Source organism: Thrips palmi, unplaced genomic scaffold (genome assembly GCF_012932325.1).
Source record: "Thrips palmi isolate BJ-2018 unplaced genomic scaffold, TpBJ-2018v1 HiC_scaffold_18, whole genome shotgun sequence".
In the NCBI taxonomy this organism is placed as follows: domain Eukaryota; kingdom Metazoa; phylum Arthropoda; class Insecta; order Thysanoptera; family Thripidae; genus Thrips; species Thrips palmi.
Window position 1 is genome coordinate 4,716,388 of NW_023144627.1, and position 71,425 is coordinate 4,787,812.

The 71,425-nt window shown below is 48.4% G+C and overlaps 2 protein-coding genes across 2 annotated transcripts; one reads left to right on the top strand and one right to left on the bottom strand.

The window, feature by feature from the left end:
• Positions 1–38,829: 38,829 nt before the first annotated feature.
• On the bottom strand, positions 38,830–41,261 carry LOC117644883 (protein snwA-like). Its single transcript, XM_034384553.1, has 8 exons — positions 41,039–41,261; positions 40,527–40,753; positions 40,275–40,451; positions 40,018–40,192; positions 39,687–39,866; positions 39,445–39,596; positions 39,131–39,365; positions 38,830–39,040 (listed from the first exon to the last, which is right to left on the bottom strand). Exons 1-8 carry the CDS (start codon positions 41,187–41,189, stop codon positions 38,913–38,915), a joined length of 1,425 nt encoding a protein of 474 aa, XP_034240444.1. The 5' UTR covers positions 41,190–41,261; the 3' UTR covers positions 38,830–38,912.
• Positions 41,262–41,416: 155 nt separating this feature from the next.
• On the top strand, positions 41,417–44,994 carry LOC117644563. The gene is made up of 8 exons (XM_034384121.1): positions 41,417–41,638; positions 41,731–41,891; positions 42,121–42,363; positions 42,445–42,555; positions 42,631–42,774; positions 42,851–42,895; positions 43,521–43,599; positions 43,682–44,994. The coding sequence occupies exons 2-8, from the start codon at positions 41,832–41,834 to the stop codon at positions 44,992–44,994; spliced, it is 1,995 nt and encodes a 664-aa protein (XP_034240012.1). The 5' UTR covers positions 41,417–41,638; positions 41,731–41,831.
• The last annotated feature ends 26,431 nt before the right edge of the window (positions 44,995–71,425 follow it).

The following is a 71,425-nucleotide window of genomic DNA, read 5'->3' on the forward strand; positions in this document are numbered from 1 at the left end:
CATATAGTCACGCCCATGCAATAAGTGCAGGAGCTTTGACGAAAATGGCATCACGTTTGTGACGAGATTGTCATCACTTGAAAGTGCGATGAAAGTGTCATCCACGATTTTGTCATAAAGTGACAACAAATTTTCACAGTGCACTCGCTGAAAACCTGTTCTCTTGGTACGTTTTTGGCCCGTCCCGTTTATTTTTTGAAAAAAAAATGACGGAGGGACGGGCAAATAGTATGATGCATGCTGTGCGTCCGTTCGTTCGTCCGTTCGTTCGTCCGAGGACTTCCCGTGGTCCGATCTTGACCAAATTTGGTATGCAGCCTCCTTGGGTGACCCTAAGAACCGCCCGGTGGCAGCAAATCCGATCCGAGCCCCGGGGGCGCTGCTGCAGGTGCATCATGGTCTACATGGGGTCGAGGAGGATCTCGGCAACGGATCTAGCAGGGCATGTAGGGGTATTTTTGAATCGGTGCGACGAGAAAAAAACCAATGGTGCCACTTTCGAACGAATCGGAGAAGTTCGGACCCGGGTTCAAATCCGAGGGGTGAATCACTAGTGTACTCATGTGTACACATTCGTCCGTACTCAGTGTACTCACAAATTTTAAAACAGCGAAAATAACCTGATTTGTCCAGGAATCGGTATTGATTTTTGTTTAAAACGCCAAAAAGGCGTAAAAACGTTAACAATGTGCCCAATTTGTGAGTATAAGCAGGTGTACTCACCTGTACTCACGTACTCATGTGTACACCTAAACGCTGAGTGATTCACCCCTCGTTCAAATCCCAGTGGGGTATATTTTAAACTTTCTTTTCATTCGAGTTTCTGCATTGTTCCTTATGTTTTTGAGGGCGCTGATGACGAAAATAACATCTATTTTGAACCTAGACTCTGGTTTAAAGTCGTCAGGGTTAAACAAAGGCGAAATTCACACATTTGTTAATGTACGGGACGGGCCAAAGTTGCCGATGTATATCGCTACTTTTCCTGTTATTTAAGGTGCAAAGAAAACAACTCTTGGATGTTCCTGTTGAGTTTAAAAAACATCAACTTCATGGCTATAGAAACTTAAAACAATTTTGATTCAGTCCAAGATAAATAATTCAAAAGTATTTCTATTAATCTCTTTTTAAATCGTCGACAAAAACAGTTTAAAATGTCAAATTTCCTAAGTTTTGAAAAAAGAATGGCTGTCTGCGCATCCGCTGTACCCGTCTCGAGAGCGCAAGGGAAGCAGAGAGGCTGTGGCGGCGTCTTCGACGCGCACGTCATGATTGGCGATAGCAGTGCTCCAACTAAGTTGCAGTAGATGGGAGGGAAGCGCTTTGACGTCGTCGAACGTCACGAGGACGGAGACGCGGCTGGCCGGGGTTCAATCCCAGCCCGGAGCAGACTTTTTTTTTTTTCGGGGCCTGGCCTCGTGGCAAAGTTACTACGCGGATTTGAGGGTGGCCGAGCTGAGCGAAAAGCACGACAAGCGCAGAGGTTGGCTAATCTGCGAATGACGAGTCGGGCGGAGGACTGGCAAGACTGATTCCGAGACTCGTTTTCGTCGCTCTGTCTCTCTCGCCGTCATAGGGTGTCCCGTGTGGGTGCGAGAGAGACAGAGCGACGAAAACGAGTCTCGGAATCAGTCTGCAGGGAATGCGAGGGCTGACCCGGGATTGGATTATCCGTCATCCGACTCGACGCGCTTGCGGCGGGACGGGGACCAAGAAGAAGAAGAAGAAGAAGAAGAAGAAGAAGAAGAAGAAGAAAAGAAGAAGAAGAGCAGTGGGACGACCGTTGTGGCCGCACAACGCTGCCGTGCCGGCCGCCGGCCGCCGGTCGGGTCCGAGTGGTTGGGTGCACAACAGTATGGCTTCAATTCCAAAAATGCTAACTTACGTATCCGTACCGGGTTGTCCACCGTACCGGTTTCCATCCCGGATCTCCTGTAGCGTTCCTTCCTCTACGTCCACATAATGCGGGTGGACTCACGGCGCTGAGCAGACGACAAATCCCGTGTCTTACCTGTGAACAAAAATGAATAAATAAATAAATAAATAAATAAATAAATAAATAAATAAATAAATAAATAAATAAATAAATAAATAAATAAATAAATAATTGAAAAGCTCTCAACACATTGAATGTGTCAGGCAGGCCAAACGGCATTTGGAGTGGATCAAGGACCACAAAAAAGAAGGGTGGGAGTGTTAGAGCACGTGCGTGGCTGACGCCATGGTCGGTACAATGCAAGAGTGGCAAGCCACTGTGTCGGCGAAAACATATGACGGATCCCCGTTTGCCAATTTGGACACTGCGCGGCCCAACCCCAGCAATCAGTCCACTCACACAGACGAACACCAAAAGGGTCAAAATTGAATTAAAGACTCTGCGTCAGAAGGCACAAGGCAGTTGACTGATTCCGAGAGTCGTTTTTGTCGCTGTGTCTCTCTCGGACATATGGGGGTTGCCCATGAGTGCGAGAGACAGAGCGACGAAAAGGACCCTCGGAATCAGTCCGCTGGCTGGGCTCGCTATGGCTGCAGAGCCATGCAAATGGGCGCCCGATATTCCCGGGCTACACTGTCGCGGGCTTTGTCGGGGGCTTTCCACGGAAAGGAAAAGAACATACATAAATAAAAAAAAACGGGTCCACCCAAAACGGGAACATAATTCAATACTGCCATCTGTCAGCCGGGAGGCAATAACGGCAATAAAAATAAAGTGACTGCGATGACATGCGAAGCGGGGAGCCCTGACGTAAATCGCGCAAGGAGGGAGAAACAGTGGAAAAAGAAATCACGCAATCATTAAAAGTTGGGGCGCTGTTTGGGCGAAGACCAGGTGAAAGTTGCCGTGTGGTTTGCGAGCCTGGCAAGGCTGGTGAGGCCGGAAAGGCTTCAAGGGTGAAGACCGCCGCGCTGCCTTGAGCGCCGCTGAGCTCCCTGCCATTGTTCCCCCTTAATTCCACACCCACCTACGCCCCCTGGCCCTTACAGGCCTTGGGCCTCGGCGTCGCCTAGGATGACAGAATCCTCGGATTCTTCCGTGGTTGCGGGCAACAAAGGGCAACAGATCCAACACAGAGTAAAAACTCTACGAAGAATCGTTTCGTAATACGAAGAAAATGAAGGCTATGTAAATTCTACGAGGAAATACTTGGAACTATGAAGCAAAATCCTTCGTAATAGGAAGCATTTCTTCGCAATACGAAGCAATTCTACAGTGCCTTCATTTTCTTCGTAGAGGCTTTTGAGAGTCCAGGAAGGGGACGACCACGAGGACGATGCTGTGATAGTTGGAATCAGCAGGAAATGATTATTGTGATTAAGATGGTGATGAAGGTAACAGTAACTTTAAAATTTTCTTGTCACTTTATGACCAAATAGTGGGTGACATTTTTAATCACTTTCCAGTGATGACAGTATCTGTGGAAATTGAAATTGACTCACAGCTTGATGACATTTTCATCACAGCTTCTACACTTGTTGCATGGCTGTGACAACAATGTCATCAATTGATTTGATGACATTTTGGTAACAACCATCAGCCTTGAAATTAACATTGAGTGACAATCAAGACGTAGAAAAGAAACAAGAAAGTGAAGACGGAGATAACGCGAAAGAGACCGAAGAAGACCAGGAGAGAAAGGCGTATCTGGCGGAGTCTTCGGAAGGCACGGCCCGCACGGCCACAGGTGGCAGCCAACACACAGCCCCGGGGTGCGTCTGGAGGATCCCCTCTCCCTCCCCTCCCTCCCCCCACCTCCCCCGGCCCGCTCTTTCGAGACCGCAACCTCGAACCGCCTGCAAATCGCGTAGCAGAGCGTGGCAGAGCGCACATGGCTAAACGCCCGGCGGAAGCTGATACCACGGGGACTGAGATCGAAGGCCTCCTCGATGGAACAGCCAACAATACTGCGGCATGCGCATTTCTAGAAGTTCTAAGGTCCTCTTTTGAATGTGTGCCTGGCCAAGTTTGCATTTGTAAGTGTGTGCTCACTGGTACATTAAAGGCAGTAAACCTCCTTCCACGCCCTCGAAGGCCGTAATACGGTAGGCCTTTCGGAATGGCATTAAAAGTTTTCCTAGCAGTCCTACACAAATTAAAGCTCTTTTCTACACGGAGAGCAAATCATTTACGCCCTAAAAGGACATTATTCACTGTAAAAATATTTCCTATTTTTCTTCGGAATTTCCATGTTTTCTCTATAAGCCAACGTGGAAAAGACACAGCAGCCGACTTTGCCGAGCTTTCAAGCTTTTGCTTCACCAGTGCTGGCAGGTGTGCATTTGGAAGTGTCTGACAGTCATGTTTGTAGTGTACGAGTGCTTGCTCGGCAGCCTTTCCCATCAGGAACTCGCTTCCGAAACACACGTTCCCCGGTGGGGCCCGCCTCTAGGCCCGCCTCGCTGCGGTCCCCGGCCTCGCGAACGCGCCTGCTCCCCTAAGGACGCACAGTGGGCCAGAAGACCGGTGGAGGCGGACAAAACTCTACACGCGATGTGAGCTCCAGAGTCGCTAAGCGGGACTGGAACCGAACGTGTGACCCCATCAATGGATTCCTCGTTCAGAGAGCAATCCATTGGTGGTGTCACGCGTTTGGTTCGAGTCCAATTTAGCGACTCTGGAGCTAAAAACGCGTCGGGAGTGTTGTCCGCCTCCACCGGTCTTCTGGCCCACTGTGGGACGCCCGGAAGGCCGCCACGCCACATCACGGCAGGCGTGATTTCATCCTTTCAAAATCGCGTCCCCGGTGCCCGACGCGGCGTGCCTCTCTGGCCCACTCCTTCCCTGATGTTGGCGCAGTCCAATGGCCAAACCACAATCCCGGTCCCGGCGGGCCGAGTCCAAACGGTGGTTTTGTCGCTCTGTCGCTCTGGCGGGGAGTCCCGCAGGGGTGCGAGCGAGACAGGGCGTCTGCGCGAAATCGCTCAGCAGCCGCAGGCCCGCTCAGGCGGCACAGCACCACAATGAGCAAGCGGAGAGACTTGAGGGTGACAAGGAGACAGTTCCAAAGGGCTCAGGTGAAAGGGCGGAGTGAAGGGCGGCGCCAAAGCCCGGAAAGGCGCCGGCGCCGCACAGTGGGCCAGAAGACCGGTACACACTAAATTCTTGTGGACTTTTTAAATGCATAAGGACGCATTTTTTATGCATAGTTATGCATGCGCAGAAACGTCCATAAGGTATGTATAAAATTATGCATCACTGTGTACATTTTATGCATCTTCCTGCATAAAATGTACACAGTGATGCATAATATTATACATTACATATGGACGTTTCTGCGCATGCATAACTATGCATAAAAAAGTCCACAATAATTTAGTGTGTAGAGGTGGCCAAAACTCTAGACGCATTTTGAGCTCCAGAGTCGCTAAATGGGACTCGAACCGAACGTGTGACCCCACCAATGGATTCCTCGTTCGGAGAGCAATCCATTGGTGGGGTCACCCGTTTGGTTCAAGTCCCATTAAAGACTATAGAGCTCAATACGCGTCTAGAGTTTTGGCCGCCTACACCGGTCTTCTGGCCCACTGTGCGCCGAGCCAAGGGCTGCTGGAACAGCTGGGAAAGCGGAATGTGTCACAAGAACGTCAGTTTTAGCCACAGAGCAAAAGCTGACAAAAAACTGGGTCTTTTGTCATTCCTCGTCAGATTGGCGTTGTTTTGACAGCCATCGGGGAGAATGGAAACAGCTGAGCGACTAGGCCTTACAAATGGCTGGAAGAGAACAGACGAAAATACGACATCCCCGAGTTCTGGCCGCATGTGAGTACTTAAGGTAAAGTAGCTCTGCCAGCCGTGCAGACGTGCGGAGGAACTCAGAGCTTCTCTGTAAATAGTAAGTGGGTGCAGCCCGCAACTTAGATGCAATCCCTTCTCTTGTGTACTATGTGAAACGTCTACAAACAATTGTATTTGCATCAAGAAAATCTAGGTTTTGTAAAATTGTTATCCCTGCATTGCAAACGTTTCCGTACTAAGTTTCTCATGATTTACAAACTTTCTCGCAGACAGGTTAATGTAGCCGCTATCTTTTAAAATTTTAAGTACACGTGCACTATTTGCATGAGTTTTGTGGCAGAGTGTGGCCTCGAGGACATAGGATCCGAATTGGAAATTCTTATCATGCAAATACTGATATACAGAGGCCGCTTGGACTAGCGGCACGACTTGTATGTCTTCCGGGAAGAGGGTCGCGCGGGCACGCTCGTGCTCGCCTCGTGGTGAGGCGCTTGGGCGCGCTTGGGGACGGAAGGGGAAGGGGGTCGCAGATCTCCGCGGGCAGGTACGGGCAGCCGGACAACGGCTCCCAGAGGAGTGCTTGGGCACAAATGCCATGCGGAGGGTCGCAAAGGCATCTCTCTGCGAATATTCACAAATAACATTGGAAGGGACCGGTGGGGTGGCTTGGGGTGGGGGTACTCTTTCATTGGGCCGGGCCTGGCAGGGCCGGGCCGGGCCAGCCCCAGGGCTGCCATCCGTCCAGTTCTCCATTTCCCTCGCCCCATCGCCACGCCGCCACGCCACCGTACATTGAGTCGAGGCCAGGGAGACACAAAAGAGCGCCAGCAGCCCGAGGCGAGGGTAATCGCGAAATTCGCAGTGGAAAATAACCCCCGAAAAAAGAAGACAGAAGTGGGACTTGACCTTGGGCGCCTCGAGCACGTCCAGCATGAAGCCATTCTCATCTCGCGCCGTAAGACCACGTTTCTTAGGGGCCGGTGAATGGCCTGCGTCAGTCACTTCGGTTTCTTCTCCCGTTTCGCCACTCGAAAGAACGCAGCAACGCGGCCAAGACTTCCCGTTTGTCTTTCCCACGAAAACACTTGACCGTTGAAACAGCGGCTCTTGAGGCAGAGTTGTGGACAACGCTGCAAAGGGTCATCCACATTTCACGTAACGCCGCACTTCTCTGTCGCACTCATTGACAGTCCTGGTGGTATGAAGCGTCACGCATGATAGCAAAGACATAATTGCAAAAACACACTGGTGGAACTAAAGCGTACTCTTTCGCCTTTGTTCAGGCGTAGTAGTTGCTAACGCTCGGCTTCAAGTGTAGTTTTCCGTTTCGCATTTCTCCCGCCATCTAAATGCATAGGAGAATTTCATCACTACGCTTGACTTCAAGCGTTAAGTCTTCAAGCGTATTTGTATGCTTCAATGCAGCTCGTAACTACATCCACAAAAATGACTTCTCGGATTAAAAAACAACCTCTTCTTTTTTTTTCGAGAACTCTTTTTACTATTCAAACTTGTTTTCTTGTATATGGAAAATTATTCCTTTGACAAGATAGGGTTTCTTACAAAAACCAAGAAAAACAAAAATCAAGAAACCGTGTACGCTTCAGTTTTACCAGTGCAGGATTGATGGCGGAATCAGGTCATTGACGTAGCGTGTTTAATTTCAATCCAGAAATTAGAAAAGGTTCACTTTCGGCATTTGAAATTTCCCGCACAAGGTCGGTTCCTGGCACTGGGTCCAGTGCCTGTTCTTTTCGGCTCTCCAACAGTTCTCTATTGATCATAAAATGCAGGCGAGGCACTCGACTCATCGGGTGTAACGCGGAATGGAATGAAGGAACGACGGAAAGGCACGCTTCCGGGAACGCCACCCGTCGCACAGTGGGCCAGAAGACCGGTGGAGGCGAACAACACTCTCGACGCATTTTGAGCTCCTGAGTCGCGAAATTGGACTCAAACCAAACGTGTGGCACCACCAATGGATTGCTCTCCCGACGAGGAATCCATTGGTGGGGTCACAGGTTCCGTCCCAGTACCGCTTAGCGACTCTGGAGCTCAAAACGCGTCTAGAGTTTTGTCCGCCTCCACCGGTCTTCTGGCCCACTGTGCGTCGTCGTCCGTGTTCGGGACCGTGTCGCGAACCCATTCCAGCCCATTTGGCGCTCGGGTTGGGATTGGGTAGAATGGCGGGTCCGAAATACGACCAATTCGACGGACTGGGTTAAGGCGGCAGCAGCGCGTGGGCGCCAAGGTGTCCAGACTGGCAAAGGAGACGAGGTTAGTGCGGGCGGGTGGGGGGCGGGCGGGCGGCGGGAAGGTGCGGGCGGGAACGGGTGAGGGGGGCAGAGGGCGGCGGGCCGAGCGGCAGACTCTTCCCCCACCACCGTCGCCGCCGCGCCCGACGCGCCAAGCGGCCGACCGAATGTAGGCAAACCAATAACCACAAGTCATTGCGCGGCGGCTAGGGGCAGGCCAGGGCCAGGCGTGGGTCGCCTCCAAGGTCCGCCTTGGGCGGACCTCTCGACGCCTCCGCGGCCCCGCCGCCCCACGCCTTCCGTATTTCACAGGGATTCTCATTGAATTACCTCGCTGGCCCTGCGCCACAACACACGCGTTGCGAGCCTTTTTGGCCGTTCCGGCGCGGGCTTCGACGGCGGTGAACGGTCCAGATATATGTGAGTCATATCTTCAGCCCGTCTCGGCTAGTCGCCCTCGCTCTCCATCACGGAGGCCCCAGGAGGCCGGGAGCGCTGCATGAGACACCGACTCGCGACTCTCGTGACACGGACCAAAACTGGATGGGACACAAATTTTCAGCAGCGCAGGGGCGGAGTCAGACAAGCTCGCAATACACGAGCTTGCATGCTCCTCGTGGAAGACAGCTTAGTTTTTTTTCAGCGCTGCGGGGGCTGAATCCAATGCAGCTTGTCTCTCGACGTGACAGCCGGGCGCGAAAATCACATGGACCTGAAAACAGGATAAAATGCTCAACGCCCTGGGAAGTGGTGTAGAGGAGTTGCTTGCACAACGTTGAGGTGAATCGAGGACAAGCCAAGCCTTTCCTGGCTCCTGGTCTAAAAACGGGGAAAACGATAAGTGGGTTGCGCCTCTCTGAAGAGGAGATCTTGCACACGCCTCTCTAAAGAGGAGATCTTGCACAATCCTCCAATATCCGTCACAGAAGTCATTTGAGACCTTCAGAGATCTCATTCGCGCCAAGACGCGAAACCTGCTGCTAGGCCTCTACCCAGGATTCCAGACGTAGGCCGTGCCTTTCTTCCTCAGACGCCTGGCGGCGGAGCTAATATTTAAACGAGGGAGACAGACAGGCAACTAATGGGTACAGTTATATTGATGCGGGAACAACGGCGTGGCTGTGGCGGTCCCGCGGACGGAATCTCCAGGAAGGGGGAAGGGTTTGTAATCCCCTCCAGCGAGGTGAGAGCGAACATTAGTCATGTGTCGTTGATCCGGGCCTGCTGCCGGCACTGCGGGGCACTGCGTGCCGACGGTACCCTCAGCCCTGCTTCTTGACTCGGAGGCAATCTTCTCCGCAGGCGATTTCCCCCACAAACGACCCCCTAAAACCGCCCGCAGCACGTAAAGGCAGCAAGGGCACCCCGGCGATAATCTGACCAGCGCAGAGATAGTGCATGTCTCGGGGAGATCACAGTGAGAGAGCCGCGAGGCCTAGCGAGGACGTCCTTGGATTTTTGCTCCGAATGATTTTGTGACGAGGGTTTCCCGAATGTCAGATCTTTTTGGATTGTTCGAAGCCCTGAAGAACAGGTCGACAGACACTGATAGCTAAAGCTTCGCTTTCGCAGTTCCCACCAGTTATAGCAAGACCTCCTGGAGCGGCCTCCCAACTACTGAGATTGGATTTCCCGGATCGGCTAAATGTGGCTGTCGACTGCTGCAGGCACAAGCTGCCCGCAGGGCGAAACTCCGCCGCGACGGACCACAGTGGGCCAGATAACCAACGGTGACGGACAAAATCCCGGACGCGTTTTGAGCTCCAGCGTCGCAAAATGGGACTCTAACCAAACGTGTGACCCCACCAATGGACTGCTCTCCAAACGAGGGATTTATTGGTGAGGTCACCCGCCACACGCTCGATCGCGTTAAACCCGTCTTGAGTTTTGGTCATCGACGCCGGTTCTCTGACCCAATGCGCAGCTCCTGACCCTCCTCGGCAATCAGCGACGATCCTAGCCGCGGTCCAGAGGCAACCGCCTGAGATAAAACACAGAATAGCGGTCGCAATCTGCCGGCACTACCCGTTCTGGATAAGTAGCACCCCTCCCCCTCCCCCTTTCCCAATCCTCTGCCATCGCCGCCGTCCTTCGCCTCACTTTGCAACACAAAATTCAAGATGAAACGCCTTTGGGTCCTCCCTCGGCCCGCCTACCCGCGGCTCCCGCTTCCAAGCCGAGTCTGGTGATTAAGGGCTTTGATCGGTCACATTTCTAAGCGCGGGTTCAAGGGTTCGAGCCACGTCGGTGCGGCTTTTCTGGCGCGGCTTTGTTTGACAACTCGACGGTTTACAGTCACGAGCACTGTTAAGAAAAATTTGTCGTAAATTTCTTAATAATAACAGCAATGGAAGTCGTCCAGGAACGTTGGCGACTTAAAAATCATGTCCATGTGACAGTACTGGCAGAGCTAAAAAAGGCAGAGTAGATGTACGCTCCATTCAAGTGTACGAATATGCTGGAAGACTTTGCGCTAGAATTCAAGGAAAGCAAACAAAAGCTTCCGTGCATTTAGATAGATTAGCAGGCATCAACCAGTAGTATGTTAGAAGAGGCGTAAAAGAACGCTTATGTCCAACGAACAAGGGCAAGTTTTTATCGAGTTTTCCTTGCCAAACAAATGTCGCACCGCCTCTTTTTCCGAGTTGCGTCCCCTCGCCGACGGAGACTCGACTGGCCCGGTCAGCACGGCCCACTGCCCCAGGCATGGCCCTTGGCTCCAGCCCTTGGCTCCAGCTCCAGCCGGCGGCAAATCCGGAACCTTTCCCGCCGGAAGCGTCCGCCGACCGACCAATAAGAGCGACGGAGATGGGCGAGGCGGCACATCCGGCGCGGCCCGCTGCGTCCAACTGGCACGTAACGGTTGTTGTCGCCGGCTCAGAGAAGGCGTTTACTACAGTAGTTGAGCTACACTCGGGCGCCAGTACCGCCTATCTCGTCACGGGCAGACCCTGGCCTTAAAGCTGGGAGGGGAGGCAGCTTGGAGCCAAGGGAGGAGCAATAGGCGAGCAAATGCAGCGCCAGCAGGAAGAACTTTGCCATATTACATAGGCATCAGTGTGTGGCGTACAGTGTGTTTGAAGCACGGTATGTTCGACATGTTTTTCTTGTTGGTTTTTGACGTTTTTGTTGTTTTTGTATAGTATACATTGTGATTTAACCAAAACAGGTTTTCTTTGTTGTTTATTGGCGATCTTTGTTTCTTTTGTGTAGTATTCAGTGTGTTTTAAACCCTGTAGGCTGTAGGTGCATCATGGTCTACATGGGGTCAAGGAGTATTTCGGCAGCGGACATAGCTAGAAGGGCATGTAGCAGCATTTTTCAAACCGGGGCAACGAGACGAAGCCAACGGTGCAAGTTTCGAGCCAAACGGAAAAGTTTGGACCCGGGTACAAATCTCGGTGGGGTATATTAGAACCATCTTTTGGTGCAGTTTTTGCGTTGTTTCTCATGTTTTTGTGGTCGCTGATGACAGAAATAGCAACAATTTTGAACCCAGACTTGGGTTTAATTCCCGTTGGAGCAAAATATGGACGAAATTTAAGTTGCCGATGTGTATCGCTACTTTCCCTGTTATTAACACTACTGCCACCGTGGGCTAAAATTGATGAGAGTATCGCCTTTGATGCCGCATGAGCGTGTGAGTGTCAGTGTGTGTGTGAGAAGAGCGGGTAGTGTGAGGGTGAACACGCTAATGCATTTCCAGACCTGGTGGCCTCGGGCCCAGCCTCATCAATTACCAGCTCATATTTTCAATGCGTCGCGGCCCAGGGAGTGCGGGTACAGTGTATAACAGGTCGAAAGAGCGATATGTACGCGCGATGGTGGGGGTGGGTATGTATGCGTAAGTACAAACACGGTGCCCTCCGGAGAGGCGGAAATGTGTGCCAGGAACACGTGCTCAAGCCCCGCAACGGTGAAACGAGCCCGAACGAGCACACACACACACGCACAAACTAACAAACACACACACACACACACACATGGCGACGAATCCAATAGAACCAGGCACGAGCGGGGTAATAAAACGGATAAAGCGGTATTGAGGATTAGTGTGGCATTCATCTTTGACGTAGGCGCGTTCAGCAGCAGCAGGTGGTTAATATCGTCACAGGGAGCCCAGCCCTTCCCCAGTCCCCCTCCCCCCCCTCCCCCAACCACCACTCCACCGCGTCCCCAGATGCCAATTCGTAGTGGATTGATTCCACCATTGCGCCCCTGCCTTCGTTCGCCATTGTACTGTACGGCTCACATGTGGACTGACTGCGATTCTCTCACAATTCTCCCTCAATCATTATGAAGAAAGAAATGGGAAAGGAATTGGGCGATAGCCTTGAGACGACCTCTATGCCAGAGACATCCGCGGTACAGGTTTCTACCTTATCCCGGCCGGGGTAAAAAAATGAAACCTCTGCCAAGATGTCTCAAAAAAGAAAATGAGAAAACTCAATTCTTGCTAGTCACGTTTCTAATCTAATTTTGGTTTCATGCCGTAAAAGTATTCTCGTAAATAAATAAAATCTTCTTTTACTAACACAAACAACAACACGCTAAATCAGAGGTGGAATCTAACTTTACCAATAAACAACAAAGTGCGAAATAAAAAGAGTCGAGTGTGGTGGTTGATAGCTGACAGTAACAACCTTGAGAAAAGTACAACAAAACTACAACGTTGTAGAATCTTTGTGACTGTAGCGGATGTACCAGATGGGCGTACCCCCCGCCCCTTCCCCCCTGTCCACTCCACCCCGTTCGCACACACGTACCCTCCCCTTATCCCCTTCCCTCCATCCTTTTCCGTACGTCTTCCCTCTCCACTGTAATAGCCCTTATGCTCTGTCTCTGTAATTGAGTTTTAATCGGACCAGCGGGAGCCCCCCGCCCTCCCCCCCTCCTCTCTCTCTCTCTCTCTCTCTCTCTCTCTCTTCTCTCTCTCTCTCTCTCTTTCTCTCTCTCTCTCTCTCTCAGACTGCCGTGCACAGATGTCCGACGGTTACAGAGATCGGTAGCGATCGGGCCGTGTACGCCCCAGGGGCTGGCTAGTAACTCCACGCGAAAGCACGGTCACGAAAACACATCCCTGGCATACAGTCGGTTGCGGTTATGACGGAATAATGATGATACAGTGGGCAAGCCGTTTCCGTGGGCACTCGCACCAGGTGGATATCATCAATAGCTCGTACGTTCTCTCTTTTTGCTCAGTTTGTTTTTCCTGCGAGAGATTGAGTCTTGCACCGCCAGTGAGCCTTAGGGGCAACACTGTTGAGTCTGTTTCGCTGTGTCCTGAGGGTTCGGCCAGGCACTGACTGCCCCTTTTCATTTTTTACCTTTCTCCATTTTCCTTTATTTACGGTGCGTTAAATTTACATTCCTACATTTACGGTCGGAAATTTGCGTGAAGCGCCTGTCACCGCAGCGCGGTGGTGGGATGTCACTCCCTAGCAGCATGATCCCGAAGAGAGAACACGTCACGTCGCTCCACTGTGGGCCAGAAAACCGGTGGAGGTGGACAAATTTCTAAACGCGTTTTGAGCTCCAGAGTCGCTAAACAGGACTCGAACCGAACGTGTGAGCCCACCAATGGACTCCTCGTTCGGAGAGCAATCGATTGGTGGGGTCACACGTACAGTTCGAGTTCCATGTAACGACTCTGAAGCTCAAAACGCGTCTGGAATTTTGGCCGCCTCCACTGGTCTGGCCCAGTGTGCGCTCTTTCTCAGTCACAAACACATTTTGCGTCCCGTAGAGGTGCGAGAGAGGCAGAGCAACGAAACGTCACGTCGAAATCGCTCGGCTGGACAACGACGTAGTGTCTGGGCAAGGAGACAGACATTCGGTGCGTCCGTCGCGGCGGCGTTGTTAGTAAGCGGTCCGTTCACCGCTATCTGTCTCCCTCTCACTCCCGCCCCCACCCTACCTCGTTGCCACGGCCTTCCATCAACGTCAAAGCAGTGCCACTGCGGGGAAGCGGCATTTTTTCATTCTCTTTCCATCCATTCCCTGTTGACGCTACTCAGCAGGCTCTGCCTTCAACAAACACTGGTAAAACTGGAGCGTAGTTGTATGCTTCATTCAAGCATTCAACTACGCTTGAAGACTTTACCGAGGGGGTAGCAACTCCCAAAAATCGCGGCCCGACTATTACGTTTTGAGACTATTACGCGTAAAGGATGGGATATTACGTATATTACGCGGCTATTACGTTCTATTACGGACTATTGTGCTACGCGGTTATTTCGCTTTGAAAAACAGCGCCAAATCTTTCACGTTGCTTCCGCTTCCCGCAACATACTCGGTTATAAAAAATTCTTCTGCACATTTGCAGTGCACAGTCTTTCTTTTCTTTTTTGGTTATTTTGAAGGTTGTTCGAAGTTATTTACTAGAACTAGGTCCAAATCAAGTGAATTTTTTAAAGTGGTCCAAATCAAGATCTTCTTTCAGAAATGGATTTGTCTCGTCAAGACAAACAAAAAATGTCAACACATCTCATAGGTTTGGATGGGAATGACAACGTTATTGAGCTTCAAAAGTACCAAGAAGGTCATTTCTTGACCATCTTTGCAAGTTTGTAGGTGAATAGCCCTTTTATGTTCCATCCAAACCTATGACTGCCGTTGACATTTTTTTGTCTTGTCGAGACAAATCCATTTCTGTAAGAAGATCTTGATTTGGACCAATTGGAAAATTCACTCAAACCGCTGAGAAATATTACAAGATTGGATTTCAAGGCGGCACTTGTAACGTCAAGTTAAAAAGATCTCAGGTTAAATTCATTTCCAAAAAGTTTTAGTAAATTTTCAAAATTGTCTAAACTGACTTTGATGTCTTGAAATGACTGCCTCTTGACAAGTGTACTGAACAAATTAAGGTGATCGCCGTCCTTCCAGGTACAGTAAACGCTGTACCTCTAGGTACAGTAAACACCGTGCTTCTAAGTACGGCAAATCCTTGTTAATAAATTAACGGAAAATACCCTACATTTTTCGCACAGTGTACCCCCTCCACCCGACTCTGGGGGAATGCCGACAACCGTGCGTGGAGTATACCCAACGACATCAGGAGCTGTCAATACTCCCTGACAGGGGCATTTCTGACCTATTACGCGGTTATTACGCGGCTATTACGATAATATTACGTGTATTACGTTATTATTACCGATATTACGCGACTATTTCGGTTATTACGCCGTCATTACGGCTATTACGTTGTTATTACAGAGCAGGTGACCCGACTATTACGCGAGTTGCTACCCCCTCGGACTTTACGCTTGACGTCAAGCGTAGAGAAGAAATTCTCCCATGCATTTGGATAGGCGGGAGAGGGGCGAAATGAAGAACTACGCTTGAAGCCGACCGTAGTTCTACTACGCTTGAAGAAAGGCGTAAAAGTACGCTTGAGTTCTACCAGTGAACTGTTTGCCGCGTTTGCCGCGGTGTTTCTCTCGCTGTTCCTGAACAAGTAAGATATTCTGTTTGACAAGCACTTCCCCCGGTGGGAATCGTTTGCATCTGATTGGAAAATAATGGTCCTGCCGGTAGCAGCAGGCACTCGGGAGCAGAGGGTAAGGTTCTCACGCCTCGCTCACCGCTTACCTGAGAGCAGGCGGTGGTACATATTTCGAATGCGGGCCTCCTATTGGTGTTTCTCCTCGCTAGAAAAAGACGCACTTTGTGTTTACGATAGAAACAGTGTAATGAACACCTATCTTCTTTTGTAAAACCAACTGTGGAAAACTCCAGGTGAACTGAGGTGTGGTTTTTGCAATTCCCGCATTTGGAAGTGTTCACATTTGAAGTGTGGGGTTCACCACGTTTGCACCATGCAAAGAGATGATAGGGGCTCGACTTGAAGTGTGGAGACTGCAAACTTCACTCCAGGAAGCTGGGAGTTTTCCGAAATTGTTCTGACAGTGCTTCCTCGCCAGAAATCTCCGACTGAAATTTGGAGAAATGCAAAGGCAAAAAATATTTGAAATTAAATAGCGATTTTATCTCCCTTGCTGACGAGCTGGGCATGTTGGACGTGACGCACCACACACACACACACACACACACACACACACACGGGCGCCCCTCCCCCGAAAACAAGTACTGCAGTGGCATGGTCGTGACCAACACGTCCAATTAGCATCTGTTGTTCCAAACCTAAACCCAAAAAAGGCAACGAAAAATAAAAGCAAACTAAAAAGAACGCAGACAGACGCGCACGCGGCTTCCCCTCCACAAAGGCGAGCGAGTTTGATGCAACAATTCCCGCCACCGCCAGACGGACTACCGTATTGCCTCCCTCGAAAAACTTGCGCAACTTTTTCTAAATCTTTTATCAGTTTCATGCCGCTGACTGGTAGATATCGTTATCCGTTTCAGACCGCAATGTCATTGTAAAGTGTGAGGAGGTGTGTCAAAAGGGCTTGGTGAACAGGTGATACCTTTTTGAGTGAAGGGTTGGGAGGGGGTCCCGGAGGGGGTAGAAAGTAGCAAAGATGGGATTAGGAATGTAGAAAGGGGAGAGGAAAAGATTGTACATGGATGAGGTGGAAAGGGGGTGTAGTAGCAATAAGTGAAGATGGAAGGGATGTGATGTGGAAAAGAGTAGGAAAAGATCGAAATAAGTGAAGACCAATGGGATGGGAAGCTAAGGGAGATGGATGGTTTGAATGTGATTGAATGGCTGGAGGCCGGTATCAGGGAAGAGAGGAGGTATCTGCGGTTGGCGGGGGTACAACAGTGTGGTGCAAAGGCTCGGGAGGCGCAGTGAGCCAGAAGACCGGTGGAGGTGGCCAAAACTCTACACGCGTTTTGAGCTCCAGAGTACTAAATGGGGCTCGAACCGAACGTGTGACCCCACCAATGGATTGCTCTCCGAACGAGGAATCCATTGATTGGGGTCACTCATTTGATTTGAGTCCTGTTTAGTGACTCTGGAGCTCAAAACGCGTCTAGAGTTTTGGCCGCCTCTACCGGTCTTCTGGCCCACTGCGGGAGGGGTAGCAAGGAAGGCACACAAGGCAGTGCGCTGTCACGTCGGGAGGAGGATGCAGTCCTGGCAAACGATCCGGCCGTGCTGTAAGGTAGAGCGGTGTCTCCGGACCTAAATCGCGGGAAACAACAAACGACGCAGACATTCTGGAAAGTTGCCACGGCACTGCCAGGCACGGCGCGGCCCGCCCAAACTGGCGGCGATTTCGCCCCTACACCGTAAGCGGGCGCATCATGCGCGGTTGGAGCGGGAGCGCTTATAACTACGGGGAGGCAGGCAGCCGGCCTGCCAGAGCAGGCAGCCGGGCTCGCGGTCGAAATTGCACGTACAATGCGTCGGGGCGCAGGCGGCTGTCGCTGGCACCTTGCGCTGACGCGTCAACACGCGACAGTGTAGTGTGCCAAGCAAGATGTAGACGTGCTGCAAATAAAAATGCTGGCAGCCTGCGGTGACAAACGATGCCACAGAGCGTCATCCGCAAAAGTGTTCGAGGTTCGAGTCCCCGCCAAGATTTCCTCTTCCTCTCCCTCTCTCGCCGTAAAGCTCCCGACGCCAGAGCAAGCGGCACCTAAGGCTGAGTGAAACTCCTCGCCGTAACTTTTATTCATGTTTTTGTAGGTGTTGTTGTTTCTTGTTGCCGTGGATTGCGGAACTACTCAGAGACCTTAACGACCCACTTAGCCTGGAGAAATGTTCCTCCACCATCTGGAATGCTGGAACGCCCAGCCACCACACCGTATTCAGCCGCGCGTCGAGACGAGCAAGGCGGAGCGAGGCGGAGCCAGGCCTCTGACCTTTTTATTTCGCCCTCTATCCATCAGCCTTCGTCCAGCTGTCTGTCTGTCTGTCTGACTGTGTAACTGTCTGTCTGTCTGACTGTGTAACTGTCTGTCTGTCTGACTGTGTAACTGTCTGTCTGTCTGACTGTGTAACTGTCTGTCTGTCTGACTGTGTAACTGTCTGTCTGTCTGACTGTGTAACTGTCTGTCTGTCTGACTGTGTAACTGTCTGTCTGTCTGACTGTGTAACTGTCTGTCTGTCTGACTGTGTAACTGTCTGTCTGTCTGACTGTGTAACTGTCTGTCTGTCTGACTGTGTAACTGTCTGTCTGTATGTATGTCAGACTGTCTGTCTGACTGCCTATCTGACTGACTGTCTGTGTGCCTGTGTATCTGAGTGTCTGTTTGTCTGACTGTCTGTCTGTTTGTCTGACTGTCTGTCTGCCTGTCTCTGTCTGTCTGTCTGTATGTATGTCCATCTGTCTGTCTGCCGTTGTCACGGCAGGGCGGCACTGCCATCCCCGACATCGGCGGAATTGACAGACGTAAAACCAAGACGCCGCCGTCTCCGCCCAGATTTGTCCCCGACAACAAAGCAGGCCATTCAAATCCTTTTCCGGTAACTTTTTCTCCTTTTTCTCCCTCCGAGAGGCCCGGGCCTGCCGGCCGCACTGATAATCCAAGTGTGGGACAGGCATGCACTAGATAACGTGGGACAAACCGTGTCCCACACTTACAAGCGTGGGACAAATCCGTGTCCCACACTTGCAAGCGTGGGACAAACCGTGTCCCACGCTTAAGCGTGGGACACTTTGTCCCACGCTTACAAGCGTGGGACATTTTGTCCCACGTTATCTAGTGCATGCCTGTCCCACACTTGGATTTTCAGTGCGGCCTGGCAATCTGAAAAGGCGGCCACCTTCCGCACGCGTTCAGCGGGGTGTGCTCTGCAGTGCGCTGCTCCCAGCTAGCCGCGCACAGTGGGCCAGAAGACCGGTGAAGGCGGCCAAAACTCTAGACGCGTTTTGAGCTCCAGAGTCGCTCAATGAGACTCGAACCGAACGTGTGACCCCACCAATGGATTCCTCGTTCGGAGAGCAATCCATTGGTGGGGTTACACGCTCTGTTCGAGTCCTGCTTAGAGACTCTGGAGCTCAAAACGCGTCTAGAGTTTTGGCCGCCTCCACCGGTCTTCTGGCCCACTGTGCCGTGCTCCAGCCGTGCTCCAGCAGCAGTGTTTGCCAAGGCCGGCCACGAGGAGCGCCCTTTTTGAGGGTTCGGAAGTATGCGCAATGCTGGCGGACACAAGCCGGGGAACAGCGGCCGTAACTTGTGTACACACACTCACACTCTTACTCACTCACAAATACACACACACACACACACACACACACACACACACAAATACACACACACACACACAGCCCGCGCCTATTGCCCGAACTCGCTCACCATATCGAGCCCCACTTCCGCGGCTCTGGGATCTCATTCCAAAGGGTGCCTTCGTCTCTCTGTCTCCCTCGCACTCCTACGGAGCGCCCCGTGAGTGCGAGGGAGATGGCGACAAGAGCGGTGTTCGGCACCAGCCGGCTCATAGTGGGCCAGAAGACTGGTGGAGGCGGTCAAAATCCCGGACGCGTTTTGAGCTCTAGAGTCGCTAAACAGGACTCGGACGGAACGTGTGACCCCACCAAAGGATGGCTCTCCGAACGAGGAATCCATTGGTGGGGTCACACGTTTGGTTCGAGTCCTGTTTAGCGACTCCGCAGCTCAAATCGCGTCCAGAGTTTTGGCCGCCTCCACCGGTATTCTGGCCCACTGTGCTGCTGCGTCTTGCAAACACACTCGCCCCAACTTCAACCGACGCGCCTCTGTGGCACCACAGCCGTTTGAAATAACGATGCTGAGTTCGCCCACGCCCGTTTCTTTCGCGTTTTCTTCTTCCTCCCACTTTTAAAGTCGGCAATCAAATCAAGGCCAAAGGCAGGGGCGACAGGCAGCAAAGTCGTGCCATACACTGTAAGCCTCTTCCCTCTTCCCGGAACGGGCAAAGTATCCGTCATTATTTTGCGTCCTCTCCCCCTGGCATCGTGCCAGGGACACAGGAACACAGGGATACAGGGACTCGGAGACAGAGGGACACAGGAGCATAGGTACCGGAGGCACATAGTTACACAGAACCAGGATGGTACACACGAACACAGGGGGCACACAGGTACACGGGCACAAGAGCACGGGGCATACGGTTCCGACGGTTCCTGGTTTTTCCAGTCGGCAATCGCCTATGTCTTTACAACGGGCTATCTGGGAAAACAGGAAACGTTTTCGCGTGCACAGGAACGCAGAAAGATAGGCGCAAAGGAGCACAGGGATACAGGAAAACAGGAAAACAGGCACACAGGAGCACAAGCAAGGGGTGGCCCACTGAAAAATTTTGTGTTCTACGATGATTGTGTGAATGTGCAAGTATGTGCAAGATTTCTGGCGTTTTTCCCACACATGTTTCCTTTTTACAAGCGTTTTCGCCACCTGAATGTGGAATGTGGTCAAATTTTGCACCATGAGTGTGGGAAGCTGTTGCCCCTCGAGTACAGGGAAACATGGAGCGTAGGAACACAGGAAAACGGGGAGCTCAGGGACACGGGAACTCAAGCACTCTGTTATTCCGCCCCCAAACTGACTACCAGCCGCGGGCAGTCTGGTGCCCCGGCTGGCCCAGGCTGGCACAGGCTGGCCGGGGTTGAGGCCGGGACCGGACTCGTGTCGCTATCCCAAACGACGACAAGTAGTGCCACTTCTTGCCACCGAGGGCGCTGGCGGCGCAAGAACACCTCGCCGATTACAGACTGCTCGGCCTTCTTGTGGGGCTACATTAGGCTAATGGCGTGGGGGAGGGAGAGAGAGAGAGAGAGAGAGAGAGAGAGAGAGAGAGAGAGAAATTGAGGACGGGGTGGCTTGGGTAGCGTGAGGGAGAGAGAGGGAGGGTTAAAAATGAGGCACATTGAATAACACAGCAGCCAGGTCTTGAGCCCCGTGTGTTCCTTTGTGCTGGCAGAAATTAGCAAGCCACGCCCCGTGTCAAGGTCATGGTGTTACCTAACAGCATTCAAGGGAGGGCGAGTTTCACTTGCACGGGTTCAATTCCAGATTTTCGAACTATTTCTTTTTTTTTTGCGGTTACAGTAGTCTTAGTATTGCTGTGCCTTTTCTTTTCAGGGCTGCAACATGCAGAGGCATAGTCCTAGTCGAGGACGCGAGGGAGATAGAAGTGCGGTAAAAATAAAACAACCTACGCGTCGTGGTACAGTCTTGAGACTCTTGAGAATAGGGACGAACAAGGGACTGGCAGGGCGAAGACAGGGTATTTGGAAGGGGGGGGGGGAAGGAACCGGAGCAACTCGTCGATTTCACACCGGGCATTATTGCGCCAAGGTGAATTCACCGGGCCGTGGCGAGCCGAGCTGAAACTGACCCTTCTCGAGCCCTTGGAAGCACTAAGGTTGCGGGGCCCTTACCCCTCCCACCGGCTAAAGGGCATGGCAGGCAGAGCCCCCGATGTGCCCCACGTGCTGCCCGCCATCAAGCTCGCCATCAAGCTCACCACGCACTGTGGGCCAGAAGACCGGTGGAGGCGGACAAAACTCTAAACGCGTTTTGAGCTCCAGAGTCGCTAAATAGGGCTCAAACAGAACGTGTGACCCCACCAATGGATTGCTCTCCGAACGAGGAATCCGTTAGTGGGGTCACATGTTAGGTTCGAGTCCCATTTAGCGACTCTGGAGCTCAAAACGCGTCTGGAGTTTCGGCCGCCACCACCCCACTGTGTCACGGCCGTCCTGAGCACCACCGCCATCGCTCAGGGCCCGTATCAGCGGCAACGAGATGCCGGTGTTTGGTGACACCGGGCACACTAGTAGCGTGCGCGGCGTGCACCGTGTGGCGTCTGGGAGACCCAAGGAGATGAACCATGGCTGAGGCCCATCAAATTTTTTTTAAAAAAGTTAATGTTTTTAAAAAATGGAAAAAAAGTTTATATTTTTTACAAAAATAAAAAAAAAACAGGATTTTATTTTTGAAAATTTCTTCTCATTTTTTTTAACATACAAAGTTTTTTTTTTTTTAAAAAGATGTTTTGAAACGGACATGTAGGCCAAAAGAAAACTTTGCAGTGTGTCTCTACTGCTGCAAGTTTATAAAGGCCCTCGGGACGGGACCGTGGAGGGGGCCGCGATTTTTAACCGCGACAGCGCGGTGCCGTCAGCGTTACGTGACCCGTCTATCGATCAACACTTTCAATATCCGTGTCGAACTCGGCGAACAAGGAGGCGACGTCACTCCTAGTCGTCACGGCCAGACCGCGAGGAGGTGGATGGATGGGTGGATGGATGGATGGATGGATGGTTCGATGAGTGGATGGATGGGTAGATAAATGGGTGGATGAATGGGTGAATGGATGGATGTGTGGATGGATGAGTAGATGGAGGGATGTATGGATGGATGAGTGTATGGCTACATGGATGACTGGATAGATAAGTGAGTGGATGACTGAGTGGATGGCTGAGTGGATGGATGAGTAGATGGATGAGTGGATGAATGAGGGGATGGCTGAGTGGATGGATGAGTAGATGAATGAGTGGATAGATGAGTGGATGGATGAGTGGATGGATGAGTGGATGGATGAGTGGATGGATGAGTGGATAGATGAGTGAACGGATGAATAAATGGATGACATGACAGACGTATGGAAGGATGACTGGATGGATGAATAAATGGATAGATGGATGGATGGGTGGGTGGAGCGGACGAGGAGGTAGACCGCGTGCCGCGCCGCGACTAGACGGCGAGGCCCAGAGGGCGAGAGGCCGAGGCCGCCAAGTTTGGCAACCTCATCTTGTCTGTCATGCGGCGCGCTGAAAACAAGCATCAAGTCTGCTGGCGGCGGCAGGATGGCAGTTGATGGGGGTAAGATGCACTGTCAAATATAAATTGGAGTAGACCGGAAACAGCGGTGTGGAAGCGCCGTCGGGACTTTTCAAAAAATCTGATTCTAAAACGACTTTTTGTACAACACGTGCCGAAAAATCGTACTAAATGGGAATTTTTAAAAAGGTCAGAGACAACTTTTCCTCCAAAACAAATTTATGGGAATTTTCCTAGATGTTTTGAACAGTCTGAAAAAGAGCACTCGTGGTAGAATGGACCGGCGACCACGGTAATTGCTAGCTAATAAACTGTCGTCGCCAGGACATTTTTCTATGCAGGGAGGGATAAGACAGCGTTTGGCGCGGGGTCCCGAGCGCACAGTGGGCCGGAAGACCCGCGCAGGCGGCCAAAACTCCAAAAGCGTTTTGAGCACCGGAGTCGCTAAATGAGACTCGAACCGAACGTGTGACCCCACCAATGGATTCCTCGTTCGGAGAGCAATCCATTGGTGGGGTCATACGTTCGGTTCGAGTCCCATTTAGCGACTCTGGAGCTCAAAACGCGTCCGGGATTTTGACCGCCTCCACCGGTCTTCTGGCCCACTGTGCGGGGTCCCGAGCCGGGTCCTGCCCGTGATGGCCTTGCTGGCCGCCGCTATCTCTGGCCGTGTCCGTCGGACAGCTCTGTCCCGCACTGAGAAAACCTTACAAACTATTTTGGGCCTTACAAAGAAAAGTAGTTTGTATAACAAAGTATTTTGAGCATACGTAAGCTTACAAAGAAAATACTTTGTAATTTACGAACTATTTCTTCGTATAACAAAGTATTTTAGTTTGTTATACGTATGCTCAGAATACTTCGTAAGGTTTTAAGAGTGCGCCCCACCCAACTAGCCGCGTTCCGTCTGCAGTCGAGCGGTCCCGAAGGCTAGTTTCGTCGCTTTGCCTCTCCCTCGCACCCCTGCGGTGCGGCCCCTGAGTGCGACAGAGACAGAGCGACGACACGGTCCTCCGGCGTCGCCCGGGTCGTGGTGCTCCTGCACTGCAGTGGTCCGGTACACTGTGACTAGAGTCCTCGACGGCACCTCTGCCGAGACCTCTGCCCCTGACAGGCAGGCACAGTGATGGGATGCGGCCAAATCTCTAGACGCGTTTTGTGCTCCAGAGTCGCTAATTGGGACTCGAACCGAACGTGTGACCCCAATGGATTCCTCATTTGGAGAGCAATCCATTGGTGGGGTCACACGATCGGTTCGAATCCCATTTGGTGACGCTGGAGCTCAAAACGCGTCAGGGCGCTGTCTGTGGTATGACCGCCTCTACCGGTCTTCTGGGCCACTGTGATGCCGTAAGGGAGAGGGGGGCACATAGTGACACGGGGCTAGTAGTGACAGTTCGTGTTTCGTACTGTTCCCGCGCGATTTCTGCCCTCATAATTTTTCATAAGCTTCGTTTCAAGTCCAAAACGATGTTTTGAGAAGGTGGTGGAAGAGAGAGAAGTGGGAAGGGCGTCATTAATTTTGGGAAATTTGACCCTCCGGAAACGAGGCATAACCTAAATTTTCTTTCCATATTTGAAGTCCTGTAGCATGTCTTTCATGATATTTGAAAGCTTATCATATGTTTCTCCGTTTGCTCTACATGTCAATACGTCATATCGACCAAATATTTAATGTATCAGTCCATCTGGATGAAGGAGGTTAAGTTGCAAAGTTTACTTTGTCTCATGGGGTAAATAGTGACAAAACTTCGGGGGTAAATAGTGACACTCGTCTACTGGCATTTTTGAATTAATATGCCAAATTTTTGACTTTTGTTTATGTTTTTTATTAGGCTGTTAAGTTTTTGGTCTTTATGTTAGGTTTGGACCATTTTAGGTTTGAGGTGAAGCGTTACAAATTTTTTTGAGGTCTGGTCTCAATTCTTGTCGAAGAAACTTTCCGCTCAATATGAAATTTTAGCTTTTCTTAATTAACTGGAAAAGTGACTGTTCCATGTCCTCCAGGATCATTCTACCAGTACAAAGAAGTATTTTAAGTAACAAAATATGAATGTTAATACTCAAAACATTAAATCTTCTTGTAAAAAAAATTAAACGGGTATTTTATAAAATGATCAACCTGACCTAACCAAACCTAGATGTAGGGCCTTAAAGAATGTTAGCCGTCAAACGTTGTGGAAGGGCTGTCTGTCAGTGAGAGTACGCAAGAAGTGCAGCTGCTAACATATGGTAAACGGCAAAGCCGCTGCTCCTCACATTTGGAAACCCCTAAACATCTGTATCCTCTTTGATAGAAAAATATTGAGTTTTTCCTCTTAATTTCGATTTGGCACTGTTAACATTTCAGAAAACACTTAAAAACATTTTATAACTATTTTGTGATGTCAAGAAGGGAGGTTTATCAAAGGAAATTGATAGTGTCACTATGTACCCCCAACCTGTCACTATTTACCCCAGGGTGGGGTAAATAGTGACAGTTGCAACGTTTACCAGAAAAGCTTTTGGAAGGGATTTGTGTGACTCAGGCAACTCGAATGCTACCTTTTCTTACTCAAATAATGCCATACTTCAGTTTTATTTTTAAAAAATGGGAAAATGTCCATTAAGACGCCTGTAGGACCGAAAAGAAATTATCTGTCACTATTTGCCCCCCTCTCCCTTAGGCCCCCGGCAGCGCCGCGACAACTTCGCGGACGCCGGCGTCGTCGGCGCGGCGTCGCACAGTGGGCCAGAAGACCGGTGGAGGCGGCCAAAAACTCTAGACTCGTTTTGAGCTCCGGAGTCGCCAAATGGGACTAGAACCGAACGTGTGACCCCACCAATGGATTGCTCTCCTATCGTGGAATCCATTGGTGGGGTCACACGTTCGGTTCGAGTCCCATTTAGCTACTCTGCAGCTCAAAACGCGTCCAGAGTTTTGGCCGCCTCCACCGGTCTTCTGGCCCACTGTGCCCCAGCGGCGTCGGCGGCAGCGACATTGACGGGAATACTTTGAAAAGTGGCGCCGAAAGGCCGAAAGACGGGGACGGCCAAAAAGACACGCCCCCTCCATTAGCGTGACTACGCGAGTTGCCATCAAAAACTTTGCGGTGGCGGCGCCGCTGCAGACTGATTCCGAGAGTCGTTCTCGTCGCTCTGTCTCTCTCGCACTCATGGGGCGTCCCGTGTTCATGCGAGTGAGACAAAGCGACGAAAACGACTCTCGGAATCAGTCTGCTGCCTCGTGCGAGGCGGTGCAAGGCGCGCCATGGCAGTGTGCCGCCACATAAGCAGACAAAATTCCCACGATGCAGCAGTGCCGAAAGGGTTGCCGACCTCAGCCTGCCTGGTAGGCAACTTCTCCGGAGCAAAGCTCAGATATTGCCTAGAAGGCAGGCTGGCTGATGCACTCTCATTCCAGGAACGTGACAGCACGTTGAAACGAACGTGACAAAGTGTCACGTTCGTTTGAGCATTGTGTCACGTTCGTTTGAATGTGAACGAGCTGATTTTCGGCCAATTCACACCCAAACGAATGTGACACAATGCTCAAACGAACGTGACAGTTTGTCACGTTCGTTTTAACGTGATGTCACGTTCCTGGAATGAGAGTGTGTCGGCAATCCGAATGGCACTGCTGCTGCACTGTGGGAATTTTTACCCACTTCTGAGACAACACTGGAGGCCGAGAGTTTTGCCGCCTGCAGACCGTCGGGTAGGCAGCAAGTCCGCTCCGGCGTGCGGCGGGCAGGCCTACTGCCCGTTACCATTACCATTACGGGCTGGACCACACAAGATCGCATGCCATTTCGGGCCTGACTCATGCCAGGGGATGGCAACGGCCTAGGGAGAGCGTGAAACGATGCTCGCGCCGTCAGTACAGACAGGGGGTGGCAACAGCCTAGTGGGACATAACTATATACAGTTTCCATACTGCGTCCAACGGATCATCTACTATGTGCAGTAGGGTCATACTGCATCCAACAAGAAATATGTTATTTACAGTACGGCTCGGAAAATTCGTAAACTGCACGGAAGTGCTTAAAAATTAACTGCAGTACAGCTATACTGCATCCAACGAGCGAATCGTTATGTGCAGTGTGGCTCGGAAAATTTCCATACTGCATGCAAATGCCCAAAAATTAACTGCAGTATGGCCATACTGCATCCAACGAAAAAATTACTATGTGCAGTACGGCTTGAAAAAAAAGTAATTCTGTTCATAACTGGTAAATGGATTACTTACTGCATCGTCTGCTAAATACCTTATTCACAGTGCGATGTGGAAAAGAGTATGATCTGAAAGCCACAGCCCGTTCACATTTCTTTTCAAAGTAACCTTTCCTCCTCCACCACTATCGTCGCCATAGATGCCATTCAGACATATGCTGGGGTGGTTTGAATGGTTCAAGACTGAGGGAATCTAGCAGCATTGCGGTGCGAAGGCTTGCACAGGACAACGTACCAGAGTTGTGTTGCCGAGCGCCAGCAGCGTGCGAGGAGGGGAGGAGCGGAGGATGACCGTGCGCTCCGACGGGAGGCTTCCCAGGCTTCCGTAAATTTTAAAACTAAATCGTCCTTACCTATCCTAACCTAACGGGCTCGCGGCAGATCTTCCTCTACTCTGGACAGATCTTACTCTACTCGGGGCAGATCTTACTCTACTCTGGTCAGATCTTACTCTACTCGGGGCAAATCTTACGCGAGAGTTCGGGCCTAACGCCAAAAAGTTGAAAAAAACCAAATTTTCTATTGGGTTGCGAACCCGCACTGGTAGCATGGTAGCCGCGATCGTATCCACTACGCTACCGCTGGAGTTGCTGAAGAGTGGGGTGCCGCAGCTGTGACTTCCCGCCGCGTCACTCGGTGCCACCTGTGCGCCCGCGCGCGGTACTACCCCCTCCCGGCAGGCGGCTGCTTTTGCCGCTAATTATTACATCATGAATTTTGTTGCGTCAATGTGTTGAAAAATTGCTATTACTCATTTAACATTACACCCAACTTAATCGTGTTCAATTTTTTAACGTCATTAGTAGGCTCCGCAATTTAAGAACTGCCTTAATATCAATTTAATGATAGTTATTCTTGGCTCCTGGTTTTATCTTCAATACGATATTGAAAAACTAAGTAGTCAAAGCATACCGCGAGTAAAGCCTCTGGCAAAATGTGCGGTATGCAATTTTTTTCATAGACTATGATTTTTCCGAGCCGCACTGTACATAATGACTATCTCATTGCATGCAGTGTGGCTGTACTGCTGTTAATTTTTGGGCATTTGCATGCAGTATGGAAATTTTCCGAGCCACACTGCACATAACGATTCTCTCGTTGGACGCAGTATGACTGTACTGCAGATAATTTTTAAGCACTTCCATGCAGTATACGAATTTTCCGAGCCATACTGTAAATAATGTATTTCTCGTTGGATGCAGTACTGCTGTACTGCGTATAATATTTTTCCACTTGGACAAAGTATGCAAACTGCGAATAACTACATCCCAGCCTGGTGCGCGCGTGAAGCTATGCGCGCCGCTCGGGCCGGCAAGGAGCGGCCGGGCGGCTGGGCCGCGCGGCCGAACCAAATTAAACAGAACTTTGTCAAAACTGCATCGAACTGAATAAACGAGGTCATTTTTAGATTCTACGCAAAATTTCCTATCCGTGAGTGACAATGGAATGGACTTTTGGATATGTGAAACAGTTCTAAAATCAATTTGAAAACCAAATTTACGGCACCAGACAGCCGACTTGAAGTTTCCCTTTCACTAAAAAAGCTATTTCCGTTCGTTTTAGGTCCATACATACAGCGAGCCGATTGTTGGCCACTATTTTCCGGGTTGCGTGGTACACTTGGAACGCCAATACGACTTCTGTACCAGAAATGCCGATCCAAAAACTAATTTCCATTTTTGGTCCAAAATTGTATTTTGCAGCTTTGGAGGTTAAAAGCACAGTTTGAAATAGGTTTCTTAGCATTGTCAACCTCACTAAGCAACCCAGAATTCAATTCTCTGTCGCCCTGCTGTGTTGGATTTGCAAAAGGAGGTCAAACTTCCAATTGAAACGAAAAGGCCCAAAGCGCTGCAAAACCGGAAAAAAAGTTCAAGTATTTTGTGGAGCTTAATGTGTGAAAACTATTTCTCAGATTGTAAATCCAACCACACCACCTTGTAGGCCAGTCAATTCTACAGCTCCATTGTAAGTTTCATCGCAATCGGAGACCAAGAGTGAAGGCGGCAGAATATATTTTAAAGTTAGCTGCAAAAATCTGCCGCAGCGATTTCTCATACTTACGCCCGCTCGACCAATCAACCAAACTGATGGGATTTACAATTATTATAGCTGTCTTTACTCTTGGTCTCCGATTGCGATGAAACTTACAATGGAGCTGTAGAATTGACTGGCCTACAAGGTGGTGTGGTTGGATTTACAATCTGAGAAATAGTTTTCACACATTAAGCTCCACAAAATACTTGAACTTTTTTTCCGGTTTTGCAGCGCTTTGGGCCTTTTCGTTTCAATTAGAAGTTTGACCTCCTTTTGCAAATCCAACACAGCAGGGCGACAGAGAATTGAATTCTGGGTTGCTTAGTGAGGTTGACAATGCTAAGAAACCTATTTCAAACTGTGCTTTTAACCTCCAAAGCTGCAAAATACAATTTTGGACCAAAAATGGAAATTAGTTTTTGGATCGGCATTTCTGGTACAGAAGTCGTATTGGCGTTCCAAGTGTACCACGCAACCCGGGAAAAAAGTGGCCAACAATCGGGTCGCTGTATGTATGGACCTAAAACGAACGGAAATAGCTTTTTTAGTGAAAGGGAAACTTCAAGTCGGCTGTCTGGTGCCGTAAATTTGGTTTTCAAATTGATTTTAGAACTGTTTCACATATCCAAAAGTCCATTCCATTGTCACTCACGGATAGGAAATTTTGCGTAGAATCTAAAAATGACCTCGTTTACTCAGTTCGATGCAGTTTTGACAAAGTTCTGTTTAATTTGGTTCGGCCGCGCGGCCCAGCCGCCCGGCCGCTCCTTGCCGGCCCGAGCGGCGCGCATAGCTTCACGCGCGCACTAGGCTGTTGCCACCCCCTGGTACAGAGGTTGCGCACTTGTTCGAGATTATGGAAACTAGACTGTGCACTGCAGAAAATAACCACAACAAAAGTACACAAATTTCTGGCAAATTTTTTATCAGGGATTTAGTGTACTTTTCAAGTACAACAATTGTTGTACAAAGTACAATGGAACCGGCATGACGAGTGCTGGGCAGTCTAGGGCTGGTTGTGGTTTGTACAATTCTCGTTGTACTTTCTACATCCCTGTTGTACTTTTATTGTACAGTTTTTGTTGTACTTTTGTTGTACTTTTCACACTTTTTCTTGCAGTGTGGTTTTCAAAACGCTTTGCACCGATGGAAAGGGCTTGAAATTTAGAGTGCATTAGGCTAATTGCTCTTCACGAAACTCCCCCGTTACCTAATATTAAGGTGCAGCAAAAACACCGAAAAACACGAGAAATCATAAAATTCAGGAAAAACTCGTATTCGCCTTGTTGATGTCAATGATTCCGCCCTTGTGTTCGGTTGAATTGGAAGTATCGGGTAGTCTACTAGGCCTAAATGCACCCCAAATTTTGAGCTCTTTTGATGTGTGCAAAGCGTTTTGCAATCAACGGGCTAGATCTTACAATCGAAGCAAAATAAGTAACCCCTGCACCTCGCTCGCGCATGGCTTCACGCGCTTCCTAGGCCGTTGCCGCCCCCTGCTCATGCTCGCCTGCACTGCAAAACGAGACATGGCCGTCCTTGCTAAGGTGACACTTTTTCCCGGCGGAGAAGAACCTCAAGCGGCTACGACTCCCACTCGCAGTATGGCCAGTCAGGGTGGAGGAGTACATTCCCCCGGGCGCTCTCGCTCCGTCTCGCTCGCACTCGAGAGCGGAGCGGGAAGACCATAACAGCTATTGTCTCCTGGGGAAGGCCAGTCTAGACGGAGCAGGCAGGATAGGCCTGGGCGATTATTGGTTGTAATCGTAATCGGCCGATGAATAAAATAATCGCGATTGGTGTCGATTAGCAGTTCGGTAATCGGTAATCGAAAACGTACACGATTAATCGAAAATCAACGATTAATCGGGGGAAACCGATTATTTGGAAATTGACAAACAAAGGTTAATACTCGTACTATTGTGAAAATAGCATGTAATAAGAGGATAGGAAAACCATGGGCGCAACCTCGAGTATCTGAGACAGCTTTTTCGTGCGTTAACTGAAAACTTTTCAAGACTTTTCCGCTCAGAATTTGAACAGGTGATGCATAGAATATCCGATAATGAGACGATTAATCGATAATCGATCATCGTTAAATAATCGGTCAATCCTTCGATTACCGAACCACTAATCGGGGGTTTGAAATAATCGGACGATTAACAAAATAATCGCGATTATTTTCGATTATTCGATTAATCGCCCAGGCCTAAGGCAGGAACAACGGCGACGCCACTTCCGCGCTAAATTTCTTACGATCGTGTTTATACGTACGTAATGCGACTAAGCAAGCTGCGGAGCTGCGCCAACGCCCATAACTCTCCCAGCGGTGCGTTTTCCTCAAGTTTTCCAGTTTCATTTTTGATAGTGTTTCACTGCATCGGCACCGGTCCACTGTGAAAATCTGTTTTCACTTTATGCCAGGATCATGGATGATGTATTCATCACTTTCAAACTATGACAATATCACAAATCGATGACATTTTCATAAAAGCTCCTTATCGCATGGAATTGACACCAATCTTATCAATTATTTTGATGCCATAGTTGTAAGGAAAATTTGCCTTGAAATTGTCATCGAGTAACGAATCGAATTTTCACAGTGTCTTCCCGGTATTACCTCTCAATGCGCCTCTGACTCTGACCCGAATCTACCAAAAGCCTTCCTTGCGACCTGACTCGGCCAGCACGACGGGTTGGTGGCCGAAGGGTGGGAGGGAGGGAGAGGGGGTGCGGAGCGAGACGGAGAGAACGCGCCGTGCACTGCGAGAAAAGATCACGGTAAATCCTGTACTGATTACTCCAGACTTCACCGTAGTTTTTTAACAGGCAATTCCGTCGTTTTTTACAGGCAATACCGTACTTTTTATACAGGAAATACCGTACCTTTTTTACAAGGAATCCCGTACTTTTTTAGCCGGCAATCCCGTACTTTTACGTAATACCTATCAAAAACTGCTATAATTTTGTTTAGTCGGTTGACCCTCTTTTTCCAAGTTCCTGATGTACGCAACTGCTGAAGTCGGACTCCTGGACCCCTTCCGACCACTCGTTGGAAAGGTCGTGACGAGACCTATCGAAAGGTGCAATAAAATTTTTCAGTCGGTCGACCCCCTTTTTTCAAGATCCTGATGTGGACAATTCTTGGAAGCGGCCCTTGTTGGGATCAGACCTGGTCCTTCCTACGGCATGGACTGTACGGAAGAACGGCAACTACTGTTAACAGACTACGGAATATTTTGTAAAACAAGTACGGTAAATACTGTAGACTGTACGGTGGATACTGGTTTTTGAAGTACGGTAAAGTTTGGCAAAAAAATTATCCAGGATTTACCGTCATTTTTTCTCAGAGTGTGGTTGTGTCACAATAATTAGTGGTGTCGCTGCCCACGGCTCGACGCGTGGGCTGGCCTAGGCCGGCCCAGCACAGTGGGACAGAAGACCGGCGGAGGCGGCCAAAACTCTAGACGCGTTTTGAGCTCCAGAGTCGCTTAATCGGACTCGAACCGAACGTGTGACCCCATCAATGGATTCATCGTTCGGAGAAAAATCCATTGGTGGGGTCACACGTTCGCTTCGAGTCCTATGTAGCAACTCTGGAGCTCAAAACGCGTCCAGAGTTTGGTCCGCCTCCACCGGTCTTCTGGCCCACTGTGCGGCGCACTAGGAAAACCGTCCCTCTCGTTGTCGCCACGCGCGCCACGCCTCGGACAACGGCGGTCGATCATTCCAGTGCTCCATTCTCATTAGCGGCACTCGTCGTCACGTTGCAGGGCCGCACGTTTCTGGTTCCAACCATGAGATGGCCGCAGGGAGGGGAGGAAGGGAAGAGGGGAAGTGGAGGGATGAGGGGAGGGGGGAGGGGGACGAGGGAGTGCACAGTGGGCCAGAAACCAGTGGAGGCAGTCAAAACCCCGGCTGCGTTTTGTGCTCCAGAGTCGCCAAATGGCACTCGAACCGAACGTGTGACCCCACCAATGGATTGCTCCCCGAACGAGGAATCCATTGGTGGGGTCACACGTTCGGTTCGAGTCCCATGTAGCGACTCTGGCGCTCAAAACGCGTCCGGGATTTTGACCGCCTCCACCGGTCTTCTGGCCCACTGTAGAGTGTGGGCGGCAATTTGGAAAGGTATTCGGGGCCATGCTGAACTACCCCTACCCCGCCCCCTTCCGCAGGGCCTCGATACAAACGCCTCGACAAATAATAGGTTGCACCTTGTGCCGATCCGTCACGTGCCGATCGACATCCTTCCCACTCCCCTTCCCCCTCCCCCTCCCCGTTTCCGGCAAGAGAAGCGGTGACAGACGCGTGAGAGGCCTCTTCTGCTGGCATTGTTAGTTACTTTACAGGGAATGGCTTTTATGAACGGCAAGGACGACGATGACGAGGGGGCCGTGGAACCGCCGAGACACTCCGCGTGGCACGGCGACGGCCACAAAAGGCAGCCAAATCGAAAAAATAAACAGATGAACTCGGGAGGTACAAAGAAGGGGCAGGGATGAAAAGAATTTGCCCCAAAATAAAGTTTATTTCAAACATCTACATTTCAACCCATTTTATGTTTTACGGGCAGTATTACGTCTTTTCCGTTGGAATAAAGTAGTCCGTAGGATTTTTTTTCTACGCGGCGAAACAGTTTTCTGGTTATCATCCCACACGTTTGAAACCATAACAACTATTTTGAGCATACGAAGTACAAATTTGTTTTGTTACACACTAAATGTTTATGTAGAATTTTGTACGTGCCACTTGCACGATTTTGTGCATGCGGGGAATTTGCATAATATTAAGCGTGAAAATGCATAAATTTGAGCAAATTCACGCACAATTTTATGCACGACGGCACACAAGTTTAAAATTATGCATCACCACGTACAAAATTGTACATAAACATTTCGTGAGTGTATATACGAAGAAATAGTAAAAGTAAATTACGAACTATTTTATTTGGAATCTTTCGCATGCTCAAAATACTTTTTTGTTAAGGTACTTTACTTCGTAAGGCTTGAAAAGTTTGTAAGGTCATCAGAATGGACACTCCCAATATCCTATGACTGCGCAGCGAGAGTTACCTATGGTGGGGAGTTCTCAGTAAGTGTATGACAAGTTTCGTCATATTACGAACAAATTTCTCTGCATTATGATAGATTTGTGTCGTAAAGCACTGTGAATCAGCTCAGTACTATGACTGCACGTCATTTCTCAGTAGGAGCTAGCCCACATTTAAGACACGGGTGTTTGCCAGGGAGTTCCAGGAACCGTTTTTGCGGTGTGGAGTCCCCGACGACCTCACCTAATCACCTACCTGCCCCACCTTCGCGTGTGTGGCTGCGTGCTTCCGAACCATATCTCACGCGGCCCGTAATTTCACGCATTTTGCCTTCTCGTTTTTCTCGTCGGCGATTTTTCAGTCTGCTGCGTCATCGGGAGCCGCGCGGGGCGGCCGATGCATCAAAGACCTCGTTCAGTGGCCGCCGTGCCGCCACCGAGGCTGGGGATTTGCGGCAAAACCCACCCTCCCCCTCCAACCCCCTCCCCTCCCCTCCGGGCATGACACAGGATTTGTTTCCGCAAAACACAACGGCGCGGTGCAGGCGGCGGTGTGACCTACCTCAGGGCGTACAAAATTTTTCAAAATCTATGAAAATATTTCAATTTTGTTTTATTTTATCATTTCACTTTGTATACACAGCCACAAGTTAAATGCTATTTTTAATTCAAGTTATCCTGGCGTAACTATTTTTATCTATTGAGCCGTATGGGCAGGGCATCCAATATCCCGATATATGTTAATTCTGGATGCCCTTGTGATCAACCTGAAACCGACCGGAAGATATTCGCAAAAAAAACTGAACGGATCGGAAGTCATCGGATATTAAGATGGCGGCGGTAGAGATTCAATTTTCCCCCCTCCAGGGGCGCGCGTCGCTCGGGCAATAAAAATAAAACCAGTAACAAAAAATGAAGCATGCAAAACGAGCGCCAACGGGCACTCGGGTAGCGGACAGGCGCGCAAAAAAAAAAAAGGAAAAAAAGCGGCGAGAAAAACATGACATTGCTAAGTCAAAAACATTCATCCACGGGGGGTTGGAAAGAACTAGACAAGACCAAAGGTAAACAACGCGCCCTTCTGGTACTTCGGCCCGACATCGTTTCGCTGGTAGGCCTTGCCGTTTTTGTGCTTAGAACGCCTGGTGGCGGGGCCGGCTGCGCACTCGCTACAAAAATATTGGAAATTGCCAAAGAAATCGTGGGGAAAAAAAAAGTTGCTTCCGGTCTTTGGAAAAAAAAAAAAAATACTAAACCTCGTGCGGTTTTAGTTTGAATGAGTCTCCGTTAGGTTCGGTACAAAAAGAAACATTTTTAAGCACGCACTGTAAATGTCTTACGGTGAAAGGATGCACCAACATATTATGGAGATTTTCTCGGTAATACCAACGAAATTCGTCAAAAGATCTCTAAGGTACAGTGAATTCTCATTGGCATGTTATGGTGTCAGCTGCACCGCCATAATATGGAACATTTTCACCAAAATATGGAGAATCTTCACTGTAGAACATTTAGAGTGCGATCTTCGGGGGGAAAAATCCAGAACCTCGTGCGTTTTTGTTTTGAATGAGTCTCCGTTAGGTACAGTTAAAAAGAATATTTTAAATCGCGAAGCCTTTAGAAACTGCCTAGGAAGATGCCTCCGAAAGCAATTTCGATATTTTCATCCATTTTATGTTTTTTACAGTGGTGGCGACGAGACGCACACCATAAGGTAAATGGGCCGTGCGCCCCGCTGCTGCTAAGCCCTCCTTGCCCACCGGGCCCTGCGGCTCACCAAATGATAAACTGCTGCGGACACTTCATCCCCTGTGGAGGGGGAAGGGGAGGGGGAGGGGAGAGGGAGGAGGAGGGGAGGTGTAGGGGGGGGGGAGGGGAGGGGGGAAAAGGGGGGGGAAGGGGGGAGGGGAAAGGGGGGAAAAGGGGGGGGGGGGGGGAAAAAGGGGGGGGGGGAAAAAGGGGAGGCAATATGCGGGGTAAAGGAAGTGATCCGACAAAGGCCTGTCTGCACACCCACCTACAGCCGAGGAGGACCTTTGTGAATGGCTGGGTGGGCCGGTGTGCCTGGACCTGACCAAAGGCAAAAGAGTGTGGTGGTAAGGGAGGGGGCACGGCTCCGTCAGCTCGTTGCAGGCACAACAGCAGATGTCATCGTTTCGCTGAATTCCGCAGAGAACGCAGTGCATTCCGCCCGCGCAGAATGGGTTAGAGAGACCAAACGAGCGGACTTGGCTGTCCGTTTGTCCGGAAACAAACGAAGGTGCGAGCTTCGGCTCGTTCGGCTCCGTTTCGTGCCGAGCCGGGCGGGCGGACACGGCAAAGCTCGCCAGGCTCGGACGCCGAAGCGGCCCGAAGAGCGGCCGACGGGTCACTCGGAGCCGAACGACAGCCGCTAGATTGAACCTTTGACTATCAGAGGGCAGCACCTGTCGGGATGGTTTGTGACAGCTGCTGGGCGAGGGGTGAGGCGGGGGTCTCTATTGGACTGCTTCCGAAAAAAGCGGGTGTCGATCCGGAAACAGAGGTTTCAACGAGCGTTCGGTGACGAGTTCGGGTATCTTCGGCAGCCGATAAATGCTTCGGCTCGCAACACATGCCGAAAGCCGCCGACAGCAGTGTCCGCTCATTTGGTCTCTCTAGAATGGGTAGTGCCCATTTCATTCATTTCAGTCCGCTGACACATTTCGTCAAATTGGCCATCGGTGGATGATGATGATGATGCACCACAGCCAACGCACAGATGACACTTCCCGACAAACTTGCCGCGGACGAACAACAGGGACACTGCCTAATGATTTCCGTCACGGCACACGAGGATTTACACAAAATTGATTATGCCCCGCAGGCAGCTCTCCCCTGCGGAGCGCGCGACAGTAGTGGGACTAGGTTCGAAAATTCCCGGGGAAACAATCTTTCGGGGGAAATTTTCCCCGAGATTTCCCCGGGGAATTCCCGGGAATATCCCCTTGGCCGGGAACATTCTTCATATGAAACCCATCACTTTTGATAAAATTTAAAATTTTTTAATACAAATTTTTTTGATAAAACTAATTTTTGATTACAAAACGTTTTGTTTTTTTCCCTTCTGAAAGAAAAATGGAAATACACTCATGTGTTTCATAATTTTTACTTGTACCTGCGTGTTCTACTTTTTTCCCTGCAAAAAACCAGCTGTTTTTAGCCATTTTTGGCGAGCGATAGCGAGCCCTTGCCGTGTTTGGGCGCTCCGAAAAGTGACTGGTCGTGCGTCTGTCTGTCTGTCTGTCTGTCTGTAGCGTACACCTCACGTTTCTCAGCAACTACAACACTAATAGTTCCCAAAATTTTGCACCGAACCCCCCTAAAGGTCCACAGGGGATTTATTTTATATTTACGATTACTACCGTTTGAAATATTCAAACATCTTTTTGAATTAGGTTCTTAGCGTGGGTTTGGTTGGGGAAAAATATACAATTTTTCATACTTGCGGCCGCGGCTCTCAAATACGGGACTGGCAAAACTTGGCAAATAAAAAAAAATAGAGAGAGAAGGGGTTAGAAGTGAGTTCGGGCTTAGTTTTTCGATATTCTAGAATGATTGAAACCCCTCCGGAGTGTCAACACAGTGAAATACGGAAAAAGAAAGTGACAATTATTTCGCGTTTCGTCCGCCGCCCCCTCCCCTCCCCGCCACAGGGGAAATGTTTTTGTCAGTGGAGGTTTTGATCGGTTTTTAAAATTTCAAGAATGATTTGGGCTTTTAAGTTTTGAGAGTGTATTTCCATTTTTATTCTCAGACATTTTACTTTTTAGTTGTTTGCTTTGCTCAATAACTTAGAAAATAGTCAAAGCAATCTAAAATACAAACCAGACCTAATCTTGCCAAAATAAATAGTCTTTGCTGACTCTTGGCACTGACTCTGGGGAAAAAGGGTTCATTGCAATGCTGTAAGTTTACTATTACTAACCTTAAAGATAACTATATGGTGAGTGAGAGTAGCGCATACTGGTTTGACATTGACATCTGATTTAATGAACGATTCAGTGACTTGGTCATATGATTTCATGAGACGATTCTTTTAACTTCATCATACATTGTCTGCGACAACTGGTAATTTGTGTCAGTCTGGTTTGAGTTGGCTGTCTTTTTTAAATTTTTTCAGAATGTTAGGTAAATACTTATGCTATACTGTTTTAAAGATTAAATATCACATCATGACTATCATTATGAATAAGATTTAAATTGCGTTTAGCAATAAGTGGGCTCGACATTGAATTCAATGGAACGATTCAGGGTCTGACAGAAGGTCTTCTCCGTAAAGTAGTTGCAATCAGCCTGCCTGTAAATGTGTCTTTTTTAATGAATTGAGATAAATCAATGAAGTTTCATCCACTAGTTTAAAATAAAAGGGGGATAAAAAGGCTTTTTAGGTATTACTTATAACATTGTGTATTCATAAGTTCAATAACAAGGAGATATCGAATGGTAATTGAAGCATTTGTGAATCGTCCCAGGTAAAAATGGCTTTTATTTTTTTAAAGGCCCTTATACAACTTTATAAACTTATATAAGCATATGACTTTATAAAGGTGCCTTTATAAATATTTATATGGTTCGTTTTATAAAGGTTTATGCATTATAATTCATAAAGCCACATACATATGGCTTGATAAAGGTTTATAAAGCCACATACATATGTTTTGATAAAAGTTTATAAAGCTTTAATATGGTAAAAAGGTCTATGGAAATGCTGGATAGCCCCCCTTTCCCCCCCCCCCCCCCCCAACTGGGTCTTTCCCATGGGATGGCACATAGTGCTCAAAGCAAATAAAGCCAAATTGAAAAGATTTTTTTTTATTTTAAAATAAATCAAGTCCAAAATAAAAAAACAACATTGTGGCATTGCCATCTTAGCAAAAAAATAATAATACTAGCAATAAATAGTACAGGCATGAAGTGTATTTCTAATCAAACAGTTTTCCTGCTTTCACTTGGTTTTTAATTTCTATCAGTCTTCCCGCGAACACACTTTTCAGGGCTGCGAATTTTTTCGTCTTCCACTTCTTTCTCTTCGCCACTCCATTAGAAAAGTCTGAAATTAATAATGAAAGGATATGTAAATTAAGCCTCAATTAAAATAAAAAAGAGGGAAGGGGTTGAACTAAAAACTTGAGTAACTTACCAACAATTGCTTTAAGGGCACCATGATGCAGTGGTTTCGGTATCTTCACTTCTTTCCCCTTGCTTCCTGGGCGCCATACCTGCCCAGTGACGGTGCAGTCAATGATTTTTGAAGGAATAAATACTCCTGAAAGTAATCTCCTAGCAAGTGTGTTCACATTTGTAGCATTGGTTAATGCAGAAGTCAACACATCTTTCTTGCAAAATATATTTCTACCCAATTCCTTTGTTTCCCCCTGAAAAAAAAGGAAAATTATAATAACATTGATGTACTTATGGAAATTCAATGAAATGGTTTGACGCTAATTTACATACATGCAAGTCTCCATATAACTGATCCTTCAGCTCCTCATCTCTGAGCTTATCAGCATCTAAATCATCATTTTGCTCTTCAAGTACCTCGTCCACATTCATATCATCGGCATCACTCCTCCTACTGAAGCTAGAATTCTTGTCCTCAGATTCATCTGAAATTAAAGTAAATGAAATATTAAAGAATATTACTTTCTATGTGAAACATAAGCCTAATTGCTGATGTCATAAATCATTCTAAATACCTAGATCCTCGTTGCCATCTTCCCCCCCATTATCTTTCTCTTGGGGATTCTCTGTGTTAACTTTTTTCCCTGACTCAGCTCTCTTCCTCTCTTTGACATTCTCAATGGATTCTTTATCCACTTTCTTGTTCTCCTTTGTTTCCATCTTATCCTTGCCATCATTATCTTTGTCTGCATTATCTGATCACAGAAACAAAATAAAAATGAAGGGAATAAAGTTAGCATGAAGGGTCATAACCATAATGTGGGCTATTGAGGCGGAAGGATAAACAAGTTTCTCGTGCAGTCTACACTTCAAATAAAAATGAAGGGAGAAGACTATGACTCTTACCTTTCTTTGCCTCTAATTGTTTCTTAAGGAGTGCTATTTGTTTCTGAAGCTCATCTTTGGAAGGGCTATTACTATTAGTTGCATCAGGCGTATCAGGGCGAAAGCCAGCTGGACTCGAATCTCTGCTAGTTCGTTGCCCCAGAGATTTCAACAAATCGTTTTCATTATCGGCCAGCTGGAACACCATGCACAGCAGTAAGAAAAGAGGTTATAAAGTCAAACCTTTCAATTAAGAATTAATGATAAGGTAATCTCACCTTAGATTTATGAGAAGCAAAGTTCACAACCGAATCAACAGACCCATCTTCATCGGGCAACCACTCATCATCACTTTCATCACGATTCCTAATGGTCTTTGAAAGCAGAGCTGCATTTGCCTGACGTTGTGCCTCAGCTTTGTTGCGGGCCAGAATTCTAAGCCTTGTCTTCTCTGCCTAAAACACAAAGCAAGATAATCAATACACCAAGAGACGTATCTGACAAAACATTATAAGATGCTTGTAACAAACCTCAGTCATTTCAGGGCCTTCAGTCTTTTCCTTCTTCTTCTTCTTAGATTTAGTCTTTACTGGGACTGCTGGCTTAGGTTGAGTAATTTCTGGGTCCACTGGCTTAGATTGCAGACTTCTCCTCTTGTTTAGAATTGGAATATCACTGACCAAATTCTTGGGTGGAGGCCTGTTCCTTGGAAGCTTGCAAAGTCTATTTATTTCTTCGTCACATTTGTTGAAATCAGCTGTAACGATGAAAAATAATATTATGAAATAATGCTTGCTCCTCACGGTCCAAGCAGACTTAAAACAAATGTACAGAGGAAGAGAAACATTTCTGATCATGATTTGCCAATAGATCGTGGGGAGATGTTCTGGCAGGCCAGCCAAACGGCTGGAGTGCAAGAACAGAACCTAACCTTAATCTTTCACAGTCTCTACATAGGAATCACAGTTAATATATTTTGTTTTTGTTTTGGGGGGAGAACATTATCGAGAGTGATAAACAGAGATGAAACGAAATAGCTTACCATTTATCATCAAGACGGTTCCGTGGTGCTCCTCCCCGCGGTAAAAGAACTTCACTTTTTGGTTAACGGCAATGCCTGAACCCGCCTGTAAAACGTTTTTTTCATGCACCCGGGAATACGACCGGTCGTCTCCATCGATTACAAGCCACATGATCAAAACATTAAGTATTAAAGGAATCTGAAGAAATGCAACGAGCTAACGTTAACAACGCTACACGGCTTCTCAATTCAAACAACTGCAGTCAACTGTTATCTGCGGTGTAGTCAATCAACGACCCATGGCTGCCAACTGATAGACAAAACTGATCAATGCAATTCCGAGATTACGTTCCACTATTAGGAAAGGAATATCAACGAAAATACAATTTAAAATTTAAAAAATATTTTTTGATTCGAAAAGATAGTTATTATTCTGCAGTGGCCTTTTAGAAAAATTGGCATTCCCTCTCAAGGCGTCGAAGATGCATGTGACGTCAACTGTAACAGGTTCCAGAAGGCAGAGGCCTGCCAGACGACAACAACCTGTTTGTGTTTGTGTTACTTTTGTTCGAGTCCTTTCTCTAAACCTTTGTTAGTAAAATGTTCTTGAACACTTGACACGTGAGTATTCGTTGGAGAGAACCAACCTTTTATTAAATAGAGGTGCATTTTTCTAGACAAAGTTGGACTTATATTGTTTTTATTGTTGCTAGGCTATGTACGTACAGGTTAGAGTAAATGTCAACACTTGCTAATTAGAAGTCAAGTACTGATGTAATTCCAAGCCATCCGGCCGTTTATTGTTGCTGGCAGAATGTCGTCCTCTGCTGAATCATCAACACACACTCCGAGGAAAAGACGCCGATTATCTGAGGTTAGTTAGAACTGTGGCCTACTGTGCACTACTAAAACTAGTTCCTTGTTTTTGTGGCTATTCAAGAAAGTCAGGATTGCTGAGTTTCTGATTTAAGTGCTAGCTGATTTATTTGTTATTCTATTGGGTTCACCTTTTGTCATGATGTTTTAAAAGTCAAGTTCTTTCAGTGATGTTCCAGCGATTCCTCACTCTTTGGTTAGATAATAAAACTTTGCTTTGTCTGCAGGTATCGACTCCTTCGAACACTTCTCAAGAAGAAAGTGGCCATGAAGATGACATGTTAGAGTTTGATTTGGAAGGTCATGTGGCATCGCTTTTGCCAAGCAGTTCAGAACATGAGGAAGGAGCAAACGTCGAAGAAGTTAGTTCTGACTCCGAGGAAAATTGTAGCCAAACAGAGGAAGAACTGTTATTGCCATTCAGAGACAATGCTGAAGTAAATCTGTTTGTTGAAGATCAGCTAAATGAGGTAAGAAATTGATCCATTTTGATTTTGTGATGCATCCTTCTAAATGCATTTTCTAATAAAGTTGTATGTTGTCGTATCAAGGACTTTGAACTGCTTGGCAATGATGACTCGGATCCAGTCGAAAGAATACCTGATAATTTGGGAGAAGACTCGTTAATCAACACAAGTTTTATTGCATACAATGAATCAAAGGTATTAAAAGGAATATTTGTTTTATTTTTTAGCATGTTGTTTCTTTTTTAATCAACATTGTTTTCTTGTTATCAGGTGATAGATTTTGAGGATGAAAAAAGTCTTCAGGGTAGTCAACTGAGTAACAATGATGCGAATGAAAAATTCTGCGACAAGTCATGCAACCTGTCTGTAAACTCTGATCCTTTTGAACAAGGTGCTTTTGATTACTCGCAAAGTGTAAGTTATCATTTTGCTTCTAAACTTTGTGGAACAGAGTGTACATAAACTTTGTCTAACAGTTCATCTTTTGCAGGATCTGGTTTTGAATTCCCTACCACCTTTAGAGGATGAGACCAAGGTATGAAACACTCTGATTATTACTTTGTTTATAAGTGCTACCACAATTATCTTATATCTCATTTCATTTTAACTAACTTTTTTTAGAGACAGTTAATTTGTTTCCTGGTAGAAGTGCACCTCAAAATAAGTAATCCAAAAATATTGATTTCTTGGTACTTGACCACAAATTTAGCTTGTTTGAAGGGGTCAGTAAGATGCAGCCTGTTTCAAGCTGTTAAAACTTTTAGGTATCTACTACACTTTCTTTGTTTCTCCTATTTTTATTCTGCTCAAATAACCTAACAGAGCAGACACAGATCTTGGTATTTATTAAAAAGGATCACCTCAAAGTACATAGGAAACTGGAAATGTATATATTTTGCTCACTTGTATTTTGAGGCGCACTTTTACCAGGAAACAAATAAATTGTTTCTTACAAGTAAGTGAAAATGAGATGTGATGAATCTGAGTTCCTTGTGGTAGCACCTGATGCTCCTTAGCTTGTTCTGTCAAAAATTAAGTACCTATCTGTCTTTGTTTTTGCTTAAGTTAAAAAATATGCATAAAAGAACAACAAAGGAGAGTAGACACTTGTTGCACTTGTTATTATGTTGTTGTTGAAGTCAATTTTTTTTTTTTTTCAGGACACTTCTCTTATTTCAGAGGAAAATATTCAGAAAGGCTTGAACTCATCTGCCCATGACCAAACACTATTGGCTACTGGTAAGTTTGTATATTCTCAATATTGTTTCTCAAGTAAAATTGAGACAAGATATTTTAAATACTTTTCTCTTTTGACTTCTAGATCAATTGGATACATCTGTGGAGGACCCTAGCTATTCGAGCACTCCTCTTAAAGAATACCCCACATCCACAGCAACTTGCTCTCGTGTCATCCCCACCAACATTGAAGCATTATTTCTTTCTCCATCCAACTTAAACATGAATGCAAGTTCAAGTGACAATGATAATGAAAGTTCAAGTGACAATAACAGTGATCATGAAGAGACACACTCTGATTCAGAAAAACAGAGCAGTGACAGTGGATCAGAAGCTGAAGAAGAACAGCATGATTTGTCTCAATATTCTGAGTCAAATAATGTGTTAGAAATAGGTGAATTGGATGAATCTACAGAAAACATCCGTTCAGCAGACAATGCACTTTCTAAAGCTATTCTTTTTTCTGAGCTCCAATTGTATCCTTCTCCTCTCTGTCATCTCTCTGTTCTTGAGGGTATTCTTGACATTATGAATTTGTACTTAAAAAACAAGCTTTCTAAGAATGGTTTGCAGCGGCTCATTGAAACTACCTGCAAGTTTCTCCCTACAAACCATAATTTACCAACTTCCTCTTATCAGATTCTTACATTTGTTCAGAGCTTAGCACCTCCAGTACCAGCTGTTAAACATTTTTATTGTAAAAGCTGTTTTCATTATCATGGTGAAAGTAATGTTGGTGAATGTGCCATCTGCAAAGTGTCAACCAATTTTGGTCATTTTTACATTTTTGATGTTGCTGCACTTTTAATATTTTTTTTTGAACATAGGAATTTGGCAGATCTTATGGATAATGAAGCAAGAAAAAGAAGTAATAGAGATCCTAAGCTACTGACCGATTTAAAAGATGGTAGTGTGTATCAATCTTTAAATAAAAATAGAGCGAGGTATGATGTGAATCTTTCTCTTAGTGCTGATGGTCTTAGAGTCAGAAAGGGAGGCAAAAGTGAATTATGGCTAGCAATGATTTCAATTGTCGAGTTGCCCATTAATTTGCAAAGGTCTTTTCTAACTGTAGTAGGTGTGTGGTATCATTCAGTAAAACCAGACATGAGAGTGTTTCTTAAACCGTTTGCGGAATCTTTACAACATCTTGATCTAAATGGTGTTGAGTGGACTCACCCCACCACGGGAGAAGTACATAAGAGTTGTGTCCGGTTACCAGTCACTATTTTGGATGCTCCAGCTCGAGCCATGGTTCAAAATATTAAGGCCTTCAACAGTAAATATGGTTGCAATATTTGTGAAATTAAGTTACAGAGAAGTGTACATGTTCCAGGCCGCAAAGCAGTAAGAGTTTATCATTATGTACCTAATCCTCCTTTGCGTACTAAAGAATGAATGTTACATCAAGCTGAAACAGCAGTGTTGGAAAACAAGAAATCCGTTAAGGGGGTAAAAGGTCCTTCTGTTTTAAGCATTATACCTTCAGTAGATATATCAAAGTGTATCGTGCCTGAATACCTCCACTCAGTTTTAATTGGAGTAGTCAGACAATTAGTAGTTATTTGGTGTTCAAAACCAGGTCCCTGGAGTATAAAACATAGAATTTCTGAAATTGATGCTTTCTTAGCAACTTTCAAGCACCCCAGTTTTGTTCATAGATCAGTGAGGCAACTTAAAAATTTTAAAAGTTGGAAAGCGTCTGATTATTATTATTTTTTGTTGTTTGAGGCTGTGCCAGCTCTTCAAGGTCACCTTCCAGACCCCTATCTACAACATTTCATGTTGCTCGTCAAATCTATTTACACATTTCTCAAATCCTCAACTATGCAAGCTGAACGGAAGGACGCAGACTCTCTGTTGCAACTATTTGTTATTCAATTTATGTCCCTGTATGGGGATCGGCAACTAACCCATAATGTTCATCAATTATGTCACCTCGCTGCCTGTGTAGAATTATATGGCCCATTGTTCTGTTTTAGTGCATTCTCCTCTGAAGACCTTAATGGAACGGTTTCTAATACCACACATGGCACAGTGAATGTTGATGCAGAGATTGTCAACAACATCAAAACCTGTCAGGGCGTCATAATGTTACAAAATATTGTGAGAGGGCTTCATGGCCTTAATGTTCCTTATGATAGTTCTTTCTCAGAAGGAGAATTTCTTGGAGATGTTGTGAGTGGTACATTGCTGTCACCAGAAGAGCTAGCTGTTCTGCCTAATGCTAATTCCATATTTTATGCGAGGGCTAAGTTGGGCTATGATGATTTTACATCTGAAATTTACAAAGTTGTGAATTCTGTAAATTATAATGTCATGTGGAATCACCAAGGAAAGCAAGAATATGGTTCAATCAAATACTTTGCCAAATGCGGTACTGAGAATTTTGTTGTCATTCGACTGTTTGACGTTGATCACACTAAAGTGTTTTACCATGCTAGAACTTTGAAATGTATTGAACAATTTATTCCTGTTATTGTGTCCAACCGTTTTATTGCTAAAAAATTTTCAGATCTTGCATCAAATATTGTGAAAGTTGGAAAAATTGGCTGTTATGTGTATGTCAGGCCTCATTTGTATCGATTTGTTCTGTAACATTAGATTCAACATTCTATGTATTTTCTTACCAAAGTTAAATAAAATACTTTTGACTGAAACACTGTTAGAATTCATTCATAAATTTTACCATGAGAGCTCGATATTCTGTACCACTTTTCCTTTATTGAGAGGCATTTACCTGCCTAGTTCATAGTATCTTCTACTCCTCTTAACATAGCAACATCCTTACATTCAATAACTTTGAAGTCATATTTGGTTTTATTTGGGTCCCACACAGTTTTATAAGAGACGTTGAATAAGTACAGCAGCCTGTACTAGTTAATACAGTTTTATACAACATAGTATATACGACTGTATAAAGCAATTTTTATAAAGGCCCCGTGCAACCTTATAAAGTGTTTTATAAATCAACATCAAGCTATATAAAATGTCATAAATACTTCGATATAAAACCTTATAAAATTGTACAAGAAACCCTATATAACTTTATAAGTATTTATAAATCTTCCCGTGAGACTTTATAAAAGCCATTTTTACCTGGGGTATTAAGTAATTCAATGCTGGCTGTTGAATGTTACTCGACTGAGTAACAGTGTTAGGGTTCATGTTACGACACAATGAACAGGAAACACACTTAGAAATTGCGAAAATAACTTCCAATTTCATCCCAGACCATTACTTTTCCCAAAATTTACCAATTTCTGAACAAAATTTTGAAGTCGAGTTCTACATAGTTTCCTGCAGTTTTGGGTGTGCTGATCACGAAAATGACTTCCAATTTCATCCCAGACCTTTACTTTTCCAAATATTTACCAATTTCGGACCAAAATTTTTGAGTCGAGTTATACATAGTTTCCTGCAGTTTTTGGTGTGCTGATCACGAAAATGACTTCCAATTTCATCTCAGACCTTTACTTTTCCAAATATTTGCCAATTTTGGACCAACATTTTTGAATCGAGTTATACATAGTTTCCTGCAGTTTTTGCTGTGCTGATCACGAAAATGACTTCCAATTTCATCTCAGACCTTTACTTTTCCAAATATTTGCCAATTTTGGACCAAAATTTTTGAGTCGAGTTTTACATAGTTTCCTGCAGTTTTTGGTGTGCTGATCACGAAAATGACTTCCAATTTCATCTCAGACCTTTACTTTTCCAAATATTTACCAATTTTGGCCAAAAATTTTTGAGTCGAGTTTTACATAGTTTCCTGCAGTTTTTGGTGTGCTGATCACGAAAATGACTTCCAATTTCATCCCAGACCTTTCCTTTTCCTAAAATTTACCAATTTGTGACCAAAATTACAAAGTTGAGTTTCCCATTGTTTCCTGCAGTTTTCAGTAAGATAATCACGAAAATGACATGAATTCCGGCCTTTTCGTGACGGAAGACACTGTATTGGCCTTATTCTCCACATATTCTTCGCCATCTCCTATAAGAATGTGTTCAGACGCATCGCTCGCCTACTACGCGCCCAAACTAAACGGCGCGTACCCCTAGTTTAAATTCCCGGGAATTTCCCATTTTTGGGGTTTGATTGTGCCCGGGAACGTTCCCGGGAATTCCCTAAATTCCCGGGAATATTCCTACCCTTTAGAACACTAAGTGGGACTCGCGCAGTTGGCAACTCTAAAGTGGCCACCCGCCATTAGAACCCGCCCTTTGGCAACCCTATATAGTCAAGCAGACAGCCCTTGAGGGACGTAGGGGAGAGGGGGTGGGTCCAGCCCGTCAACAAGTCCCCCTTGTTTGTCAACAAACGTGGCCCACTGGAGAGAAAAAGAAAAATTAGCGTAAACTTGGCTGACATAAAGTGGCGTCAAGTCTGTAAGCTCCAGCCACTCAGGGACGAGGTGGAGGGGTCCTTTTTCAGCGAACTGATTTCGAAACGGAGGTCTCTCTCTCATACACACACACACACTCATCGTGTCGTACAGAACGAGGGGGAGCGACCCATGCGAAGGAATTAGCCTGCTGTGACAGTCCAGCCCGAGGGGGAAAGCACTCGCGTAATAGTCGGGTCACTCTGTCCGTAATAGCACGCGTAATAGTGTGCGTAATAGTAGCGTAATAGCTGAAATTCTCAAAATTTGATCTATTTTACGGTTTTTTTGTCTGTTTTCAGCTAAATCGCTATATTTTGAGGCGTAATAGAGCGTCATAGGCGTAATAGTCGGGTCGCAGGTTTTAGGAGTGATTTCCCCCTCGGTCCAGCCAGTCACGCAAGTCGGCAGTCTTTCTAATCAACACCAGTTGCCAGCGCACAGTGGGCCAGAAGACCGATGGAGGCGGTCAAAACTCTAGAAGCGTTTTGAGCTCCAGAGTTGCTAAATGGGACTCGAACCGATCGTGTGACCCCACCAATGGATTCCTCCTTCGAAGAGCGATCCATTGGCGGGGTCACACGTTCGGATCGAGTCCCATTTAGCGACTCTGGAGCTCAAAACGCGTCTGTCTAGAGTTCTGTCCGCCTCCACTGGTCTTCTGGCCCACTGTGCAGCGAAGGCACGAGGTCGCCATTCCCAGAAGGCAAGTTCCGAATTGTCAAAAAGGGAAGGGGGACGTTGCGTAAACTCTACACTTGCCTGTCAAGAAGTTGGCAGTCTCGCTTGGACTCTTTCTCCTCCCCCTCCCCCTTTTACACTTATTCCCGTACAAGGACACGCGCCTCCCGACGCGAATCCGTTGGTCCTAGAGCTGCCACATGAGCAGACAAAAATTCGCGTGATGCTCCGGAGTCGAAACGGGGAGGGAAAACTGCCAAAATTGCAGTGAGTAGCCACAGAGTTGCCACATGAGTAGGCAAATATTCCCAGAGGCATAAGTGTCGAAAGTGTCGCCAAACTCGGCCTGCCTACCAGGCAACTTCTCGACAGCAAAGCCCAGGTCACTGTGAAAATTTGAGTCGTCACTTCACTCTAAATTTTCTACAGTGAAGATTCTCCACATTATGGTGAAAATGTTCCATATTATGGTGGTGCAGCTGACCTCGTAACATAGAATTGACTGTACTTTATAGATATTTTGTCGAATTTTGTTGGTATTATGGAGAAAATCCCCACCATAATATGTTGGTGCAGCCTTTCACCGTAAGACATTTACAGTGTTGACAATTTCAAGGCTAATTTTCCTTACAACAATGTCATCAAAACAATTGATCTTGAACGAAAATGTCATTAATTTGTCATCATTTGAAAGTGATGGAAATGTCATCCACGAATTTGTCAAAAAGTGACAGCAAATTTTCACAGTGTACTGCCTAGCAGGAAGGCTGAGTATGACAACCCTTCTGACAGAAGTGCATTGTCGTAAGTATTGCCTGTTTAGGTGACTTGATTTGAGGGGCTAGACCACGTGGCACGTATTGGGTGATCATCTGACAGAACAACGTATCTTCATAGGGAATCCCACGGTAGACACGCTTTTATTAGTGTACGAATGCCACACGTATGTGGTGCGTGTAGTGTAGCCGGGTCTGCAGGGGCAGGAGCAGAGTGAACCTGGGAGGCACACCGACACGAAACAAAAATGAAAGGGCGCGCTTTCGATCCGAGACTCGAAATCATTCAAGAGAAAACGAGAGGAAATTGGACTGCTGCAAATCGCTCTCCAATAAATCGCTCTCGGCTCGAGAAGGCAGGTTTTCTGGGTGCCCGTCGCACAGTGGGCCAGAAGACCGGTCGAAGCGGACAAAACTCTAGACGCGTTTAGAGCTCCAGAGCCGCTGAACAGGCCTCGAACCGACCCACCAATGGATTCCTCGTTCGGAGACCAATCCATTGGTGGGGTCACACGTTCGGTTCGAGGCCCCTTAAGTGACTCAGGAGCTCAAAACGCGCCCAAAGTTTCGTCCGCCTCCACCGGTCTTCTGGCCCACTGTGCGTCGGATGCACAAAGAGGGGGGCTGTGCTGTTCCCTGAACCTACGGCCCACACTGCAGTGTTTGGGAGGATATTGCGATACAGGCTCCAACACGCGACGCGGCGCCTGAGCTCCGCGGAGCAAGGCGTAGCTCAGCGCGCCGAGTTCCGAGAGCGGCAACAAAAGAAGAACTTTCGCGTGTATTTATTGGTCCTTCCACGCAGCATCGAGAGGACGGGGGAGGGGGGAGGGGCGTCGGGGGTCGAGGGTCGGGGCGGGGATAAACTTGTGCGGGATTCTGAAACAACTACGGACCACGTGACCCCACAGGCGGGTCTCCGTGGGGGAGTGGCTGGTCTGGCGGATGAGTGGATGAGGGGGTTAAGAAGACGGCGTGTGGAGTGGCGGTGGAGTGGCACCACTGTTAAAAAAATTAATGAAAATTCATAATTTTTTGTAAGAAGTCGATTTACTTACATTCAGTCTGAATTTTCATACCAAAACTTTCATACTTCGCGGTCTGAAAGTTTCAGACGACGTTAGTCTGAATTTTCAGATAAACATGTTGTATGAAAAATGATACCAGTCGGTCTATTTTATCAGACTAAGTTGTACGAAGACATTGAACAGTCGCACTAAAAAATGCCACTCTGAAGAGTAGAACACAAATCGGCGAACTTTTGCCGTCGGTTTATCGTAAACGCTCAGCGGATCGTCTCGGCTCAAAAATTGGGTACACGGCAGTAGACTCCTACTTGCAAAGGTAGTGAAGAGGCTAGAGGTGACTGCTGATTTGAGAGGGAGAGCGGCCTTAGCCCAACCACGCGCCGACCCGTGGCCATGCGCGAGAGTGAAATTGTACTCTTTGTTATTTAGCTTATACTGCTCTTATTAACCTGAATCTTGCTTTGGTGCGCTCATGCCCTTTCAGACAATCACTTGGAATAAGTTTGTAACAAAATATTCGCAATTTCGCCTTCAAGTGGCAATTTTAGCTCCAAAAGATCATCCATGCGACACTAGCGCCACCTAGCGGATAGAGCAATAAGTGTCCATTTCGGAGCTCTGAAACATTCTCTATGCTTTTACGACACTAAACGTAAATATTATTTGAAATACAACAGTAGTATTGATAAAAGTTCTGAGAAAATCGAAAAATGTAAAAAGGGGACGGGGTTTTTTCACTTGTTTTCCGATTTCACAAGTATGAATTTAGTTTTCGGACGACAATGTACAAAACTTAATAGCCATCGCTCTAAATATTCAGACTTGCTAGTCTAAATTCAAATTTCAGACAACAGGTCAAACTTTTCAGACCGTTGGTCTTAATATTCGTACCATTTTATGAATTTACGATTCAGACCACCAAGTAAGACGAAATCAGTCTGAATTTTCATATTTTTTTTAACAGTGACGGAGAGAGAGAGAGAGAGAGAGAGAGAGAGAGAGAGAGAGAGAGAGAGAGAGGGAGAGAGAGAGAGAGAGAGGGGGGAGAGAAGACCGCTACCAATTTTGCACAGGAAAGACTAGCTAACTGGATCAACATTCCTCAGAGCGGATGCAGTACCCACTCCAACACACACACACACACACACACACACACACACACACACACACACACACACACAACACACACACACACACACACACACACACACACACCGAAAAAGACAGTTTTGTTGCGGTTCGCGGGTCGCGAGAATGCGGCGTGTCCTCGAGAGTTCTCAAAGTTGGCATTTTCGGGGAAAGCTTCGAAACACGACGCGGCGGCGACTTTGATGACGGCAATTAATCACACATGCGGGCCGCGCGCGCACGCACACACACACACACACTAACACACTAACACACTCGCGCGCGTTCCTCTGCGACGTCCCAAATTGCCCGAGAGACGGGAGCTAAATCCAAATCAACTGGAGCAACAGCTGGCTGCAGGAGGCAATCCCTCTGAGCCAAGTGGGGATGCGTGGACCCAGGGATCGAGAGAGAGAGAGAGAGAGAGAGAGAGAGAGAGAGAGAGAGAGAGAGAGAGAGAGAGAGAGAGAGAGAGGGCGCAACGTTTTCGGCATCGGCCTGATGGTGCAACAAGTCCCAGTCGGGCGAGCGTGAATTCGTCTCTGCGGGGCGGAGCCATCTCGAAGTGACCCGGCAGGGCACGGCAGGGGGGCGCGCTAACGCGTTTTAAATCGCCGTCGTCAGCGGCACCTGCAGTAAAAATAAGGAGAAAACCTCAAGGATAATAACTCGGAAAAAATACTGAAATCGTAAAAAGCGTCCGTTTCTGAGGCTGTACAGTACACAGTATTGAAGTTGTAGCCGATACTCCCGGCAGCGCGCAGAGCGGAGCAGAGCGCGCCTCGCCTGTGTGTATCTGGTTCCATTATCAGAGCGTATGGCTGCGGATGCCTTGCCGCTTGCCGACCGCGCCACGCAGACTGGAGCGGCCCCGCCACAGTGGGCCAGAAGGCCGGTGGAGGCGGCCAAAACTCTAGACGCGTTTTGAGCTCCAGAGTCGCTAAATGGGACTCGAACCGAACGTGTGACCCCACCAATGTATTCCTCTCCGAACGAGGAATCCATTGGTGGGGTCACATGTTCGGTTCGAGTCCCATTTAGCGACTCTGGAGCTCAAAACGCGTCCAGGATGTTGACCGCCTCCACCGGTCTTCCGGCCCACTGTGCCCACGGAGCCCCTGCAGAGCCCCATGCAGCCCTGCGCCGGCGACGCGACACTTGTAACACGATTACGATCCACGTCGAAAATAATTGGCAAAGTTTGGCGCACGGTGATGCGCCCGCGCCCCTGTGTGCATGTGTGTGTGTGTGTGTGTGTGCATGTGTGTGTGTGTGCATGTGTGTGTGTGTGCGTGTGTGTGTGTGTGTGAGCGCGTTACAATGAGGGTAATGTGCGCTCGGCAGCACAAATTGCTTGCTAAGTACGGATTACCGGATTAGCACCAAGAAGGCCGAGGGGGGCTTGTCGACGCCGAGGAGACGCGCCCCGGTACCGGCAGTGCCAGCCCCGCCAGGTACCCGTGACTAAGTGGTAGCAAGCGGTAGCAAGGTCTCGCTTTCAGCGCGTTAAGCGATATTAGATTGGATTAGCCGTGCCGTGTCCTGCGGTGCCATGCCGCACAGTGTGCCAGAAGACCGGAGGCGGTCAAAGTCCCGAACGCGGTTTGAACTCCGGAGTCGCTAAATGGGACTCGAACCGAACGTGTGACCCCACCAATGGATTGCTCTCCGGACGAGGAATCCATTGGTGGGATCACAGGTCCGGTTCGAGTCCCCATCAGCGACTCTGGGGCTCAAAACGCGTCTAGAGTTTTGGCCGCCTGCGCCGGTCTTCTGGCCCACTGTGTGCCGTGGCCCTCTTATCCTGGAGCAGTTTGCCTCCAAGGACAACGGACTCCATTAAATCCTTGGTCGACCCGCCGGGCCCGCCGCCGGACAGCGCAGACACGGCCACAGAAGTGGGCCTAGACAAGAGCCGAGCCCTCGGCAGCCCTCGGCCCGGCCCCGCACTTTGGCGGGGGTCAGTGTTCGAGCCCGGGCCGAGTCCTCGCCCGTGGCAATGGCAATACTTTCGCACTTCGGACACCACACTCGAAAAAGAAGTGCCCCGAACCCGTCATCAAATTGAGCCCCGCCAGTGAAGAATTTTCTCCAGGCGCGAGACGGTCCGAAATGTGCGAGGCCACACTGTGAAAATCTGTTGTCACTTTATGACAAAAACGCGTATGATATTTTCATCACTTTCAAATCATGACAATCTCATCACAAATTGATGACATTTTCATCAAATCTCCAATACTTATTGCATGGGCGTGACAACAATATCATCAATTTTTTTGATGACATTGTTGTTAGGAAAATTAGCTTTGAAATTGTCATCAAGTGACGAGTTTCAACTAGGCCTAATGTGCAGAAACGTCAACGAATAATGATAATAACGATTGAAGGATGAGAGTGAATTTATGTCAATGTTGAGGGGGGAAATGACAAAATGCAAATTTTTTGGGCCTGTTGTGGCAAACTGATTGGTCCACCTGTATATACGTCCCAGACAGGTTCAAAACATCGACGGCAGAACCCTCAGTAAAAGCAATTCTGAAAAAAATCACTTCGAAATTATTTCTTAACTTTTAACAGTGCAACATGAGAGTAGTAGTTTCCTCGGCGATTTGGGGCTGATCCCCGAATCAAGGGTAGAGCGTGCGACCCTTCGGCGCCTTGCCACGCCTCGCCCCTCTGCCAGGCCCGGCCACCGCCCACTCGGCTCGGCACGGTCCGGCTCGGCCGGGCACAGTGGGCCAGAAGACCGGTGGAGGCGGCCAAAACTCTAGACGCGTTTTGAGCTCCAGCGTCGCTAAATGGGACTCGAACCGAACGTGTGACCCCACCAATGGATTGCTCTCCGAATGAGGAATCCATTGGTGGGGTCACACGACCGGTTCGAGGCCTGTTTAGCGACTCTGGAGCTCAAAACGCGTCTAGAGTTTCGGCTGCCTCCACCGGTCTTCTGGCCCACTGTGCCAGGAGGAGGAGGGTCAGCGACTAATATTGTAGGGCCGCCGGGCCTGGCCTGGCCGGCCGGAGCCGAAAGGGTCGAGGCACTCTAAAAGGCCGGGAGGCCTTAGTCCGTCTTATCGCTAAGTCTGCGCGCCTCTGTCTGTCAATCTGGCTCTGTCTGTGTGTGTGTGCGCGCGTGCGTGTGTGTGTGCGCGTGTGTGTGTGTCTGCCTGTCTGTTGGACTGTCGGTCTGGTCTGCCTGTTTGACTTTCTGTCTGTCTGCCTATGGCTATAGGAACGCCTTAACCAGCCCTCCTGCCTTCGTTGTGTGACACTACAAGGCTCAGCCAGTGTGACGAGTGTGACTCGTGACGGCCTTCAGTACACCGTAAAATTGTCACACAACTGTATTCACATGTAGATCAGAGTTTTTCAGGAGCGAACCTCCAAAAAGACGCACGGTAAAAATGATTCCTGGTTTTCCCAGGAACTCCCGGGAAATCGCCTATGTCTGTACCATTCACCCGTGCGGGGTGAATCTCCAAACGCTGAAGAAAAAGGATTCAGGACCAGGATTCGAACCCACGCGCAAAACTGCCGCAGCTACTTTTTTCTGTTTAGTTTCGCGGTGACAAAGACGCTGTCTCTCACCCGATAAACCTGGTTGGCAAACACGACGACTCTGGAAAGGGAAATAACCCATTTATCTGCCCGCACCCGCTTCACGTCGTCTCGTGTTTCTGTCGCTCCGTCTCTCTCGCACTCGTGGGGCGTTCCGTCTGGGTGCGAGAGAGACCGACGACTTTTCGCCGGATCGCTCGGCGGTGGACGGAAAAGGAGAGCACGCTCTCCACATTTTCGATGCGCCGCGGAGCCCTGCTCGCTTCTGCTTGACTTTGATATTTTCTTTCTCGCAGTGTCATGCCCCCCTCCCTCTTTTTCCGGCCCAACAGCACAGCCACCCCATCCGCCGCACCGAACGTCTTTCTCTCCGTTTCCGGACAAATTTGCATTTTAATCTTGTTGCGGCGAAAATATCATTCCCCAGAACACCCTTTCTGCTCGCTTCTCCTTCCCTTTTTTTCGACCCTTAGCGAGGGGGAGTGAAGCCACGTGAAACTGTCGAGCAAGGGTACCGACACGGCGCCTTGGAAACGAGTCGAGTGGCTGAATCAAGGGGACAAACTTTGAATTTTAAAGTGCAAATTTTCCAATTCCAGATCAATTTTGGATAAGTCTCGCTGACTTGAAGCCAAATTTCCTTGAATTTCAGTGTCAACTTCACTTTTTTTCAAGAATTTCTTTGATTTTAGACCAAATTTCATGAATTTTGAAGACGTATGGCTACAATTCAAGATTGTCCATGAACTTCGGTGTACACTGGTAAAACTAAAGCGTAACTCTATGCTTGAGTCAAGCATAAAGTTACGCTTGAAGACGTTATGCTTGAAATGAAGCATACTCTGGAAATTCCCCCATGCATTTAGATAGGGGGAATCTTGGCGGTTGGGCCTGTTACGCTTGATTTCAAGCGTAACCTGATTACGCTTGAAAACAGAGGGTAATACTACGCTTTAGTTTTACCAGTGTAGAAGTTTATGGATTAGTTACCACTTGGGCTGGACCGAGTGCTGTTTTCCAGCAAGATAGCCACAGCGGAGGGGACTAAGTCCATATTTGCAGTTCCTAGGCAACAAACACGGAAAAAGGGCCTCTAAAAAACCATATTCGTTTTCAGTTTTAAACGTTTAAAACTTGAGACAAAATTCATGCAAATTAGAAGACAGAATTAGTTCGCCTAGCGGGACCCACGTTGATCATCTGACAAAACTCGTTCTCTGCGAGTCTGGCTTGGCGGCCCGCCTCGGACTGGCGCCACTTCACTTCGTCAGAAAGTAATAAGAGAATCCGAGGTGGGGCGAAAAAAATGTCCCATCAAGCCCAACGATTAAAAACGGGGCGCATAATGCCGGACTGGATTACTCCTTCTGGGAAGCAAAATACAATTTAGCTCACAGTATGGCGCAGATTACGCCCGAAAAAGGCGGTGGGAGCGCAACTGGTCGAGGCGCCGGGTTCGAATCCGGACCGAGGTAAATACGCCTTATCTAAACAAGGACGGCTGGTGATGTGACCTACGGCAGCCCACGTACGAGGGCGGCTAGGAAGATACACATCCATCGTACAGTAGCCGCCTGCCAAAACTCGAGACGCGTTTTGAGTTCTAGAGTGGTTAAACAGGACTCAAAACGGGCGTGTGACCACACCAATGGATTCCTCGTTCGGAGAGCAATCCAATGGTTGGGTCACACGATCGGTTCGAGTCCCATTTAGCGACTCTGGAGCTCAAATTGCGTCAGGGACTTTGACCGCCTCCACTGGTCTTCTGGCCCACTGTGCAACGAGGGGCCTTGTTTCCCACACAGAAAAGTGGGCAGGTCCCGTAAGTGTTGACCCACGCAACTGGCTCGGTTCCGGGATTTAGTGCATGGGTGTAAAGTGTAAAGCAGTGCATTTTGCGTACGAACAAGGGCAAATGAGCGCTTTGCCTAATTTTCGGGCGGCGTGTCTAGCATCCTGAAAAAGGGAGCGGGTAGTAACTGGGGGTAATTTCCCCTCCCTCCCCCCTTTCCCCACCCGTTCCCCTCTCCCCTCCCTTTTTCCCCCTTTCCCTCGGAGCCGCGACTGCCCAGACTTCTTCGAGACGTGACCTCAAAATTTCCAGTAGTCGGGACCAAACACAGTACTTTCGCAGCAGTCAGTCAGCCTGCCCCTGAGGGGTTCCTCGGGCCAACCAGCCTTGCCACCATTTTTTGCGGCGCTGGGTTTGTTTTATTTGTCCAGCGGGAAAACAAAATACAGTCTTTCACTTTCATCTCCACCCATCCCTGCCGCGCGCACTGCGCTGCACTGAATCGCTCTTTGCGGCGCCCGCTGCACTACTATTCGTCCTGCTGCAGTGTTTCGGTCGGAGGTGTCGAGAGAGGTGGAAATCCCGGGTTCAAATACCGCACCCGCCATTTCCTTTTTTTACATTAGCAAGTATGAGTTGCAGTTTGCCAAATCAGAGATTGTGTTCTAGTGGCTCAGTGTCTCCGAGCTTGAGTCCGATCCGCAGCACGGGTTCGAGACCCGCCCTCGTACTTTTTGCTCGATAAAATCATGTCAGTCCACTGAGCTGATGTGTGAGCTATGCCAGCTGCTAATTATCTTCCTTGAGGAGAACACTGTTAGCTGCGAGGGGGTAACCACTACCGTAATACCCTGTACACAAAAACCGTGTATTACGCGTAATACACGTGATCGTAATACCATTTTTGGGTCAAATGTGCCAAATTTGGGCATTTTAGGGCCGTAATACACGTGTAATACACCCGTAATACAGCGTAATACCGAGTAGTCTGTACAAGATTTCTTGAAGTGTTTACCCCCTCGGTTAGCTGGGGAAGTCAAAGAAAAAATTAGCTGTGGCAGCTGATAATCTCCGGTGGCGCCTGGTGGCGCCTAGCCAGCCAAGAAATTAGCTGGCCCAACAAATCCTCTTTTTTCCGTGGGTGCACCGGTGTAAAATTCATCAGGATTTTAATCAGGAAATTCCTGATTGGTCAATCAGGATATTTTCTGATTGGAAAATCCTGATGTTTTTTCGCGCACCTCTGATTGATGATTTCTGATTGGTACCAGTTCTGATTGACTATTTCTGATTGTTATTTTTTCTGAGTGGGCAGTTCTGACTGATAAGACAACTTCAAACATCGGTAATATGACCATGCCGGGGCACATTCAAAATTGATGATAACTTCTCTGGGGGGTCAAAACTGAGCCCGATCCAAATCTGAAGTCCGATTTTCGATAGCTCGTGATCAGGCCTCGATATGCCACTGAAGATGATCCGATGTGCATGAAATTAAAATGGCCCTAGTCAAATCGGCTGAACATGTCACATACCAAATTTGAAACCGATATCACAAATACTTTCCATTTTATAGGCATCTGTACTTTGACACCATCAAAATTTTCTGATGTTCTTTTCTGATTTCTGAGCGGCAATCAGCAATCAGAAAAGCAGTCAGAAATTTTCTGATTGCCAATCAGAAATCAAATATCAGGAAATTTCTGATTGGCACTCAGACATCAGAAATCAGGAATTTTCTGATGTCGGTACTCATTCAGGATTTTTTCTGATTGACAATCAGAAATCAGAAAGAATTCCTGATTGACAATCAGAAATCAGAAAGAATTCCTGATTGACAATCAGAAATCAGAAAATCAATCAGGAAAATCCTGATTTCTGATTGGAAATCAGAAATTCAATCAGAAAATCCTGATGGCATTTACACCGGTGTGATGTTTGCCAGCACAGGGATCGGTCTCGTGATGTGGAAATCTCGGGTTCAAATCCCAAACCAACCAATTTTTATTTACTTCTACATTACCAGTTGCGCATTAGTTTGGCATGAGTTTAACATTAGCAGCGTAGCTTGAGCGCACGGAAAAAAATATCTTAGTTGTTACAGCTAAACATTGGTTGTGACAGCTAATGTGTTAGCTGATATGGCGCCAACTAATGTTCTCAGCTGCCACAGTCATTTTCTTGGCTGTAAAAGATAACCCTCATTGCCGTGGTTACAAATTTTTAATGTGCTAATGCAGACAGTAGGAGGTTCAGCTACTAAAACCATGATGCTTTTGCTACCGCAGCTGACAGCGTTTGCCGTGGCAGCTGCTCCCACGTTTGCTGATCCAGCGTGGGGTTCTTAGCTGGGACAACGAATGGGGTTAGCTGCACGCGCAAATCATGCAGTCCCTCGAAGCTTCACTTCAACTGCGATCAAAGTTGCAAAGTATTTTTTTTCGGCCCTCCACCCGGAATGACATTGGGGCAGGCCATACTCAAAAGACATGTGCTTCCGTGGCTCAGTGCCTCCGAGCGAGATTCTCAGTCAGCAGTCCCGGGCTCGAATCCCGTCTCTGTATTTTTCGGAGAGTAAAAATTTATTAGTGTTTGTTACTGGAGGGATTAGCTAGCACAACAAATGTGACTGGCTATCGCGACCAGGCATGATTGCTGATGCTGCTGGTAATATTTTTAGTTACCACGGCTGCTAATTCTTAGCTGGCGCGATATCAACCAATGCATTAGCTGTCACAACTAAGGGATTTTTTTCCGTGCGTGCGGTTGGCCAGAACAGGGATCGGTCACATTCCCGGTCACACCCCCAGGAGACTAGTCACGCGGGTTGTTCGGTCCCACCCCGTCCTCTACTCCCCTTCTCACCGCAACCGGGAAGAACACGGTCGTCAACCGAGAAGAGCTGCGCGGCAAGGCCCAACCCCGCCACGCCACGCCACGCCCCGCCACGCCACGCCACGCCACGCCACGCCGCGCCACGCCACGCCACGCCACGCCACGCCACGCTCGACGAGGTACCGCGGAGTCCTCTTTCAGGCACGGCGGCCATGTTATAAGTAATCTGGGAAAACAACGCAGTCATCTCGGCACGGCTTTGTGTTGGCGTTAGCGCGTTAGCATCACGCTTGCCTGCCGCTCGGAACCGAAATCGGCGCGCATTATGAATGAGACTGCCCTCACGGACGGCCAGGGGCGAGGGGGAAATCACTCCTAAAACCTGCGACCCGACTATTACGCCTATAACGCTCTATTACGCCTCAAAATATAGGGATTGAGCTGAAAACAGACCAAAAAACCCCTAAAATAGATCAAATTTTGAGAATTTCGGCTATTGCGCTCTTATTACGCACACTATTACGTGTGCTATTACGGACTCAGTGACCCGACTATTACGCGAGTGCTTTCCCCCTCGGCCAGGGGGAAGCACAGTGGGCCAGAAGACCTGAGGAGGCGGTCAAAATCCCGGACGCGTTTTGAGCTCCAGAGTCGCAAAACGGGACTCGAACCGAACGTGTGACCCCACCAATGGATTCCCGTTCGGAGAGCAATCCATTGGTGGGGTCACACGTCCGGTGCGAGTCCCATTTAGCGATTCTGGAGATGAAAACGCGTGCGGGTTTTTGGCCGCTTCCCTCGGGCCAGCACTGTGGGATGTTCTTTGCGACGAACACACACGCCCACATCAACCTGCCTGAAAGGCCCTGGCTGCTCTGTCGATGTGTCGAGAACTATTGAAACTTGCAATGGGGAGGTGCGCGGAATTCGCAGTCTCCGCACTTGGAAGTGCAGGCACAGTTAATTGCAGTCATGATACTTAAAAAGTGGGGTTCTCCACGTTTGCGCCACGACACAAGATATAGAGCCTCACACACTTGCAGCGGGGAAACTGCATGCTGCAAAAAATTTTCAAGTGTGGAGAAAAACTCCTCATTAGAAAGTGAGGAGCTGTCCACTCTTGGTTTGCCAGTGTGTTGACGACGTGCTCTACAACGACTGCCCTTGTCCTGCCCGCACGGTGGCCGCACAGTGGGCCAGAAGCCCGGTGAAGGCGGTCGAAACCCCGAACGCGTTTTGAGCGCTAGAGTCGCTAAATGGGGCTCGAACCGAACGTGTGACCCCACCAATGGACTGCTCTCCGAACGAGGAATCCATTGGTGGGGTCACACGCTCGGTTCGAGTGCCACTTACCGACTCTGCAGCTCAAAACGCGTCTAGAGTTTTGGCCGCCCCCGCCGGTCTTCTGGCCCACCGTGCACCGTGTCGCGACTGCACTCACCTGTCTCGTCGCGACGCTCCGCGACGCTCAGCCCGGCGCCTGCTTGTCAATCTCGGCCCGCAGCCAAGTCTTCCGCCCGCCGGCCGCCCCGCTCGGCGTGCATGCATGCCGCCATGGCGGCACTCGAGTCGAGGGCCGCCGAAAACAGGATCCGCCTTCAAGGACCTCGACAGGCCCGGCCTGGCCCGGCCGCGCGGCGAGAGCCAGACACGTGGAGTGACACGAGTGAGGGGGTTCCCGGGGGCACGACACTGTCAGGAAGCAGTCACACACACTGGGGCTCGCGCCGCCCAATCCCGTCTGGAGCGGCGGGGCGCAGCTCGGCGCAGCGGGGCCCGTCCGGCCTGGCCTGGCGCGGGGGCGAGTTTCACTTCGTAACCCCCGACAGCCCTGCGGCTCGGCTCGGCTCGGCTCGGCACGGCTCGGCTCGCGCAGCGACCGTGCTCCTCCGCGCTCCGCGTGCGACTGGCGGCCTGGCGGGCCTCGCGGCACCACGGCGAAGGCCCGATGCGAGGCGGCCCAGGCCCCACAACCCTACGCGCTCTTGGGCCGCCGAGCCGCCGCACAGTGGGGGACAAAACTCTAGACGCGTTTTGAGCTCCAGAGTCGCGAAATAGGACTCGAACCGAACGTGTGACCCCATCAACGGATTCCTCGTTCGGAGAGCAATCTATTGGTGGGGTCACACGCTCCGTTCGAGTCCCATTTAGCGACTCTGGAGCTCATCGCGTCCAGAATTTTTGCCGCCTCCACCGGTCTTTTGGCTCACTGTGCACCTAGCCGCGGAGGGTGGCCGGAGTATTTGGGCAGATCTTTTCAGCCAAGCTCTTTCTACCCGAACTCTTGGCCAAACCTTTTCGGCCAGACCTAGTAGTATTTTGCCGGTCTGATCACGCCTTCGGGCCAGACCATTGGGCTAGACCGTTATGCCAGACCTTCTGATCGATCACGCCTTCGAACCGGGCCTTTTGGCCAGACCATTCGACCAGCCCTTTTAATCACGCCTTCCGGCCAGACCTTTTTCGGCCAGACCACCACAAGTCAAACCTAACAAGGCAGCAGGCGTTGATGAGACCGAGGACGAGACACTGAGGGAAAACTTCGCGATTCCTCCTACAATATTAGTCGCTGACCCTCCTCCTCCTGGCACAGTGAGCCAGAAGACCGGTGGAGGCGGCCAAAACCCCGGACGCGTTTTGAGCTCCAGAGTCGCTAAATAGGACTCGAACCGAACGTGTGACCCCACCAATGGATTCCTCGTTTGGAGAGCAATCCATTGGTGGGGTCACACGTTCGGTTCGAGTCCCATTTAGCGACTCTGGAGCTCAAAACGCCTCTACAGTTTTGACCGCCGCCACCTAGTGGGGACGTTAAGGGACAAAAAACAGGCCAACCTTGCACTTTGTGATGAAAACGAAATAATAGTCCTCCTTTATGTTTTCGGGGGTGCTCTATCGATCTGGATATGGTGCCACGCCGAAATCGGGCTCCTTCATCCTGTTCGAGGCCAAGAAGTGCTAAATCATCTACAAACGACGGCTAAATGACGTCTGATCAACTTGGTAGTGGGCTCATTCGATTCGTCTCTTCAAGACGGTCATTTTGACACCAATCTCGATAGTATGCGGTGCATAGGCGCGCATCCTGGCCGCCTAGAAGGTCCTCGAAGTGCCCCATCCTCTACAAAAGCATGCTTTACCGAGCAGATATCACTCCGGTTCGAGTGCCAGTCGATTCCTACGCTTGAATCGAGTTTCTTGGACCCACCTGGTGACTGCAGGGCGTGCGCGCGCTCGCATCCTGGCCTCCTAGAAGGTCCTCGAAGTGCCCCATCCTCTACAATAGCATGCCTTACCGAGCAGATATCCCGGTTTGGGTGCCAAGCGGTTGTTATGCGCGCATTTAATTTATTGAAGGAAGTGACTCCTGCGAGGGGCGCGCTCGCACGCATCCTGGCTGCCCCAAAGGTGTTCGAAGTGCCCCATCCTCTACAAATGCATGCTTTACCGGTCTGATTTCGCCGTGGTTTAATTTTCTAGCAGCATGAGCACTTCAAACGCGTGTTAGCAAACTTCCGGGCCTTGGTTAAACAAAATTTGGACGGTTCTCGTATAAATGTATTTCTATCCACACATTTGAATGACCTTCCACCGTCTCTATTGATACGAGAAATGCACAAACTAGATTAACTGTCATTCTGTGTTGCTTCCTCGTATGTACTCTGCAAACTCAATTGTGTGCCAGGCACGCACTTCTTGGAGCATGCCTGCAGGCACACTTTTGCCGTAGCTAATGCATGCACAAATGCAAGTGTGTGCCTGAGGCATGCACACAAGCAAGTGTGTGCCTGAGGCATGCACACAAGCAAGTGTGTGCCTGAGGCATGCAGCAAAGAAGTGTGTACCTGCCAGGCAATACACCAAGAAGTGTATGCCTGCCGGGCACCAAGCAGTTGTGCCTGCAAGACATGCAGAAAAGAAGTGTGTGCCTGCCATGAATGCACCAAGAGGTGTGTGACTGCCAGGCATGCAGGAAAGAAGTGTGTGCCTACAGGCACGCACCAAGTGCATGCCGCACACAATTGAGTTTGCTGAGTATATACGAGGAAGCAACATAGAGTGTCTGTTAAACTAGTTTGTGCATTTTTTATATCATTAAGGACGGTGGAAGGTCATTCAAATGTGTGGATAGAAATACATATAAAAGGGAACCGTCCAAATTTTGTTTTCACAGGGTTGCCACGCACCTGGAAAACAGGGAAAACCTGTAATTGTCAGAGAAAATGAAGCTATGTCAGAAAGAACCGGGAAAACCTGGAAATGTCAGGGACATTCGTCGAAAACAGGTCAAAATACCTACTTTCTGGCCAAAAAGTCATAACATGCGCCGGATGGGATATCCTTTCCACGCGCGAAAACTCCCTTCAAAAATTAGCCAAAATGTCAGGGAAAATGGCAAAAGATGTCTCTGAAAAACCTGGAAATGTCAGGTAAATCCGAAATTCCGGAAGCGCGGCAACCCTGTTTCACTAAGCCTCTATTGTGACATTACCAAGGCCCGGAAGTTTGTTAACACGCGTTTGAAGTGCTCATGCTGCTAGAAAATTAAATCACGGCGAAATCAGACCGGTAAAGCATGCATTTGTAGAGGATGGGGCACTTCGAACACCATTGGGACAGCCAGGATGCGTGCGAGCGCGCCCCTCGCAGTAGTCATTTGCTTCAATAAATTAAATGCGCGCATAACAACCGCTTAGCACCCAAACCGGGGTGATATCTGCTCGGTAAGGCATGCTTTTGTAGAGGATGGGGCACTTCGAGGACCTTCTAGGCGGCCAGGATGCGAGCGCGCGCGCGCCTTGCAGTCGCCAGGTAGGTCCACCAAACTCGATTCACGCAGGAATCGATTGGCACTCGAACCGGGATGATATCTACTCGGTAAAGCATGCTTTTGTAGAGGATGGGGCACTTCGAGGACCTTCTAGGAGGCCAGGATGCGAGCGCGTGCACGCCCTGCAGTCACCAGGTGGGTCCAAGAAACTCGATTCAAGCATGGGAATCGATTGGCACTCGAACCGGAGTGATATCTGCTCGGTAAAGCATGCTTTTGTAGAGGATGGGGCACTTCGAGGACCTTCTAGGAGGCCAGGATGCGAGCGCGCGCACGCCCTGCAGTCACCAGGTGGGTGCCAGAAACTCGATTCAAGCATAGGAATCGATTGGCATTCGAACCGGAGTGATATCTGCTCGGTAAAGCATGCTTTTGTAGAGGATGGGGCACTTCGAGGACCTTCTAGGCGGCCAGGATGCGCGCCTATGCATCGCATACTATCGAGATTGGTGTCAAAATGACCGTCTTGAAGAGACGAATCGAATGAGCCCACTACCAAGTTGATCAGACGTCATTTAGCCGTCGTTTGTAGATGATTTAGCACTTCTTGGCCTCGAACAGGATGAAGGAGCCCGATTTCGGCGTGGCACCATATCCAGATCGATAGAGCACCCCCGAAAACAAAAAGGAGGACTATTATTTCGTTTTCATCACAAAGTGCAAGGTTGGAGCCCTTACCGTCCCCACTAACCGGTCTTCTGGCCCACTGTGCAGCTCGCTGCCATAACACACCGAGGCGGTGGCATCGTTAATGCTCGGATGGACGAAAAAACGTCGCTTAATCTACGGGCGCGGCGTGGCGTCGTGTAAAGCAAATGTTTTGAAAGGTTGATTTATTGAGATTTATGCCGTAGGCATCCGTAGGTGCTAACGGGGGCGGTTCAGGCATCAGCCCCTCCTGGCGATTAGCACCCCTCCCACTGGCAACAGGAGACACACGGGCTTGGCACGGCTGCCAACACGCCAGAAATTACATCATCGGGTGTTGCCAGCCGCCCGCGGCCTAGCTCGACCTAGCACAGTGGGCCAGAAGACCGGTGGAGGCGGCCAAAACTCTAGACGCGTTTTGAGCTGCAGAGTCGTTAAATAGGACCCGAACCGAACGTGTGACCCCACCAATGGATTGCTCTCCGAACGAGGAATCCATTGGTGGGGTCACACGTTCGATTCGAGTCTTGCTCGGCGATTCTGGAGCTCAAAACGCGTCTAGAGTTTTGGCACCTCCACCGGTCTTCTGGCCCACTGTGCCTAGCTCAGTGCTGCCACATAAGCAGGCGAAATTCCCCTCGATGCCTCTGAGTCGAAAGGGTTGCCAACTTCAGCCTGCCTTCTAGGCAATATCTCGGCTTCGCTGTCGAGGAGTTGCCAATTAGGCAGGCTGAGGTTGGCAACCCTTTCAACACAGGTGCATCGTGGGAAATTTTGCATATTTATGTGTCTGGCCCGGCACGGTTGGTGCGCCTGGGTGGGTGGGGGTTGCCACAGTTGCCGCTGCACCCAGCTCGCTACCGCCTGCATGCCGTGCTGCAAATCCATGCCGTTCGTAAAGTCGCGCAAACTGTTGCCGGAAACTGCAACTAGCCGTGGCGCCACGTTTCATACAGCCATACGCAGAGTCGGCGCCGTTAAAACTGGCGAAACTCGTCCAGCATTCTCGTCTGCACGTGGCAAGCGTAAAAACAGAAAACTACCGAAGAAGCAGAGCAGTGCAACCTCAGTTCAAAATTCGAAACACAAAAAGTTTTTAAAAAACAAAACAGACTTCAAAAGGCAAAAATGAACATAAGATTCTTTGTCTCATAAGATTTGTCCGAGGGGTTTAAACGACTGCCGATTTCTGTCCGCCACCACCAATGCTGTGAAAAGAAAACCTCGCGAGTTTATTTAGGTACCTCTAATAATTAGACATTTCCGACGGAACCGTGGTACACGTTTCCGAAGAATCTTCGTTGGGAAGAGTCTTTGGAAATTTAGAGCGCATATCATCGTTAATTCCCGAAGACTCTTCTGTGAAAGTGCCGTCGGCAACGTTTTATCCAGAGGTGCCCTCGTTAATTGCAAATCGATTTCTTACAGTGGACATGAAAAGACCAGATCGGTTTCTCAGTGGCAGTGACGGGCACAGAAGGCCAGAAAACTAGTGGAGGTCGAAATCCCGGACGCGTTTTGAGCTCCAGAGTCGCTAAATGGAACTGAAACCGACCGCCTGACCCCACCAAACTGCTCTCTGAACGAGGAATCCCTTGGTGGGGTCACACGCTTGCCTCCAGTCCTGTTCAGCAACTCTGAAGCGCAAAACGCGTCTTAAGTTTATGCCGCCAGCGCCGGTCGTCTGGCCCACTGTGAGGCGGTGCACGACAGTCAGCATGAATTTCTGATTGCAGCGTGTCGTCTGCTGCTGCCGTCGCTTATCGGAGAGCTTCTCCAAATAACACTGCCGTCTGATAACAGCCAGGGGCCAGGTAAGAGAAAGGGAGGGGGTATAATGAACAGCCGCGGCACGGGAAGAAAAATAGAAAGAAGCGGAGAAAGTGCTGCCGGTCTTCATTTCCAGTCATGAGAAATTGGATGAGAAAGGTCTCCACGGCAGATCGGCCGGCAGAAGTCGATTTTGCGCTCAGGGAATTTTCCAGATTGGCGGCGACAGGTGAACGCTAGGCCGAGGTCAAATATCGCTCTCCCCTCCGGAAAAAATGGGGGGGGGGGACTTATATTTAATCGAAGTTCCGCCGGCCGAACGGCGTCTTTCGCTCGAGACTTAAAAACGGGCGGCACGGCGCCTTAAGGCCTTGTGTGTACACGCGGGGATTACGCGTTTTCTCTATGTCGCGATTACACTTGAAAACGGAGGCGCTCTGTCTGCTGTGTTACAGGCAGCTTGCACTCGCAAAAAAAAAGGACGAAGAAGAAGAAGAAGAAGAAGAAGAAGAAGAAGAAGAAGAAGAAGAAGAAGAAGAAGAAGAAGAAGAAGGGAAATAAAATTCTGCGATGAAAACGCAAATCCCTTGTTAATTTACGAACCAGTACGTCGTAAGTGCTTTCCAGTGTACGAAAACACTGAATGACAAAACTGGATTTGTATACATTATTATATCGAGAGCGTGTCGCGGCAGCCGGCAAGGAAAAGAGGGTGGAGGGGGTGGGGGGGTCACGAATACAATATCACACACATTGTTGTTGTTGCTTCATCCTTCCGTGGTCCGTGTTGTTTTTTTTCCGTGCGGGGAATAAATCGAGGCGCAAACGATACGGCGGGCGTGCCATGCAAATGATGGCTCAAACAAGTCCGTCTTTGAGTGGCGTGGGCGGAGGAAGGGGGAGGGGAGGGGGAGGGGGAGGAGGGCGCTCCGAAGGGGTGAGTGGACAAAACGGAAGGAGTACGACGAAATAAAAGGGGAGTCCAAACAACCGAAAGCGGCGCCGACCCCGTAGGTGGTGACATCTTCGTCCATGACAAAGGCAACCTAGGGGGTGGAAGGGGGAGAGGGAGGGAGAGAGAGAGAGAGAGAGAGAGAGAGAGAGACAGGAGGGAGGGAGAAAGGGAGAGGGGGAGGAGGGAGGGAGAGAGAGGGCAGAGAGAGGGGGAAGGGAGGAAGAGAGAGGGGGGAACACTGCGAGAAAAGATCACGGTAAATCCTGTACTGATTACTCCAGACTTCACCGTAGTTTTTTAACAGGCAATTCCGTCGTTTTTTACAGGCAATACCGTACTTTTTATACAGGAAATACCGTACTTTTTTTACAAGAAATCCCGTACTTTTTTACCCGGCAATCCCGTACTTTTACGTAATACCTATCAAAAGCTGCTATAATTTTGTTTAGTCGGTTGACCCTCTTTTTCCAAGTTCCTGATGTACGCAACTGCTGAAGTCGGACTCCTGGACCCCCCTTCCGACCACTCGTTGGAAAGGTCGTGACGAGACCTATCGAAAGGTGCAATAAAATTTTTCAGTCGGTCGACCCCCTTTTTTCAAGATCCTGATGTGGACAATTCTTGGAAGCGGCCCTTGATGGGATCAGACCTGGTCCTTCCTACGGCATGGACTGTACGGAAGAACGGCAACTACTGCACTGTTAAAAATTTTTACTGAAAATTCATAATTTTTTGTAAGAAGTCGATTTACTTACATTCAGTCTGAATTTTCATACCAAAACTTTCATACTTCGCGGTCTGAAAGTTTCAGACGACGTTAGTCTGAATTTTCAGATCAACATGTTGTATGAAAAATGATACCAGTCGGTCTATTTTATCAGACTAAGTTGTACGAAGAAAATGATCAGTCGCACCAAAAAATGCCACTCTGTAATTAGAGTTGAACACAAATCGGCGAACTTTTGCCATCGGTTTATCGTAGACGCTCAGCAGATCGTCTCGGCTCAAAAATTAGCAGGCTCCTACTGGCACAGGTAGTAAGAAGGCTAGAGGTAGGTGACCGCTGAATTGCGAGGGAGAGTGGCCTTAGCCCAACCACGCGCCGACCCGTGGCCATGCGCGAGAGTGAAATTGTATTCTTTGTTATTTAGCTTATACTGCACTTATTAACCTGAATCTTGCTTTGGTGCGCTCATGCCCTTTCAGACAATCACTTGGAATAAGTTTGTAACAAAATATTCGCGATTTCGCCTTCAAGTGGCAATTTTAGCTCCAAAAGATCATCCATGCGACACTAGCGCCACCTAGCGGATAGAGCAATAAGTGTCCATTTCAGAGCTCTGAAACATTCTCTATGCTTTTACGACACTAAACGTAAATATTATTTGAAATACAACAGTAGAATTGATAAAAGTTCTGAGAAAATCGAAAAATGCACAAAGGGGACGGGTTTTTTTCACTCGTTTTCCGATTTCACAAGTATGAATTTAGTTTTCGGACGACTATGTACAAAACTTGATAACCATCGATCTAAATATTCAGACTTGATAGTCTAAATTCAAATTTCAGACAACAGGTCACACTTTTCAGACAGTTGGTCTTAATATTCGTACCATTTTATGAATTTACGATTCAGACCACCAAGTAAGACGAAATCAGTCTGAATTTTCATATTTTTTTTTAACAGTGATGTTAACAGACTACGGAATATTTTGTAAAACAAGTACGGTAAATACTGTAGACTGTACGGTGGATACTGGTTTTTGAAGTACGGTAAAGTTTGGCAAAAAAATTATCTAGGATTTACCGTCATTTTTTCTCAGAGTGAAGGGAGAGGGAGGAAGAGAAAGGGAGGAAGGGATAGAGAGGGGGTGGGGAGAGGGGAGAGAGGAGAGAGAGAGAGAGAGAGAGAGAGAGAGAGAGAGAGGCGGAAGTGGGAGGGGGAAAACGGAACCTTAAGGGCCTCCCCCACCGCCGGCACGACGATTACGCGCCAAGGGCGGCCGTTGTTATTACAGCGAGATTTACGCCTGGATTTGGGTGTGGTTTCGTCCACGGTTCCGGTTCGGCTAGAGAACGACCACGTGCCGAGCGGGCCAAGCAAACACTCTCGGGGGAAAAAATAATTTCACCGAAAAGGATGACATATTTTGTACACTTTCGGCGGCCAAATGCTTTTATTTTTGTCCGAACACACACGTACGATGACATTTTTTCCGTCCGCCTCCACCACAGAAACGCATTTCTTCGATTGCTTTTCATTTTCAACAATTTGAAAAAGGGCTGGTAAATCCTGGATCAGAACGTAGTAAGGGCTGGCATCGCAATTAACGTTTTTCCACATTGAAGCCGAGCAAGTCGATCACACACAGGTCAGAAAAACGCTGAGTTGTCCAGGGAGGCGAGCGAGGCAGAGCGAGGCGGGCGGAGTACTCAAGTGCGTGATTTCTCATCCATCACGAGGACGACTGGTCCGAGTCAACATAGGAGGCCGCTTTTGGACGTTGTGGAAACTAATACTAGTGCAAAATACCATAGCGTTATGCACTGCGTATAAAACGCTCCTCCAATGTTTCTGCAGAAAAATACCCCTCCGGCGAAGGAATCTTCTCCAATCACGCCCCTCTTCTCTCTCCCCCCCCCCTCTCTCTCTCTCTCTCTCTCTCTCTCTCTCTCTCTCTCTCTCTCTCTCTCTCTCTCTCTCTCTCTCTCTCTCTCTCTCTCTCTCTCATATCTTCCTGCTGCCCGTCCCTCGGAAGTAATACCCGGGCCATGCACGCGTTCCGGGAATTAATCTCAAACGAGCAGCGCGCCAAAAACAACAACAAAAACACAAACTGAGACGAAACGAAATGGTGCGGTACGGGCCGCGGAAGTGAATCCCTTTCGGATCAGACAGAGAAAAAGAGTCTAATTTTGCTTCGGCGTCGCTTTGTGCTTTGCCGCTTCTTTCCCCAAGCCAAGCCAGCCGGGCGCCCTGCCTCTGTCTCTCTCGCACCTTCACGGAGAGCCCCATGAGTGCGACAGAGACAGAGCGACGTAAAACGACGATTCTGAGTCGCTTGGCAGCCGGCCGCCACACTGTGATGCGCGCGCCTTATGCCGTTTTGCCGGAGCGTTTTGAATTTCATATCGCAGTTTGCTGCGAGTTATCGAGCTCCGCCACTCACTGCGAGAAAAGATCACGGTAAATCCTGTACTGATTACTCCAGACTTCACCGTACTTTTTTTAACAGGCAATTCCGTCGTTTTTTTACAGGCAATTCCGTCCTTTTTTATACAGGGAACACCGTACTTTTTTACCCGGCAATCCCGTACTTTTAATACCTATCAAAAACTGCTATAATTTTGTTCAGTCGATTGACCCTCTTTTTCCAAGTTCCAGATGTACGCAACTGCTGAAGTCGGACTCCTTGACCCCTCTTCCGACCACTCGTTGGAA

Coding starts and splice junctions, on each gene's coding strand:
- LOC117644883 (XM_034384553.1), bottom strand. CDS start 41,189: ATGTGGCTTGTAATCGATGGAGACGACCGGTCGTATTCCCGGGTGCAT. Junction 40,452..40,526: donor AAGGCCCTGAAATGACTGAG/GTTTGTTACAAG, acceptor TTTGTGTTTTAG/GCAGAGAAGACAAGGCTTAG. Junction 40,193..40,274: donor TTGCTTCTCATAAATCTAAG/GTGAGATTACCT, acceptor ATGGTGTTCCAG/CTGGCCGATAATGAAAACGA.
- LOC117644563 (XM_034384121.1), top strand. CDS start 41,832: ATGTCGTCCTCTGCTGAATCATCAACACACACTCCGAGGAAAAGACGC. Junction 42,556..42,630: donor TTGCATACAATGAATCAAAG/GTATTAAAAGGA, acceptor TCTTGTTATCAG/GTGATAGATTTTGAGGATGA. Junction 42,775..42,850: donor CTTTTGATTACTCGCAAAGT/GTAAGTTATCAT, acceptor CATCTTTTGCAG/GATCTGGTTTTGAATTCCCT.